We start from the raw sequence: 71,695 nt of genomic DNA on the forward strand, positions 1-71,695 counted from the left end.
TTGAGTGTCCAGGTTCATTGCAATTATTCAACAAACATCAAATGATCAGTTACTAGTAACCCCCAACCATTAACAGGAGTCATTTGTTGTCAGCCTTTTAATCCACATCAGTTATAATGCATTAGTTACTAATCATCAACTCGTGATGAAAAGTTGCAAAACCAGATCAAGTCCAGACCACACCTCATGTCCGTCTGTGGCACAGCACGCCTCGGCGAGGCGAGCGAGCGCGCGGCATCCTACTGTCCCTCTCTCAACTTCTCAACAGGTGAAATATGGCTCCACCTTATAAGTTGATTAGGGACCCTCTCAACTTCCAAGGTGATTTTATTTATTCCAAATAAAACTACCACCATCTGCATGGGCCTTAGGATTTATTGATTAATTGATTTAATAGGCCGAGGCCCATTTAATCTAACAATAAGAAGCTATCTTCTGTTTTGATAACAAAACTAGGATGTTGGATTAGAGCTTGATTGTTTGAGCTGCAGCTTTTGAAGCTTTCTGAAAAGCTGCTACTTGCTTTTTGATTCTGAAAAGCCTCCGATAGCTTTTAGAAGACGTGTTTAGCTTTCTGCGCTCAAAAAGCTACGAAAAGCTAAGAAAATTGAGCATTTCAGCTTTCCTTTGAGCTTTTAGTTTTTCACGCTAAGAAGATGTTACGAAGTTCAAACAAACAGCAATGGGTTTTCATGCTAACCTTTTTGTAGAAATATTGGTTGGTTATGTATAAAATGCAAAAAACCTTAATACTAAAATAAAGGATGTATGAAGTGTCCTGAGATCAACATCCAACATCATGATGACAATCTGGATCTTGGAGCTACATATAAACAAGGATTCAAAACTTGGCTACCTAGAACGGAATTCCCTGTCATTTTATCCGGTAAAAGAAGATGAATCCCCTCTCCTCCTTTCTTTTCGTTTTTGACAATTAATCCATGACTTAAGGAACTTATTATAGACAAACCTCACTTTAATTTATACTTGTCATAGTTAGCAAGATTCCCCTGTCACTTAGTAAATACTATACAAATATTAGTGGAAACCTGTTTAGGGAAAAGAAAAAGAAAAACTGTGACTTCACCAAGATTTTCTGGAAATCGCCAAGAATAAAAAAAAGGAAATATAAATGGCCAAGGAAATTTGAGCCCCCAAGTCTGCATGCATATACCTTCTGATCTTAATTCAGAATGCAACTGGGGATGAATTCTACCACAACACAAATGCAAATTTCACTAGGCAAAGCGTGTACACTATACAAGGGAATTTAAACAATACTATCTCAGTGTTTTTTTAGAGTGTAACTCAGTGGCCGACGCAGGATTTTATGATTTTAAAATTGGATGTACATAGAGTAGAGAATAATTGCTCCGCCAAAGACCGACCATAGTGTCTCTGTGGACATCCGACCGGATCACCCTCTGCCGGAGCTCAATCGCGCTGCCCTCCGCTAGAGCTTGACCACACCGTCCCCCTTGTGCTCTCCACCCATGATGTAACTTCAACCCGGCCACCCCTGCTCCTGTGCGGACGAGATGAAAGCGGCATCTAGGGAGGCAAGGCAACGCCAAGATCATAGTCATCCATGCTAGGGCAGTTCCACCCCCACCAACACCGGTGTCTACCGTTGCAGACTGTGAACCTTATCCATCCCATTTCTTTCTATCTCTCCTACTAAACAAAGAACTAGGATCGTCCCATCCCGTGAAGGACCAACCCATCCAAAAAAATAGGATGACATCACATCTTGCACTCAAATCAAACACATGCTTAGCTTTTAGTTTCTTTGGTAAAACTCATTGCCAAAATCTTAAATACTTAAACACTCGAGAATAAAAATGAAGGGGGGATTAGGGTGGAGTTCTCGCAGGCGCGCTAGGAAAACCAATGATGCAATAACGACGGCCAGCACAAAGTAGTCTAGCTCAACACAGAGGGAGGTTAGAACGCTTTGGAGCTTTTAAGCAGATTATTTCTCTTGTTTGAGCTTAAGTATGTAAAATTGGACCCAAATATGAATGTACATATGTGTATATGTATGCTAAGTATATTTCTTAGTCTAAATTATTGGGTGTACATATGTACACCCATGTCCATTAGCTGGGTCCGCCCCATGTGTAACTTGCAACCAACTACTAGTTTGCGTTAGGTAAATCTAAAGATTCTATATTAGCCGGTGCACTTTATACATTTGACAGGTTTTGCTGCTTGTAACAGATTATCTTCTGGGCCATATCAAATGGCTCACTTTGCAAACAAAACCACACCTTCATTGCAAAGCTGAACAAGAAAATATTAATGACTCTTGTAATGCTTGATAGCTGCAGCAACTAAATACCTACAGAACCTACATTTTTAGCTTGCGGGTACTGGACTACGTGGAAGTATATCACCATGTACTTATGGCTTATAATGTGTAACATTCTCTTTAATTTGGGTAATGTGCATAGATGCATTCCAGCATGAGCCACCTATTCTAGTATAATAAAGTTATATACATATAGCATATCTTAGGTTGCGAGCTCTTGTTTGTATAACTAATTCAATTGTATTTTTATCCCTGCAACGGTTAGCCGTCAAAAGATGGTTGGTTGGTTGAAATTCTCTTGTCCTCTTATGAAATTCATTCACACACATCCAGGTCTTTGTATCTTTTAGGTGTGTGCTACATAACCTTCACGGCAATCTATTAGGTTCCTACTGATGAACATATCCCCATAATGATATTTTACTCTTTTTTAATGAAAAGATACAGGCTATTATGAATTACATATCATTCCCATATAAGAAGCCTGGTTTATAAGCAATCATTGTACGTCTCTAGTAGGTCATCGGTGCCATGACATGGTCACATCTAGGGCTAGATAACTAACTCTCTCACGTGCCATCGTCCATCGATGTTCACCTAGCCTCTCAATCAGGTACATGCACGTTCCCATATACTGTACAGATCGGTTGAACAAAAGCTGGAGTGCTCCAGAGGGAGGCCTTTGTAGGGTCCGAGTGATTTCAGCAGCTGGATCATGGATAGCAGGATAGGTCTCATTGAGGCTAAGGCTCTCCCTCTCTCTCTCTTTCTCTCTCTCCACTCTCTCTCTCGCACACGAGCACACACGCACCCTTCTCTCTCTTTCTCTCAGAGTAGAGACAAATCAGCATTAAAGACATAAGCAGGCAATAAGACACTTCCTGTGTCTTGGGACCCATGCAAGCATGGCTTTTGGATCTAGCTGTTGGAAATATTAGAACGTGATCTTCTCGGTTAACTACCACGTCCACGTCCAGGTCAGTGCCGTTGGCGTCCAGGAGGAAGGCGCTACCCGGCGAGAAGTTCAAGTTGCCAATCAAGAACACCCCTGTTCTTGAGTCGGCTCTCTGCATCACGCCTGCGACATCTTCATGGACTACTTCATCAACCCAGGAGGCATCCATGGTGGCTTCTAACACTGGTATAAGATTAATCCCGCATAATTCCGCATTAGTAGATTGATTGTAGTTTAGGCTACGAAATCCTGTGTTTATGTGCTACTTATGTTGATTAGCAGAACCAACACTAGTGACAGCAGCAGACAGAATGGAGTACTGGCTTGTGCCTCTACCGTAGTCTACAGCTAAAGAAAGATAGTATTGGCCTGTCATTGTTAGGAGAGAGCGGCCGGGTTAGCCGAGTACCTTAGGATCGACACCTACCAAGGAGATACGATGGGATGTTATCAAACCTCCACTGAAATCAGGATCAAGCATGCCTTGTTAGCAGGGTTTATTGTGGAGAAATAATTAACTTGAGTGTTCACCTTTTCATTAAGTGAACGACAGAGCTCCAAAGATTATTTGAAAGGAAAATCTCATTAAGCTCAAGAAGTGTCTTCTGCACCTGCATAAACCATCAACCAGGTTTTGTCACAATTAGGTTACAAACAATTGATAAATTAGATGCAAAAAAATAATTTGCGTAATTCTATGGATCATGCTAGTTATAGCCATACATATATGTTCCAAAACCTCTCCATGACTTTGAAACAGGACAGGGTACATTTGCTAGCCCATCTACATCCCTCTGACCATTCAACCAGCAGCTTGCCATTTCATCGTTCAAAGAGGGCAAAACTCATTAGCTATAACGACATCGCAGCATCTCCCTAACATGCAAGAAAATGGCCATACCAGCCTCTTGTTAGTCTCACAATCACACATGATCCATCCAGGCCAGCCAATCCTCCCTCTCTTATTGCTATGACTGGGCAGAGAGAAGCAGAAACTGCTTAAACCCTGAAAGCGATGTCTCTTCCCACATGACAAACCCACACCCTTCCATGGGTGCGCAGCCAAAATCTGGGCAACTTTTTCCTTCACACTCTCGTGATCCCCATTGGGGACAAACCACAGCGGGGACAAGCAGGCTAGCTAATGGCGCATATTTGAGCAAGAGGGGCAGGCAGGCAGGCTGCGGGCAGCAAGGCCGTGCCCACTGATTGCCTCTGTATGTACGTGCACCATGCTCTCGTGGTCAGATGAATTGTATAGATCATCACAGCGATACATGGCATACGTACAAAAGAATACAGAAGTTGACAAGGCTGCCCGATCGACCGATCGGCCTGCAATGCGATGAAATGCAGAGACAATCAGAAATCAGCAGGCAAGAGGTAGAGTGGAGATCTGAAATTCAATTTCAGGCGCATTGATATCAGAGAACTATGCACCTGCAGTGAGCTTTGGAAGAAGTAGGTGTAGAGGGATCCATGGTGGATGCCAAATCTCAGCTGGGCGGCATACAGTTCGATTTAATCATGAACACATCTCTCCACTCACCTTTCCACCTTGCTCTGCACAAGATTTATCAGGCATAGTTCCAGAGTTCTGAATCATCAGAATCTCAGACAGAATGCAGAGGTTGTCTTTGGGACATTGGATCCAGCGCCAGAGATTACGCAGAGGGGGTGCATGAATGAGCATTTTACGACAGATTACTGCAAGAGGAACGCATGCAGCTATTAGATATGGATTAGTTCAGTAATTTGATTAGATTGATAATGCTGTATATTATCTACAAACAAGCATTTTAGTGGACTATTAGCATGATGTCAGATCAAAATGTGAGTAAAACGCTGCCCCAGTGCAGTAATTAGTACAGTCCTTGTTTCTTTATTAATTGATGAGCAACCTGGGCAGGCATTAGCAATTCACTTATAGAACTTGGGCAATAGTGGATGACAATGATACTAATACAAAATATTTATCTTACTAAAAGTTACCTTATTCTATGAAACCGACTGCAACTTCAGAGTAAAGTCTAAACTTTCAAACATGTATAGGCAATACACTTACTGTAGTAGTTTCACATGTTATTGCACAAGACATACAAGCTAGATCCTCTTGACTTAGTGGAATTGACTGGTACAGGATAAATCTGCTAGAAAATGACTACTTATATGTGAAATCTCACAGGACGCCATATATTATTTTTGTCTTACTCGCGATGTGCAAGAAAATTATGCCACAGAATCAGAGCTAGATATAGTATGTAAGCCAAATAACAGCTTTTTGCTAATATGTCACTTGAGATAGGCCATGCTAGATATTCACATAAGTACATGGATGAAATATTTCAGACCGCCCTCAAACTACCATTCGTACAGATGGATAATGTTCGCTCCAACAGAACGCCAGATTCTGGTTGTATGATGGTTAAGGTGCGTACGTATATAGTTTTTGAATCACTCCTGGAGAGAGAGCGTGTGAGAGTAATTCACTCACTGTCACAAGATGTAAGGTGTCCAGCTCAATGATAGACTTGTGCCCAACAAAACTGTAGCTTTTTTTAAAAGCTACAAAAAGGTAGCTTTCAGAAGGCTCTGCAAATCCAATGGGATCATGGCTTTGTGCAAAAAGACACTGTGCTCCATGCCTACATGAACCCTCGTTTGTGTGTGTGTTGGGGGGGGGGGGGGGGGGGGGTCATGTGAGATCTATACATGTACAATACAGCCATGCCCCTACACTCGGCAGTTGAAGACTAAAACATTACAGCACAAACATAATTAATAGGCCAGTACAGAAAAAGCAAATAGCATAAGCATGCTCCAATGTCAAACAGCAAGTGTTTAGTTTTGAAGGGCTGCTGTCACAGTCCAACATTTTTCAAGAATAAAACCAGAGGATATACTGTTTCCTAACATACTAGATCAAGTCGCTCTAAAGATTCAAGCAACAAATAACATCTGCTAGCTTTGAGTCTTTTTTCTCGAACATGCGGAGAGCTGCATATCTTTGTGTTAAAAAGAGAAAAAGGGAAAGAGCCCCATACAAGGCAACCCACTTATCCCACCTGAGAGATAAGAAAAGATTCCAAGATAACACCCCAAATAATCACCTGTGCTCTGAATCTATGACCTCAAAGTCTTATTTAAACTTAAAGGTAAAAAGGAGAAATGCAAAATCCAAAAAAGTTAAAAAGTATTGTTGAAACTAAAATCAGCTAAATAGTTATGAATGAAGAACACCAAGTGCATGCTGAAGTAAGATAACCAATTACTTCTAACTAAAGCAGAAATTTGCTTGCATAGTCAGTATATAATGAAATGATCTTGTCAATGGTACTCAGTAAGATTAAAGTCATAAGAAGATCTAAATTATCTGTTCCTTTTCCACTCTCGCACCTTTCTCTAATTTAATTGGGAAAAATATAGGACAAGATCTTTGAGAAAAGAACCTCTGCATTTTTCCGTTGTGAAAAAAAGAGTTAAAAAGGATGATCAAGACACAATATAAATTTTACAATGAAATGAGAAAAGTCCTGCATAACACTGGCATGAATAATTTTATTAAAAAAACAGGTCAAAATGCACAACACAACCCAAAAAATATTATAATGGAAAATTCTATTTTCAGAGACATGATCCTACTTAGGTTTTACTTGGATAATATATTAAGATGAGGACGTAATCACCGAAACATGCAATAAGTGGCTGCAAGTAGCACACACCAACGAATACACTAACTGTGAGCTAGTGGATAAGGTAACCTAGGGGTAGGATGAAGGGTTGAGCCACAGCCACTTATTTGGGGGCTAAATGCCATACCACAAGATTTCAAGATTATGTTAGGCATGAATGACAGATCAGGTGAAGTTATAAACTAATAATAGTATGGGAAAGGGAAACAAGCATAAATCTAGGAGTCCTCTCTCAGTACTTGATGATGCACAAAACGACATACATGATTTTAAGATGGGTGTGGGAGTGGAAAGTTTAGAACAATATGTACTTCCCTATAACTTTTTCAAGCTACAGTTGCCATGGCTCCATTTATAAATGTTTACTATTACATATTCAAAATTCGAATATGTGAATTTAAAAAATTCAGGAACAACAAATATGAAATAAGCTACTTGTATGCGGTAATAAGTGGCGCCCTTCAGACTTGTCTGGAAAACATTCTTCACATGCCACATGTTTCTTTAGCATCAACACATTTTGATTTATTTGGGAAAGAAAGAAGGAGCACAATACTATGATACACCATATATAGCTCTTTCCTGTCAATTAGATTTTGCAAATCATTCAAAAGGTCCGAAGAAATGAAAATGTTATAGAACAAGCAAAACCAATATTTAAATCTATACAAAAGTTCTGAAACATCTCAAGGCATATGTTAGAGCCAAGTAACATTTGTGCCAGATGGTAAACCGAGAAGGGAGCAGTTTGCTAAGAAGAAACATGACGCTGACAAGCCCAGCTAATGGATAGGATGAGGAGAATCGTCAGAATTCTGTTTTTTTAGTATATGTATATAATAATAGTGTAAGAACTGTCCAAATTATCTCAACTAAACTGGATTATCATCCATTGATCAACCTAACTTAATTGAAATAATCCCAGCAGTTCCCGGCCAGGAACAACCCGCATATGAGAGCAAATTTTAAACTTTGGTTTATGTCACACCCGGTTTTAAGGATAAAACTGAGTGCATTGAATACATGTGCGTCAGGATCAAGCTACACACATGTATGACATAAGTGAATAGCAAAGACAGTGTCATAACAAATAAAGAGAGTATTAAACAGTTATTACATGACCGAAAGTCTCAATAAATCGCAAGCCTAATTTATTACGCAGCGGACTCCGAAGATAGCGATGACACCACAGGCAGCTGACTGAAGAACCATACGCCTAGAACTTCTCAAAGTCATCAATGTACTCCACCAGATTATCTTGGTTTGAACAGTGGTTTTGCAAGGGTGAGTACACTTATGGTTGGTACTTAACAAGTCGTGGGGAACAGTGTAGTGTAAGGCAAATCAAGGTATGGCTAAGGTTTAATCAGCATCAGCTTTTAATTAAGTTGGTCAAATTTTATTAGCAATTAACTAAGTGTAAGTTCATACCACTTGAAATTAAACAAGAGTATAAATAAAGTAAACAACATATGCATGAATGAAATAACAACGATTTAAGTCCATCTTTCGATAGTATTATCATGTGAGGGTCCAGGCCTCTCTTAACCATGAGCACGGCTGATCGATCAGTGTTACACTCTGCAGAGGTTGCACATCTTTACCCACAAGTCACGTCAAAGTTCAAAAGAACTTTGGACCCAACCATGCGGTGTTTGCAAGGCACCATACCACACTTCCGAGGTGTGATTGCATAGGAACGCTACGAGACCTTTACAAAGATTTCCTAATAAGAAGTGGTCCGCTAAGGTTTCATGATCAGCGCAATGTATAACAGTCCCCTAGTGGTTTCATGATTAGCGCAATGTATAACATATGTTGTTTACTTTATTTATACTCTTGTTTAATTTCGGGTGGTATGAACTTACACTTAGTTAATTGCTAATAAAATTTGACCAACTTAATTAAAAGCTGATGCTGATTAAGCCTTAGCTATACCTTGATTTGCCTTACACTACATTGTTCCCCATGACTTGTTGAGTACTCACCCTTGCAAAATTGTTGTTTAGACCAAGATAATCTGGTAGAGTACATTGACAACTTTGAGGAGTTCTAGGCGTATGGTTTTTCAGTCAGCTGCCTATGGTGTCGTCGCTATCTTCGGAGTCCGCTGCGTAATAAATTAGGCTTGTACTTTATTGAGACTTTCGGTCATGTAATAACTATTTAATACTCTCTCTATTCGTTATGACACTATCTTTGCTATTCACTTATGTCATACATGTGTGTAACTTGATCCTAGCGCACATGCATTCAATGCACTCAGTTTTATCCTTAAAACTGGGTGTGACAATTTACAAGTTTTGATCATCCTACAAAAATTCACAAATCATAGCTACAACAAGAACATGAGAGTTTTGATCAACTATAAGTGAAGTAATTAACCAACTTAGATAGGTGGCTATCCTATCATGTTGTTCTTAGATTGAGAGCTAATATGCAGTGGAGAGATACAAAGTAATAAGATGCAACAATGATGTCCTTGCCCATAAGACACCACCTGCACAAGCTTAGAGCGACCTCCACCATCCATCCACTTTGCCAACTCCGGCAGGATGAATGTGGCCATCGCTCACAACAAGGAAACCTGCAAAACAACTTAATGGCAGCACTGTAAGTACATTGCATACTTGCAGGACTTATCCATAATACTCTACATTTGGTGGATGCATGAGGCTTGTCAAGTTTTATCATTAAATCATAAAAATGTGAGCATAATTTATAAAGTGAATAAGCAAAAGACATGGCATCTACTTTCTATATCAAGCATCAATACAATTGCATAATTAGTAAAGTGATCATGTAGTCATGATCTCAATCTTCCATAAGCTCTTCACGGAACTCTAAATTAAAGTCCAAGTACATAAGTATCAAAAAAAAGTCCAAGTACATATGCGTGTCTTTGACCGTGAGCTTGACTATTGCAATAGATTACAACTTTTCCCACACGAGGCGCAAGATCAACGACCGTACCCTTGGCCTAGGATAAGTGTTGATTCATGCCCCCGACCGTTCACATACCCACACCCGGCTATGAACGAATGGCCGGAAATATATAGACGCACTGGACACGGCCGATCACATCTCATCCCATCCCGCGCTGAATCTGGTCAAGGCAAGGTGTGACTTACGCTACTTGTCTTACTATTCCCATATTAAGTATGTGGTTTGTACAGAATAGTGCTCAAGTATCACGGCGATAACAACCAAGCCTTAACCAACTCAAGCAAGTCTATGCTACTTGGATTTTACTCCCAACATGGCCCTAGCACACTTGCTGTCGGTGCGGAATCTGCCGACTAGTAAATATAAGTAGTTTTGCCATGCGTTAGATTGGATGTGGCCTACCACACAATGACACAGGATTTATACTAGTTCAGGCAACGTGCCCTACGTCTAGTTCGGGGTTGGTCAGTCGACTATATTTCTGAGCCTAGGTGCTCGAAGTTTGCAGTGGGGATACAAACGAGTGAAGAATGAGAAGGGGGTGTTCGAGACCCGGTCGTGCTCTGGTCTGAGTGGGAGAGAGTGACGGGGGCTCAAACATGCGCTATGTGTCGGAAGAGGGTCAGAGGGTTTCTCCTATGCTTCATGTGTGATCTCATGCAATCTATCTGGGAGAGAGAGGGCCTGCCTCCTTTTATAGTCCAAGGGGACGACCTTACAAGTTAGAGAGAGAGTGCGTGTGTGCACGGGCGCTGCCTAGTCTTGTCGTTGCCCACGTCACCAGGTATGGTATGGCCATCACCCTCCATCCCTGTTCATGCTCCGTTGTGATAGGCAGGTAGCATAGTGTCCGCCTAACATCGCACGGTGGCACTGTGCGGCGTGTGCGAGGTGTGGCGAGGTACGATCCTCTATACGGTGGTTGACCTGAGTGCTTCCCTTATCTGCTCCACCTACTCCCCGGGCCCACACCAAGCGGGCGTACCCAGTCGATCATCCCGGTCGGTCCTGACCGTGTTGGTCGGGTAGAGCGGTGTGCGTCGGTTTGGCATACTCCCGGTCGGAGTAACTCGGTCAGAGTCGGGTTGTGGTGCCGGCCCCAACCGTGCCTTCTAGTCGGGGCGTCGACCAGGTTTCCTGGTCGGAGGCGCCGGTTGGTGGCCAGATCAAGGTCTCGGCCTGGCGTTGCATATCTAGGCCAGCCCAGGTGTGCATTATTGTTGCGGCTCTTGCTGGGCCGAGCGTTGCAGAAAGGTGTGCCCATTGGGACCCAGGTCTATGGACCCGTCAGCAGCCTCCAAGCCCCTTTGGGGCTTTTTGAAGCTACGAAGGGGCTGTTGGATTTTGACCGGCAGGTTGCTGCCTTGTCAGGAGGGACATACGAGAGCGTCGTTCGGCTTCGTCTTGTTGCAAAAAGGACGAGCCGCATGTGAACACTAGCTCTGGATTCCTGACGATAAGGATAAGCTTCACGTGGATACTGTACCGTCGCCTCGTTCCCAAGTACCTTTATGGCGTCGCCTCATGCCTAGGTACCTTTATTGCGCAATCACGAGCGCGTACTGTAAGGCTCCTGGATGGTAGCCGGCGGCCTAGCTATAAATAGGACTGCTTCTGCATCCGGAGTCCTCATCGCTCGAGTTATAGCGCTAGTTGACTTGAGGCTTTTGCTCTTCGCCAGGAGTAGCTTCAGCTATACTTCATGATGCCAAAAGATTTCTCGTAATCGGTGCCTAGATGCTCCTTCCCTTTGCAGTCTCTTTGGGCATGTCCGGGGGCCATGATGCTAGAAGAATTCTCGTAAGGAGAGAGCATCGTGCGTCCTGACCGGGTCTTGTCCCGATCGCTGTAGAGGGAGGAGAGAACTTTGTTCGAGCGCAGCTTTCTTGTATGCGCTCATTTTTCTCCTACTACCCCGACGCTTCCTACTTCGAGGTGTAGAGTAGTCCCGGGGCTGTTTACGCACGCTTTGCGTGATATTGTAAAAGCCTAGGATTTCTATTTTTGCACGCTTTGCGTGATATTCATAAAAGCCTGGGGCTTTTGTTTTTGCACACTTTGCGTGATATTGTAAAAGCCTTTTTTAGCTCGATGAATGTTTTCATTGATATATGTTTCCTGTGCCCATCGCGTCGTGGAGGCGGGTTGCCGTTGGGACTTTGGCGTATTCCCCCTTTGTTTGCTGCGCTACGTAGGGTAGCCGAGTAGGATCAGGCGTCCAGCCCTCAAGGATAGGACTGACGACGGTCGTGGAGGCGTGCCAAGTAGAGATAGGCGCACAGCCCCCGAGGAGAGGACTGGCGAAGGCCGCGGAGGTGTGCCAAGTAGATATAGGTGCCCAACCCCCGAGGGGGGGGACTTTGCTGGTAGTCTGTCTTCTGCCAGGTTCGCACAAGCGGACCCGATGGGTCTAGCCCCTAAACCTGCGACCGACTGGGGAGTCGGTCGGAGGCTGAATTTTTCCAAGGTCGTGGACTCCAGTGTCCCCACCGGTTGGTATCAGGCGATCCCTATTGTGAGTCGGGGCGTTCGTATGTGCGTGTTCCCGACCGCGACCTGTGTCACCGGTCAGATTCCCGAGTCGGGATATGGCGGCCCGAGCCCCCGAGCTCCGTTGCGCTCGGTCGGGGTCGGTCGCGTCTTTTCCTACGTCACCCCGTCCGCGGTTTCTGCAACCGGAGGGGTTGAGCTGACGCCACTTGCCTCAATGGCTCGAGTGGCGGGCTCAGTGAGCCCCTAACGGGCATGTTTGAGTGGAATCCAGGTCTGTCGTTCATGATGGGGTCGGCATAGCCCTCATGTGGCATTCCACTGCTTCTTAACCCACCTCCCAACAGATGCCCGAGTCGTCCGACCGACTCGGGTGGCCCGCTGGCATCTCCTCGATAGAGATTCTGTGGACATGGCTCGAGGTCAGGATCGAACGAGAAGTTGAGATGACCCTGTCCGCTTCTGAGCGGGTCGAGCGGAGGCCGCTGGGGCTCATCTGCTTTTCCCCCTAGCTTCGTTGGATGCGAGGCGGCCTCGAGTCCTTCACGGACCGGCCTTCAACCTCGGTCGGTCGCGGCTCATTTCGAATGAGCCGACTATTGCTTTGTGATGCGAGGCAAAGCAATGTAATGCAATGACTGTATGTATGAGATGAACGTATAAATGAATGTATGAAGGAATGCATGTATGCATGAGATAGATGAATGAATGAATGCTCTTGCAATGGGAAAGAAAATGGAGGGTCAGTAAAATTACCTCGGTCGGGTTTTTAGGCGCCACCCCATCCGTGGTTTCCACAACTAGAGGGGTGCTGACGCCACTTACCTCGATGGCTCGAGTGACAGGCTTGGGGAGCTTCTAACGGGCATGCCCGAGTGGAATCCGGATTCGTCGTTCGTGACAGGGTTGGCATAGCTTTCGTGTGGCATTCCACTGCTCCTTACCCGTCTCTAAGCAAATGCCCGAGCCGTCCGACCGAGTCGGGTGGCCCGGATTCCTGGAGGAGCGCGCCACTTGTGAGGGAAAGCTCGACCAGCTCCGCAACATGGCGCAAATGGTGGTCGTTAAGGTGTTCGGGTTGGGCCAGAGCACCAGCGCACCCGCCGTCTAGCTCGCGGAGATCTCGAATGAGGTTCGGGCGGTCATCTCTAACGGCGTGTTCTACGGGGTATCGGGGGTGCTGACATCGGTGGTGACCCACTACCTCGATCTAGACTTCAAGGCCGTGTGCGGAGGGTACGCCAGCGGGTGGAGCGCGGACAAGATCTAGAAGCTGGGGGAGAGCTTGGTGCCGCACGCGCAGGTGGTCGTTGAGCAGATCACCGCGCAGTGGGTGATGGAGGCTCGCCGCTCGATGCAAGCCGCGAGCGTGGGCCAAGAAGGCATCGCCGATCCTGTTGAAGCAGCGGAGGCCGGGTCGGAGCCGAGCGCCATCCCGACCGCACGTGAGGCACCTTCGTCCCCGCCAGTTGCACCGCCATCTGACGCGACCGGGGGGCCGTAGTAAACTTTCATAGAAATAGTTAGTTTTTGTATTAGAATGAATTCGTGGGGGACTAAGAGCCCCCGAGTGAACAATTTAAGTTCTTTTGTGATTGCACTCTTCTTAATCGTGAGGGGGAGCTTGTCCCGCCCACCCTCATTTTTACCCTTAAGTAATTTTGCTTTTTGCCCTTTTCCTTTCAAACCTGCCCATTGACCGTAGGCTGCAACCTTTAGAACCCGGGCGTGGCCCGTGAGGCTCAGCTGCTCGTGACTGTAGGTCATGGTGGGGTTTGATCGGTCGGGAGGCTAGAGCGTAAGCTACTTAGGGTAGTCAGAGGAACGGGATGCCATTCGATTGGGCGAAGTGCGTGATTGCACGAAAGTAAGGAGGGAGTGGTACCGCACCCGCATGGAGCCCCCGAGCAATCCAGGCTGAGAGTGCTCGGGCTAGGGCGCTGTAGGAGCGAATGTCGAATGGAAATGACTGTTAAAAACCGAGTTAGGGAAAGAAATGATGTGACTGTTCAATGTTCCATGAGTTGGTGAGGATGTTGTCGTCGTTGTCCTTCAGTCGGTAGGCACCTGGTCGGATCACCTCAGCCACCGTGTACAGTCCTTTCCATGGTGGAGAGAGCTTGTGCTTGTCCTTGGTCGACTGGGTCCTCCGGAGTACGAGGTCGCCGACCTCAAGCTCCCTCGGATTTTTCTCCCGTGGTACCTACGGAGGGTCTGCTGGTAGAGAGCGGAGCGGATGATGGCCGTCTCTCGTGCCTCCTTGAGCAGGTCGACCGCGTCCTGCTGAGCCTCCGCGGCTCGGTCTTGGTCGAAGGCCTTTACTCTTGGGGCATCGTGATCGAGATTGAACAGCAACACGGAGCGAGAGGCCATGGTCAGGCAAGAGGTCGCGTGCTACTGTCGCAACGCGGAGCTCTCCGCCTGCTAAACGGCGGCGGTCTCCACCACTGCTCGGAGGTTCCGGTGAATCTCCTTCTCCTAGGAGCTGACGGGCTCAGGGGGCCTGCGCAAAAGCATCGCCGCAGCAGCGATGTTCTGGCCAGCCCGAGCGAACTGAGGGGATTGTCTCCTCCAGCCAAGATGTTGTGCTGGGCTTGGTGGGCACAGCCTCGAGTGCCGCCCGTCGGGTTGCGCGCGCATGGCTTAGAGCGTTACGTGGTCCGCACCGGCACAGGTGGCTGCCGGCTCAGCCGCCACTGTCGCAACTCATCACCATGCACCTGCATACGCACCAGGGCCTCCGCATGATGGTCCGGGGGGTGTGAGTCTGCTGGGACTCCACCACCTCCGGTGGCTGCTTCAGGGCGTCCGCCATGGCGCATTCCCGCGACAGAGGATGGCTAGGTGCCATTAAGTTGCCGATGCTGGAGCCGTCGCTTTTGACCTCTTCATCACAGAGGTCGTGGAAGGAGGCAGGGGCGTAGCCCGCCATCCCCATGAACTCGCATGTGAGAGGGGGTGATGTCATGGCCCTCCGGAGCCCCCGTGCGTACATGTCCGCGAAGGACGTGAGGCCGTAGGGGAGCCGCCCGCATGGCAAGCGCGGCGGAGACAGCCGGGTCCCTACGGAGAGCTAGCGGAAGGTGTTGAACAGTGAGTACAGGACAATGTCCACGTCACTCACCGTGGGATTCGAGCCCAACACGGACTCGAGGTAGAGTGTGAGCGCCTCGATGTCGAGGTCGTCGAGTGGCCCGGGACCCGTGGAGGGCGCTCCTTCTCCTGGGGACGCCGGGGCGTCCCCATGGAGGCGGAGTACGTCGAGCTGGTCAACAGCGAAGTTCAGGCTCCAAAAGTGGAAGGTCTGGGATGACGCAATGACGGGGGGAGCCCACAGCCCACCGAGCGGGGGCGCGGGGAACTCCAGCAAGCCAAAGCAAATCGTACCGCTCAAGCTCGCCATGCCGAGAATGGCGGGAAGGTGAGCCATCCGATGATCGAAAATGCGAACGCGAGGCGGATCCCCACGGACGGCGCCAACTGTCGGTGCGGAATCTGGCCGACTAGTAAATATAAGTAGTTTTGCCGTGTGTTAGATCGGATGTGGCCTAGCACACAATGACACAGGATTTATATTGGTTCGGGCAACGTGCCCTACATCCAATTCAGGGTCGGTCGGTCAACGGTATTCCTGAGCCCAAGTGCTCGAAGTTTGCAGTGGGGGTACAAACGAGTGAGGAATGAGAAGGGGGTGTCCGAGACCTGGTCGTGCTCTGATCCGAGTAGGAGAGAGTGACATGGGCTCAAACGTGCACTATGTGTCGGAAGAGGGTCAGAGGGTTTCTCCTATGATTAATGTGTGATCTCGTGTGATCTATCTAGGAGAGAGAGGGTCCGCCCCCTTTTATAGTCCAAGGGGATGGCCTTACAAGTTAGAGAGAGAGTGTGTGTGTATACGGGTGCTGCCTAGTCTTGTTGTTCCCCACGTTGTTGGGTACAGTATGGCCATCACCCTCCATCCATGTTCGTGCTCCGTTGTGATGGGCAGGTAGCACAGTGTCCACCTGACATCGCACGGTGGCACTATGCGGCGTGTGCGGGGCGTGGCAAGGTACGGTCCTCTGTACGGTGTTTGAACTGAGTGTTTCCCTTATCTGCTCCACCTACTCCTCAGGCCCACACCAAGTGGGCGTCCCCGGTCGGTCGTCCCGGTCGGGAGGAATGGTGTGCGTCAGTTCGGCATACTCCCGGTTGGGGGAACTCGATCGGAGTCAGGTTGTGGTCCCGGCCCTGACTGTGCCTTCTGGTCGGGGCGCCGACCAGGCTTCCTGGTTGGAGGCACCGGTTGGTGGTCGGATCAAGGTCTCGGCCTGGCGTTGCATATCTGGGGCAGCCCAGGCATAAATTGTCACTGCGCCTCTTCCTGGACCGAGCGTTGTGTGGCAGAACCACCCAAATTAACCTGGCTAAAGTGTACTCAACGTCACCTCACATGCGAACCAACACCTTAATCAAGTCAATCTAGTAGTCTGTTGGGTTTCACCCGATAAACCACTTGTCTCGGATCGAAACAAAGCATACTCACATGAAGGCGAGTCCAGAGATTACATAGATTAAAACATAGGTCCCAATTTAATTATTACACCACAATAGTTCAAAAGTGCATAAAGTAAACTTGTTCAGAGTTTAAGCAGCAGAAATAAACTGATAACTAGACGTCGGAGCAGCGATGTCATGGTGAAGCCTGCCATATCATCAGTTACCACGATCCTTGCTGACCGAGGTCGGGTCCTACTCGACCGTCCAACCCGGAGGGAGCTGGATCGGCCAAGTCAAGCTAGCAGCACAAACATCGACATCTACCACATTACCTGAAAAACAAGCCACAAGCAAGGCTGAGTATACTAATACTCAGCAAGACATAACCGTTGGGTGGTAGCTACTCCACCAACTTCTAGACATGCAAGGCTTTTTGGCTGAGGGGTTTGTTTTTGCCAAAAGCAACTAAAATAGGTCCTTACTTTCAAATTTTAGCATCAAGTTCTAGTTGATTATTCATTCTAGGTAAGCACCTGTTCTAAGCAAGCATGTTGTTCAAGACATTTTATTCCAAGCATCATCATTAAGATAATCATTCTCTGTTCCACTTCTTACACAATGCAGCATAGTGATCAAGCAGTCTAAAACTGTGAGAGGCAGATGATTCGAATCGAGTTTTCAAACCTTGCAAGGTGAATCTAACCCCACGACATTTGTGTACCACGACGGGCCCACACATGTCAGCCATCCCCATCAATTCCCAAGCACGTGGTTGGGCCCACTTCCCTTGGATACAATGCCCCATGGTCCCGGAACGTCGCTGTACTATGACTGCACTTGTACCCACATGGTGCACTAAGGGAACTAAGTTCCAGAGAGAGTGGAGAGGTATGCCCACGTCCCGGTTCAATCAGGTACTAGGCTTCCCTATCCCATACTAGGTATGAGATTAGTACTTTCAAACACTTGACCATGAACGCTGACACATTTCAGCCTTAGCACATTTATCACTAGACAGATGGGGCAATCCACCCATTCAGACCAAAAGCCCGGCCTCACCCGTCATCCTTATGGTTGTAGCATAAGCAAGCAAGCAACTCCTATAACTCGTGAGTGGCAGGAAATCACTCGACTTTTACCGAGTCCTATTTAGCATTGCAGCTACTCGATCTATCATACTAGTGTTCAAACATAGGTACTTGAGATCATGCAACTAAGTTTTCAATCAACTCCTATGAACTTAAATACACAAACATAAGTAGCATAGATATTGCATGAACTTTAAATTTAGGGTTATGCTTTGGGGCTTGCCTTTCTAAACTAGGTTAGTTTGCGGGTCGTTGGAAGCTTGGTTGGGGTCTTGCTCGGCCTTAATTTGGTGTAGCTCCACGGCAGATTCCTCCTCAGCTGTTGGCAGCAGCTCGTACGATCCGTTTGCGAGATTCGTTTCAACACGAGATGCATATGCAATAATTCAAGATTCACGATTTCATATGCAGGATGCATTTCAGATATTATTGCAGAAATGTAAAGCTTACAATGACCACATGCACCTAGACAAGATTTAAACCTAAGTTCTTCGTAAGGTAAAGTATTTTCGTGTTTTAAACCCTGGGTTTCATTGATGGTGATTGTGTACACATATATAAAGTTTACTTCATTTAAACCTTTAAAAAGGAAGGTGGGGTCACTATAGGGTTGCTCCAAGCTCATTTGGAAAGTTATCCTGTTTCTTAATTTTTAAACAACTTAATGTAACATTTACCACATTTTAAGTGTATTAACTCACATGCATTTAATTAAGCAAGTTAAAACATGTAGTAACTAGAAGCTAGTATTTTTCCTAGATAAACAGAGGCATCAAGAACCTAACAAAAGTGATCTTGCATTTTTATCTATTACCTTCCATTTATAGAGCAAATAACAAGATCACACCTAGCATTCAAGCATTTAACTCAACTCAGTGAGTTTCACAACTAAACTAGTGTTGCAAAAGTTCTATTCAAAACAAGCATGCCAAAAGTAAATCAACCGAGGTGGATTCATATTTTTCTCATTTTTCCATGATTTAAGAAGCATTTATTGGCTTGAACACAAAAATAAAAACCTAAGGGAAAAACACAATAGTAACATGTCCAAAACCATTTTTCTGTAAAACTACTCATCACCAGGAGTCTAACAAAGTTGGATTTGTATTTTTAGCACTTTTCTACATTTACCTATGCATTTCCAAAGTTTCAGCCTTTTTAAATTAAAAGTAAAATAGAAAAGATAAAACGTTTCGTGCTCAGGCCCCTGGAACTTTTGAAACCTTAAAGATAGGTCCTACACTTTTACGTGATAGACCCTAAGAAGATTTGGGGCTTGCAAAGTAGCCCTTGCGTCGGCCGATGGCTTCTCCGGCGAAGTCCAGCGAGGATAGAGTCAGGGGAGGGGTCAGGCATGACGAGGGGCTCACCGCAAAGATGTGCGCTGAGGAACTTGAGGGCGGAGGCTGACCGGAGATGGCGGTCCATGACGAGGTGGCTACGGCGGCGAGGAGGTTCCTGCTCCAGCGCCGGCGGTGGCGCTGGTGGCCAAGAGGCTGCTCGGGAGGCTGCAGAGGCTCGTGGGTGGTGCACTGGTGGGCTCAGCGGGCGGCGGGGATGGTCGGAGGGGCAAGCTTTGCGGTGAGGTGCACGGCGGAGCTCTGTGTGGGGAGGGTGTCGTGGGTGCGCCGGTGAGGTGGGGGAGTAACGGCTTTTATAGCTGGCCAGGGGCGAGGAGGCAAAGATAAGGATGCCTCGGTGCTTGACAGCAACTGTGGGAGGGAAGGAGGGTGGCAGGCGACTGGCGCAGGCGCGGCGATTGGCCGCTAGTGGTGTGGGCATGTGCAGGCGAGCGGTGGAGGATTGGCAGGGCGAGATTTGGCGTGATAGAGCTGGGTTGTGCGCGCGGCTACTGGGCAAGGGGGAGCGAGCGACTTGTCCCGTCGGCGGCGGTGAGTGGCCGGTGGCGAAGCCCAGTGGAGCGCAGCGACGTGGCGGCAAGCCGCGGACAGGCGCGCATGGGCACGCTCAGGCCATAGGCCGGTGAGGATGCGGCGTGGAGGGGTGGAGATCGTGTGCGAGCGGGTTGGGCAAGCGGCCAGACTGTCTGGTCACATCGCCGGCGGTGATAGGCGGCGGCGCTGCACGAACAGCAAGGTGTCGCGTGGCACGGCGCGACACGCCAGGTGCGGTGACCGCGCACGGGTTCGAGCGCAAGAACGCGATGGCACGTGAGGGTAGCAGTTTTGAAGCGAACAAGCACACGATTTCAAAACAAAACTTGAAAATTTTCAAATACCAAACTTGTTGTTCAAACCTTAGACTACAAACTCTACAAAAGCTTCAGGTGCAGATCTTGGCTAGATTGGAAGATAAAAGAGTGAACTTCGGAAGAAGAACGCCGCTTTAAAGAGATAGGTTGAAACTTGAATTAAGTTTGAATTTTACTAAACTTTAACCCAAAATTTGAATACCTTCTACTCCAAACCAGTGGAAGCTCAAATAACAAAAGTTATTTATTTTGAAAAGTTCTACAACTTTATATTGGAAAAAAGTTGAATTCTTATATAAAATTTGAATTTAACAACTACCCCCAAAAAAAGCTTTTTAAGACATTTTTGGACATTTGAAAATTTGAAAAGTTTCCAAAAGTTGGGATTTGGTATTTTGAATGTTTTTCTACCTTCCCAACCTAATTTGCTTGTTTTTCACACTTAGTTCCTTATTTGGACTTGTTTGACTTTATTTTACCCCTTTTGGTGAGATTTCAAAATTCAAGTGTATTTGTATTTCAAATATGGCAAGGTTAAAGGTTTAGTGTGGTTTGAACTCTTAATTTCTCTAATTAAACTTTTGCAAGTTGCAGTAAAACTAGGAATGTTACACGTTGCGGAAAGGCGGGCCCGTTGGGGATCCCAGGTCTATGGACCCGTCACTTGCTTAAGCCTCGAATCATCATTCATGTTGCTCATCTTTTATGCTTTCTCAACTACTAAAGTATAATTAAGCAAACATCCAAATTTTCGCGAGTGGTGGTGACCTTGCCACCCCTCGACTTCTACCGAGAACTAAGCATAGCTAAGCAATTATATCGAGGTTTCTAGCATCCATACTTTTACTAAATATGTTGAGCTAATTCCAAGAGTTGACATGTCTAGTAGCTCATTATACTTGATAAATTAAGGCAAGCATCATCATTCTATGTTGTATCATGAAGGTTTCTAATCACAAAACTATAGCACATTCATCCTTAGCTAAGAAAGGTGGTTTTATAGCTCACATGAGTACAATTGATTACCTAGGTATTTTGCAAGCAAGCTAGTTTTAGAACAAGCATATAATTAAAGTTGTATCCTTATACAATCATCTCATGAAGGACAACAATTAAAAACAGCATATCATGATCATAGGTAAATAACAAGGTTGGTTTCATGATTTTAGAAGCATCTCTATACAATTGATCATGTATTTAACAAGTTAAGAAAGCTTATAATTCAACACTTCATAAACTATTTAAGTGTATGATCAATTTATAAGTCATACTAATTTTAAACAATAGTTAAAGGTTAAAGGAAGTTAACAAAGTTGGATCCATAATTTTAGGAGCACGTATGAAATTATTATGCATTTTACTAATTAACTAGGTTCAAACATATATAAAACTATACCAATCTTCACATAATTAATGCAATACAAATACTTTCATTGGATTATACATACCATAAGTGAACTAGCAAAATTGGTCTCATATATTTTGGACTAATAGAGAATTAACCATGCAATTAAGAAGATAAACACTCATCTAATTAAATCAGATAATTAATTAACTATTTTGTGAGCTCATTTAATTAAATCAGATAATTAATTAACTATTTTGTGAGAAAACATATTTTTAACAGGTACTAGACATCATTATGAAACCAGCAAAATTTGTTTCACATTATTCTAAGCTATATTCAATTTTATATCAATTATACAAGATGGTACATGTTTATGCATTCAAACAAATAGGGCTGACTAGGCTGGGTACCATATACCTGCAGACCGTCCGCCATTATGGGGCGGACCATCCACCGGTCAAGTACGAGATGGTCTCCAGAGCCACATCGGTTCTGTGCAAACTTTGAAATTGAACTGCAAACCGTCCGGGGTCAAATGGCGGACCGTCCGGGGTCAAATGGCGGACCGTCCGCCGTACAAAGACGGGCCAAGTAGCATAAACGAACCGGTTTTGTGTGAATTTTGAGGGTGAACCGCGGACAGTCTGTGGGTGAAGAGCAAACCATCTGCCATACAAATTCCTAGGGACATATTTTCGTGCAAAGGCTCGGTGTTTATGGTCATGGTTCATAGACCGTCCGCCCTTAGGCCGCGGACCATCCATGTGAGGCCGAGGCTCACTAGCGAGGTCGGCAGCAGCAGCTCTAGCCACGGTTTTGGGTGCCGTTTGTTCCTACAGCTTCCTAAGGATATAGAACTCATTTTGGGTGGGGGATTTAACATGCACGGTGCATTTGGAGCTCTAGGTCAACAATGGTGATGAAGCCATGGATGGGCTAGGGAGCTTGATTTAGGGCAAAACGAAGATGATGAGCAGCGAGGAGAGCTCACCGGCAATGAGTAGAGCACAAGCAAGGGGCTGCTTCTTAGCGTAGGGCGGCGTTGGAGTAGATCGGGTCGAGTTCATCCTTGGAAGCTTGGAGAAGATGAAGTAGAGGAAGAAGATGCTTGGGGTGGCCTTCTCCTTGGTCTCCGGCGAGGAAGAGCTGGACGAGGTGATGGAGAAGCTCGTCGGCGATGTCCTCCGGTGGTCCTTCGGCAAACTCCGGCGAGGGTGGTAGTGGATTTGGTGGGGGAGAGGAGTTCTTCCTCCATGTCTTGGTTGGGGGAAGAAGAAAGAAAGGAGGGGAAGGGCTTCTATGTGAGAGGGAGCAGCGGGGAGAGGGAGGAAGCGCTGGGTGAGGTGGAGGTTGGCGGGGCCCGGCGAGGGCGCGTGGCGTAGCTTCTCTGCACACGTGACACGCATGCAGGGGCTTCTCGCAGATGGTCTGTCTAGGAGGCACGGACGGTTCAGAGAACAAAATCATGTGACATCCACTGTTCTGTATAGAAACCTCTCTATTCCTCCATACTTCAAACTTGATCTTCAAAGGTTCCAAAAATTCCATCAAAATTGTGTTGATACAAGAAATCAAGAGCAACTCATTTTGCTTGAATTGGGAATGAAAGCTATGGTAGATTTGAAATGGAAATTCTTCCTGAAATGCTATTTTTAGGTTTTCGGCTGAGTTGTTTGGCTTCAAGATGGATTCCTAAAATCCGGGGAAAATCACCTAAATTCATATTTGAGGAAGAAGTATTTTACCAAGTTATAATTGAACATATATCCTATTGTAAAAGGAAAGTTTCTTCACAAGACAAGCATTTTCACTTTATTCAATAATTCAAATTAAAATGCAAATGCATTCAAACAAGCACATAAATTTTATATTAGCAAACAATGATGCTCATGATGCAATGCTCAATAATGTAATTACATTTAGGTTGTTACAATTAGGAGTTGAATTTGAATAATTCCATTTACTGGTAGGCTGGTACCATCCTATAGAAACTGTTCCGTTTTGGTTTTTTTCTCGAACACGAGGAGACCGTTTTGGTATTTCTACCATTTGTAGTTTTGTTAAAAGAGGATTTGGACCCTACCACCCTGCCCCAGGGGGGACACTGATTTCAACGCAGATAACAGAGTTAGGCATTCTGCTTTTATCTAGTGAGGTAATGCTCAATGTGATGTAGCTTTGAACTAATCATTACTCCGGCCTAGGAAATGTAGCTCATCTATATTTTGATTGTAAATTACAGAAAATAAATATCACCATATCCTCAATTGTGAAAATACATGTTTGCTAGCACAAGAAGACCAGAAAAGCATGAGGGCATTAGTTACAAGATATTTAGGCTTACTATAGTTGCATACCTCACTGAGCAGAGCACACATAGAAAATGAATCTGACCTAAAGAAAGAGGATTCTCTCTTTCGAGCACACTAAGCAAACAATGGAATTTATAGAGGTTTGAATGTGCTTAAGCAACGGTAGTAAGCTAATTATTACAAAACTTACTCCGTCCAGCCATAAATAATAGTATCTGGAATGCATGAAGTCAACCTTTTTTTAATTTCAGCTAGTGATGTCTTTTGCACATTGAGATTGATTGATTGAACATGTGAAAAATGATCTGCACAGATTTATCGATGTGCTTCATAATATTGTTTATTTATGTTCTGCAGATATATTACAATATGAATTAATGCCCCAGTTTGCGTATAAAAATAGAGTTGCCTCCAAGTCCAATACTACATGTAGATGTGTTTTCAGGGAGCACTACTTACACCAAGTCCAAGCTATAGAGTACCTCTTTCAATCAAAGAGAACAGAAAAGGCATATCTCCGTCCAGAAGTAGCAAACTGGCCACCTATCCTAACTCAAATAAGCTCCCATAGGAATCCAGCACTAATAAACATCGGGAAAGAAAAAAAAAAAGAAATCGTAACTTCTACCACGAGACAGAGAGGAAATGTTTTGTGTATCCCACATACCACTAGTTCAAGATGCTGGAGATAAGGTTGATAAGACACCAGCGGCTTTGTTGGTAAAACAGGCAGATAACTCACCATTCCCAGATTTGCAGTAGCAAGTTGTAATCACACAGAAGTTGCCTTCTCTTCAGCTCTGAACCGTTGCTGTCTGGACACCCTCTGCCAAATCTTCAAACAAGAACAAGACACAGCTTAAAAAGGTACTTAGATTTCATAAAAAAGCAATACATACAACTTTACAGTGCGTAATATGTGCAGCACTACAATATTCATGCTCCACCTCTGTTGCTATCCAGCACAAAAATAGGGGGTGTTTGATACCCATTTCTAAACTTTAGCACCCATCACATCGGATGTTTGATACTAATTAGAAGTATTAAATATAGGCTAATTATAAAACTAATTGCACAGATGGAGTCTAATTCGTGAGACAAATCTATTAAGCCTAATTAGTTCATGATTTGACAATGTGGTACTACAGTAACCATTTGCTAATGATGAATTAATTAGCTTTAATAGATTCGTCTCGCGAATTAGACTCCATCTGTGCAATTAGTTTTATAATTAGCTCATGTTTAGTCCTCCTAATTAATATCCGAATATCCAATGTGACCCTATTAAAATTTAGCACCTCGTATCAAACCCCCTGCCCTCCTAGTCACACTCTCTCGGATGCCAAACCAGAATTAAGCGCGTAGCAAAATAACCGCTGCGACGACCATCCGGATCCTACTCCCACACTAGAACATGCGAAACCTCAAAGCTTCCAGGGCACATTTCGTCGAACACGTGGCGGAAGGCACACAAATTCCCCGCTTGCCTCCATCAGTCTAACCGCTCACAGCAGGTTACGCGGCAGTGCGCAAGCGCGAGGTGGCACGGGGGACCCACCGCCACCGTCCGCCGGCTTCCACGTAGCCATGGCCATGCGCCTCCGCCTCTGGCTCTCTGCCGCCGGCGCGCGGCGCAGCGAAGAGCCCGGCGTGGCGGGGAAACGGCGACTGATTAATAACGGGCGGGATATTGCTGGTCTCGTGAGCTTTCTTTCCTTCTCATTTTAGGCCCATTACCAATACCAGCCCATAAGATTACTCACTCACAACAGTTGGGCTACAGGACCAAAATAAGAACAAACAAGGCTCTATAAGGCCCATTCTTGCTTGAGTGAAAATTGGGCTTAGGGCCTTAAAAGCACCGACGAGCCTTGCTCTCGACGCCGCATCTTCAGATTAATGTGAGCCGTCCATAAATTTCTTCGCTTCGACCTCCAACGGCTGCGATCGCGCGCGTGCAACCCTAGGCACGAGATCCCAAACTTCCCAACTCCCAACCCAAGGGTTGCGGGCTGCTACTCCGCCTCTGGCTTGGCCTCCGCTCTCCGCTGCTGTGCCGCACTGCCGCTCGCCCGATCTCGCGCTTGCCGCAGCGGTAAGTTTCACGTCTTAGCAAAAAATTCGAGGAACTTTTGCGATGTCTTCTTGCGTTATTTGCGTTTTTTATGCTACTGATTTTTTTTATCATTGGTTTTCTTGTGTTGTGCAGATCTGAGATCGAGCGAACAGCGAAGCTAGCGGCCGGTGGAGATGGCGCTTGTAAGTGTTTCTACGTTTGAGCCTTTTTTGTGCACTACCTGGTATCTTTGGGTGCTTAGATTTGATGTGCTAGATGCGTTTAATTAGCTAACTTGGATTAGCGAGGTTGTTAGCTTGTAGTTTGGACTTGGTGTGGTGTGGCAAGTTATTTTCTTGTAAATTAATTACGTTCATGGGCTTCTGTGGGCTGTAGAAGCTACAGCAAGGATTTTTTTTTTATCTGTCTCGAGTTCAGATAAAATTTGGGCGCAAAATTATCCCACTTTGCATGCTTTCCTTCTCGCAGAGGATGGGGGTGCTCCCATTTGAATGTTAGAGATTGAATTCATTTGCATCCTTGTTGTAGTTAGGAAAATGATGATTGCCTGTAGAATGGCTTGTCTTATACAAACCATGCATGAGCTTATTGACTTGGGGACTTAGACATCTTTCATTACATTCTTATTGAGATGGTATGATAAGATTGGTGTTGTCATGTACTCCCTCCGTTCCAAATTATAGGTCGTTTGGACTTTTTTAGATTCATATATTTTGCTATGCACTTAGATATACACTACGTGTATATGCATAGCACAAGCTATGTATCTAGAAAAGCTAAAACAAACTATAATTTGGGACAGAGGAAGTAGCAAACACCTCCCAGCAGTTCTTTGATGTACTAAATTTGTGTACTGCCTAGCTATTAATTGAAGACTTGTGGTCAATTCTTTCCCAATTCGTTTAAGGATTCCACATATCTCCAGCTGTGATTTGCATAGTGGTTTTCTTTCAACATGATTTGGTGTATTGATTTGCTGCATGCTAATTAATTAGAAATTTTTCAGACAGAAGGCATAGCTGCCTTTAAGCTGAGCTGAGAAATTGTATCTTGGATATTATTTTACTGCCCTCGATGGTTTCCACCAATCAGAGCGCCTTTGTCAGGGGAAGAAATATCCATGACAACTTCCTGTTTGTCCAACAAATGGTGAAATCCTTGCACATGAAGAGAGAGGCTCATATTCTCCTCAAGCTGGATATTTCTAAAGCATTCGACTCGGTTTCATGGTCCTTTCTCCTGGAGGTTATGAGGCAGTTGGGTTTTGGACAGAGATGGCGGGACATGTTATGTCTAATCTTGTCGACCTCGTCCACTCGTGTGTTAGTGAATGGGGAGCCAGGGGAATCTATTCTTCATAGCCGAGGTCTTCGTTAGGGTGATCCACTCTCTCCCATGCTCTTCATACTGGTCATGGACGTCCTAAATTCTCTCATGGAGTACGCGGCTAGAGAGAGATTGCTTCAGCCACTTGCTGTTCAGCAAGCTCGGCATCGGGTCTCCTTTTTTGCTGATGATGCTGTGATTTTCCTAAGGCCCGGGAGGACTGATCTGCAAGTAATCAGAAGCATCCTTGACCTGTTTGGACACACTTCCGGCCTCCACACTAATCTGGTGAAAAGTTCTGTTTCTCCCATACACTGTTCAGAGGAAGAGATGCTTATCACTGCTGAAGTCTTGTCGTGTGCTGTAAAGGAACTCCCATGCATGTATCTTGGTTTGCCTCTTTCTATTCATAAGCCCACCAGAGAAGTGCTCTTGCCTTTGATTGACAAAGTAGCTGATCATTTGCCTGGTTGGAAGGCATCCCTGATGAACAGAGCAGGTCGGTTGGTAATGGTTAGGATGGTTTTATCCGCCACTCCCATTTATTCCTTGATAGCTCTTGATTTGCCAAAGTGGGTGTTTAAAACCATTGATAAGAGGAGGAGAGGTTTCCTTTGGAAAGGTCAGGAACAAGCCAATGGTGGTAACTGCCTAGTGTCCTGGGAAAGAGTTCAGCGGCCCCTGGAATATGGAGGATTGGGGATTCATAATCTGGAAACTCTTGGTTGGGCATTGCGTATCCGATTGTTGTGGACTCAGAAAACTGATCCTTCTCGGCCTTGGGCTGGATTCCAAATTCAAGCTCCTCATAATGCCCAAGCCCTGTTTAAGGTAGCAGTCGACCATATTGTGGGCAATGGTGTTTCCACTCTTTTCTGGAAAGATAGGTGGGTTAATGGTCACACTATCGAGGAGTTGGCTCCCAACCTGTTCAAGGCCATCCCCAAAAGGGCAATTAGAAGACAGACAGTAGCCCAAGCTCTTGTTAATCGAAGCTGGTTGGCAGACATCAAAGGCGCACTTACAGTTCAGGTTTTATTGGAATATCTCCAGATTTGGGACCATGTTGAGGGAGTTGTCCTGCAGCAAGATGTTCCAGATCAGCTCAGATGGAAACTCACACAGAATGGCGTATACAGCAGCAAGTCAGCCTATGCTGCCTTCTTTGTTGGAACCATTAAATTTGCTCCTTGGAGGAGGATTTGGAAGAGTTTCGCCCCTTCGTTGCAAATTCTTCATTTGGTTAGCCATCAACAATAGATGTTGGACAGCGGACCGTCTTGCCAAACGAGGATTGCCTCACCCTGAGGTCTGTCCTTTTTGTGATCAAGAGGAGGAAACCATTCAGCATCTGTTAGTCGGCTGTGTATTTACAAGGCAGATTTGGACCTTGATCCTCCAACCTCTACAACTGACAGCCCTGATACCCTCACCTTCTGAGGCTCGTTTTTCTTTTTGGTGGAGGAAGGCATTGCGCTCAGTACCTAAGGAGATAAGGAAAGGGCTTAACTCGCTAATTATCCTGGTTTCCTGGGAGATTTGGAAACACAGGAATTCATGTGTTTTTGAGAATGCTAGGCCAAGCACCTCTTTGCTGCTCCAGACAGTTGGCAGATGAGTGTAGCGTTTGGGGCATGGCTGGGGCAACTAAACTTCAGGAACTCCTAGTGAGGTCGCTGGCCCCACCAGCCTAGGTCAAGGGGTTTTTGGTCGAGGTCATGCTTGTTGTCGTCTGTAAGCTTCGCTGTGTAGGTGTGTGGGGGTGTGTTTCAGTGCTCGGGTTTTGGTCCTTAACCGGACTTGTTGTGCTCTCTTTTCTCTCTTAATGAAATGACACACAGCTCTCCTGCGTCGTTCGAGAAAAAAACACATATGTATTTGGCAATTCCACACTTTGAAATCAGTTCACACCAATTGTCGGACTTTAGGTAACTTATTATAGAGTACGGATTACCGAGTCAGCTCATACGTGTTTGAATGAGCTACCATTTAACTTGTATGATTGTCTAGTTTGATCCTACAACTTGTATTGGTTGTTTTAATTTCTTCATTCCCATTTGTTCTCGTGACAGGTTTTTGTTGGTATATACAAGTTTATAGCCTACCTTTTGTGTTGTATAGGTACTGCATGCTGGCAGTGGTAACAAAAATGCATTCAAGGCACTTATTGCCGCAGAATACAGTGGCATCAAGGTTGAGTTGGTGAAGGACTTTCAAATGGGTGTCTCCAACAAAACTCCTGAGTTTCTCAAGATGAACCCTATTGGGAAGGTACGAAATAATGTTTTGTACCTTAAGAAGCCTGAAGGCTGATAGAATGGTCCATAATGTAATTTGGGCACTTCATTGCAGGTTCCTGTCCTCGAGACTCCTGATGGTGCTGTTTTTGAGAGCAATGCAATTGCACGATATGGTAAGCCAAATGTAGCAACATTGATGTCAAATATTTTGTTTGCAGTTATTTGATTTAGCACTGAATATTGTCATCTTTGTGAAGTTGCTCGTTTGAAGGCTGACAACCCGCTTTATGGATTTTCACTGATTGATTATGTGAGTGATGTTTTACATCCATTTGATCATTTTATTATTTTCTTTTACCTGTGCTTAAATGTTTTTGTTTGTTTCAGGCCCACATTGAACAATGGATGGACTTCGCTGCAACAGAGGTTGATGCTAACATTGGGAAGTGGTTGTTCCCACGTATGGGGTTTTATCCCTATGCTGCTGTGGTATGTATTTCCACGTGGCTAACACTCTTTGTGTTTCTCAAAAGCTTGATTGTAGTCTTATATTTCCATTTGCTCAACAGAGTGAGGAAACAGCCATTGCGGCTTTGAAAAGAGCATTGGGTTCCCTCAACACCCACCTTGCATCAAACACATTCCTTGTTGGGCATTCAGTGACTCTTGCGGATATCGTGCTGACATGCAACCTCTACTTGGGCTTTATTCGGATCATGACCAAGAGTTTCACCTCGGAGTTCCCTCATGTTGAGAGGTACTTCTGGACCATGGTTAACCAGCCAAACTTCAAGAAAGTCATAGGTGATGTGAAGCAGGCAGAAGCTGTGCCACCTGTTCAAAAGAAGGTGGCACCAGCCAAGGAGCAGAAGCCTAAGGAAACCAAAAAGGAGGCCCCAAAAGAGGCCCCAAAGCCTAAGGCAGATGAGAAACCAGCGGAGGAAGAGGCACCAAAGCCTAAGCCGAAGAATCATCTTGATTTGCTTCCTCCAAGCAAGATGATCCTTGATGATTGGAAGAGGCTGTACTCCAACACGAAAACCAACTTCCGCGAGGTTGCTATTAAAGGTACATTTTCCTTCCAAATTCATGTTTAAATATTACATCATTAATTGATGTTGACTGAATATACACTGTTGATGGCTACACAAGATTTTACAGTAGAACTTTTGAGTATCTTGTAGCTTTTAGTTCAAATTATAAGCAGGTAATCGAAATTTTGTATGATTTTTTTATGGTTTGCACAGTTTCCAGATCTTGATACTCAATTTTGTATTTGGTAACTTCAAGTGCGACATACAGATTAACTGAACTCATCTCCCATATATTTTCAGGTTTCTGGGATATGTATGACCCAGAGGGCTACTCCCTGTGGTTCTGTGACTACAAGTACAATGATGAGAACACCGTGTCCTTTGTAACCATGAACAAGGTTGGTGGGTTCCTGCAGCGGATGGACCTGTGCCGCAAATACGCCTTTGGCAAGATGCTTGTGGTCGGCTCTGAGCCACCTTTTAAGGTCAAGGGGCTCTGGCTCTTCCGTGGCTCAGAGATCCCCAAGTTCGTCATGGATGAGGTCTATGACATGGAGCTCTATGAGTGGACCAAGGTTGACCTCTCTGACGAGGCCCAGAAGGAGCGTGTCAATGCCATGATTGAGGACCAGGAGCCCTTCGAAGGTGAGGCCTTGCTGGATGCGAAATGCTTCAAGTGAGCCCATTTATTTGTTATAGAACTGTGGAAGGAGATGTCTACTTTTTGGGTCCAGTTCTAACTAGTCAATACTTCTGGAACTCATCAATGTTAGTTTTGATACTGGGTGTACTGGTTATTTTCTGTGCTATGTTGAAAGAGTTTGGCCATGATAACGGGAGGTTTGCCTGCATCAAGTGCAACATTGCAATGCATTCATGTGCATCATATACCCTTCCGGTAAACTTGATATACGTATTCATTCACCCTGTAAGGCTGTAACTGGTTGATCTGCATGACATGAATAATTGTGTGGCTCCGGCTGTCTCGCTGCAAGTGTCAAGGGATTGTGAATTTAATTTAATTTCAACTTGAATCCAAGTTGTAAACACCATAGTTTTAACATGCAAAATTTACCTAATGTTACGTCTGGCATTCCGCATGCAATATGGAATACGTGCTAGTTGTGCGAAACCTGACGAATTGTCCTTAAATTTACCCTGGTGCATCGTAGTGAACGCGCATATTTTGAAGAATATGGTAAATATGAGCTAGCTACTGACAAGAATTTTGAGGTGGTGCATCGCATGAAGGTGTATATTTTGAAACAAATAAGGTAAATATGAGGTAGTTACTCTCCAAAAAAGTTAGCTCAACTTAACCGTCGCCCCTGGATTCACACCAAGGTATTTGGATGCAATTACATCCTTTCGTAAAAATCGTTAGTCACAAAGAAGATGCAACATTGGTAGCCATGAAAAACTGAGGTAAAGAAGCCTTCTTCGTTTTCCCCTTGAAAAAGATAACCAAAAGTATTAAAATGCACATTCACAAAAGAAGCAAGGTAGCATCCGTATACATGATATACATTTGCATGTGGTCAACATTGGGCTGCAACTTTTTGCAGACACCATGAAATTTTGACATCTTTTTCCATCTTTCGTAAGACGTGGTGAAAAAACTTCAAGATCCTATCTTTGTGGTGAATTCTGATTCTCAGAATCACCCCGTTCAAAATCCAGAACTGAACAATTATTTACCATGGCACAGAGCACTTCGTGTCGCACCACTTTTCTTCACTTGAGACTACACACTACGCTTTCTCCAGCAGCGCCTTTGCACAGCTTCAGAGACTCACATTTTCACAAGGTGATGTGTAGAACCTTCGCCCATACACATCTATACCGCAGAGATTCTGAATATATCTCCACGAGCTTCAACATGAAAATTTTAGCCCTGTGGTAGGGCTTAAATACTTGAACACCTGTGTCCTGAGATTTGTCTCAGGAAAGGTATGTCAGCAGCTTTCTGTAACAACTAAACGCTGTAGTTGCTTTAGAGGTGACAAGAGCTGGGAAAACGACGGCCTTTTGCTTGGATCGCTGCACAAAACATAAGGTTCCTCATCAGTGGAGCGAGTAGCAGGGGAAACGAAAACTATTGTAGAAATAGGATGGTTGGGGGAATTAATTTAGTCTTACTTATCCCAACATGAAGATATTATGCTAGCCACCTGCGGGTCCACTTCCTTGGGGATGTCTAGTCGTCTGTTCTGGAATCCAACTGCTCCAACAACTTGCATTGGATTCAACCCACTCCATGGTACACGCATGGTTGCTAGTTCCCATAGGATTACTCCAAAGCTGTAGACGTCACACCTGAAGCCAGCAGGAAATGTTGGGTGTGCAGAAGATGACAGGGGCAACAGAAAAAAGCAACATGTCCATGGAACTCACTACTCACTTCTCATTTGATGGTTCATTACGTAGTACCTCAGGTGCCATCCACTCTGGCTGCAGGCCAACAGGAAATACAGTTATAAAGATGTGATGGTGACAGGTTATTTACAGAAAACACACGCTGAACAAGAAAAATATGGGAAGGCAATATTCTTGTGGAACATAGGCCACCAATAACAAAATCATAGAACCGACATCCACATATGCATCCATTGAACTGCTGTGATATGAAGTTTTGAACAAAGGAGGCCGCAATGATGCAATGGTTATGCTGAGGATTAAATAATGCATGATGCAGCATCCTAAGAGTATTTGACTTGTGCAGGTTTCTGTCCCTATGCAATAAGAAAGCAATTTCATTCCGAACTACAGATTTGCTATTTGGAAAGAACTAAGATGGTCATTTGTCAGCACCATATTTCCCTTCCTAGTCTATTCCAAAATGAGTACTCTAATGGTCTACAAAAGAATGATGTATTTCATACAGCACATTTGTCATGTTTCAGTTGGCAAATTGGCATTGAGCATACATCGTGTTGAGACTTGAGAGTGCCACCTACCATGTCTCCATCTTTTTTTTTTGGGGTGGTGTGTGTGTGGGGGGGGGGGGGGGGGGGGGGGGGGGTTCTAATTTAAGTTTGTCTACTATGGGAGTTGCATTTGTTTTAGTCTTTCCTGCCTTATGTTAACACCACTTTCATGTGGTGAATCGGTACGAAGTTTCAGTGATCTAGCTGTAGTATATTCTAGGTTTGTAGCCTCTCAAATAGTAAAAACAGTCAATATGAACAAATAGAAAAATTAAAGGATGAGGGGTATTACTGTTCCAGCAGTTGACTTAGAGGAAAGGAAAGTATGATGTTTCAACCTTGACATGCCAAAATCAGACACCTGCAAGGGACATATGCATATTGTGTTGAGATCAACAACAATGATTTGGTGATGCAAGCGTAAAACAAATGCGTAATAAACATTGATTTCTCCAAAGTAACAACTTTACATTGTCTGCGGAAGGTATAGAACCTGTAAACTGTAACTAAAGAATAATAAGGTAAATAAACAGCAGTTATGGACACTGCAGTTATTGTTCTGAGCTGGACAATACCATTGGAGGCAATGCTAACCAGCTATACCCCAAAGCTGTTGTACATGGAACCCAGTATTTACTTACCTCTAACTAAATCATATTCATAGGTTCAGGGGGTTCAGTGCCTCATTAAGATTGGATATACTGTGCACCACACAAGCTGACACTGATTGTTAGCAAGAGGCCTATTGAAAAGTGCAGGAAGGAAGGAATCTAGTAGTTCCATGCACAGAATAAAAAATAAGCAAAGTGCACTCTTTAAAGCAAACATTCTATCACCGCGATATAATCTGTCTTGGTACGAGAGCATAGTGAGAACCAATAGGCCTCTCCCAGATGAAGTACAGGAGCACAATAACAAGAAAATAGGTGTGCATCGAAAGAGATGTTATAGAGGGAAGAGTCACCTTAACAACCCAATTTTTATCCACTAAAAGATTTGGGGATTTCAGGTCGCGGTGGACAATGGTAGGATGGCTAGAGTGCAGGTAGTTCATCCCTTTTGCCTGAAAGAATACAATATCAACAGCTGCATAGAACAAACCACAACATATGTATGAAACTAAAACAACGTGCCCAAGCTTACCACATCTAGTGCCATTTTTAGCCTGCGTACTTCATCGACTTGACTATTTGGTCGATGCAACAGGCGATATAGGCTTCCCCTGGCAAAAACAAGTATGTTTTCTGTAATTGCCCTTTGTATTCATCAAACAAGAAGCATTGAAATTATCAGTTAGCATTTTAACTACAAATAGAGGAACTTGTACAAACCTTGGGAGGTACTCAGTTAATATAGAGAGATTTGGCGATTGTGTCACATATCCCAAGAAAAGAACAACATTGGGATGTCTTAATCTCGACATGATTCTCACCTGAAAGGCAACAACACATATTTAGCTGAGGAAAAAGAAATCAATAGCCATTTAACTCAATATGAGAGATAGATTCATGTCTTAAAATTTAACTCACTTCACATTTAAATTGCTCTAGTGAAACACCTGATAAATCCTGATCAAGAAATTTCTTCACTGCAACCTCCTGAAATTTACAAGGAAAAGGCGTCAGGAGAACTGAAACTCTCAAAGAACAGATTCAGCAGTCAAAGGAAGACTGCATATGTTCCTCGACAGAATTGGTAAGCTGCAATACGTATTCTTAGAGATAAGAAAAGACTTTCAAATGTTTAGTCTGAAGGTTTATGTGCATGTTAAAGCATTTGGATACATGTCCATGCTGACAGCTTGACGTACATGGAACAAAGTCATAATTATTGACTCATACTCACATGTCTTCCTAGTTCAGTTTTTTCTTATACAGATGTCAACTGGAGTAGGTAAACTTTCACTTTGCCTCTATTAGGAATAAAACCTGATGCACAATGTTTGCTTGCTAAAGGTCAAAGCTTATCCATGCAGTATAAAGATGATAACAGGTTATCAGACCTTAGAACTACAAGAACTGATCAATTAGTAATGTCATTGCATAATGCCTAATCACGAGTCAGGCGTGTCATTCCACACATTGGTAGACTTGGTGTTGCGGTAAGGACATTAATCCCAAAAGTTAGTATGTGCAAGTTCTCCAAAATCATAGCATCAACAAATACCTCAAAACTAAAGAAAATAGAAAAAAGTCAAAAGTGCAACCCCTGGCTTATCTTAGGAGGAGCATAGAGAACCCCATAGGAGGTACACTACGAGCACCCAGGTTCAAGCCCCAGTAGGCAGCCTCTCAATGGAGGCTCTACCAATTGAGCCATCACTAGGTTACTAAAACTATGTCAGTAGTTTGCGTCTTGCTCAAAGGTTCAGTTTGCAGTCATCAAAAGAATCGAAGCAATAACTAAACAGGAAAATGAAAGCTAAAGGGTTACAAGCTATCGGCTGAAGAGTTATTTTCCCAACACTTGTCAATCATGATAAACTACTATAAATGACAAGCATGTTCCAAGGCCTGTAGCCACAAGAAAATACTATTAACTTTGCATAACCATGATCTGCTATGGATGGCACATGTATTAATTCATTAAACGAACTAGAACGAACGCGTGTAGAGCAAACAGCTATACAAAGGGAAAAACATCACTTATCAGCACAAGAGCAACTAAATCATCTCTTGTTATGTTATCTTTTTTTTTTTGCGGGCTATTGTATTGTTACCTTATGATGTATTAAATTACACAATATGCTAAATCCCTAGCAAAATGTCATGCAAGGATTTGCTATTAGAATATTTGACTTACCGTGCCATTCCAATCTGCATGATAAACTTCCCCATATGAACCTGCAACGATATAAACTTAAGTATAGCACTGAATAGCCATAGCCAAGAAACAAATAGTGCACAAAAATGGACAGACCAATTAACTTCCAAATGTAGGGGAATTCTTATTCATACTAAAACTTGAGGGGCAGTTTTCATCTATACCACGCAGCTTGTCAATGATACGTGGTGTCTTGTCCTGTCATTGACACAGCTTGATGGTATAGATGAAAAGTGCACCTCAAGTGGTGGTACAGATAAAAATATTCCACAAGAAGTAAAAATAAACATACTCTAACAGTACCAGAAGTACATGCCAAAAGAAGAGGCACTTGAGATGAACTAATATGGGGAGCCTCATAGTAAAGTCCCAATCATTGTCCTAACAGTTTATTGGTAACAATTCTTTTTCCCTTTTGTTTTTCATGGCCTCATAAATAAATTTTGAAATTAATTTTCACTGTAATTTAAATTGGCAAAAGTTACAGAAAAATTATTGCGAAGAAAGAAGTACATTTGTTATCTGGGAATTAGGTATCTTTGTGTGGATGTAAACATTTTAAAACTACATTAATCTAGGAGCAGAGGAGATAATGAGAATTCGTATGGTATTGAAATGGAAGACAATACTGAAGGCGGGTACCATAAATTAAAAAATTCGGGGTATACAAATGCAGGAAAAAAATAGTTTACAAGATGTATGTGTCTGAAATCAGAGAGCGAAGCTTCAAGAGAACAGGTACAGAAAGATGGAAAGGTTGCCATCACTTAATTTCAACAATATAAATAAAATAATGAAAATAATGGTGAAGTCATATGAAATGGTTCCCCCAATTTGTGGGAAAATAGACAGTTGATTTTGTTCAAATCAGATTTGGGAAACATCAAAATGTAATAACTTATAAAGCTTGGCTTTGCAATTAAATAGAAATCTACTTCTCTTGACACTGGTTGAGAGCAAATTTCTAAGTGCTACATACATTTTTGTTGCAAGTTTGTTTTCATTCCAAAGAGTTCAGTGAGGGAGTTCACCTAAGAGAAGCTCCCTAATAACTAGTAATTTACTGCCTTACTGGTAAAAAGGCTAGGAACCAGGCACATACCTAAACCAATACGTTCTCCAATATCAAGATCTTCCCATGGTATTTCATATTCAGCAACGTCATCTATAACTGAGCTGATCGTTTTTGTACTAGACCAGCTCAACTTGTCCGAATTTCCGTTGCTACCTCCTGACATGCCCACCAAATAATCTTCAGCAACCCTCTGATCCTCATTGGAAATAGCACTAGCGGTATGACCACGCAAATCTAAATCTCTTATAATGTCTTCTGCATTTTCCACAGGGTGTTGTGCATTTTCATAAAGTGATGAAGAATCTTTAGCTGCAAAACCATTTGGCAAATTTTGCCGTGTTTGAGCAACTAGCAACCATCCTGCACTTTCTTTATCATGAATGTTACGACTATTTTGATCAGGTAATAAATCAGCAGGAAGCAATGCACCACTCTCCAAAAGTAAGTCATGCAAATTTTGCGCAAACTGTGGGTTCACTACATCAGGCACAACATACTTGGAAACATCATTGACTTTAATATCCCCTTCAAGATCTTTATCAGAGATAACATTTTGTTTAAGTTCTGCCTGAGATAAATCTGCCAGATTTGAAGTGAGTGCTAAAATAGAACTGTGATCAGATGAGCTTCCTCCAATGTCATTTCTGTTCTCACATCCACCATTAATCTGCTCAAGAGCTAGGCATAATTCTGCAACACTCTCTTCAATAGCATCACCGCGCAGTTGGCTATTGTTGGAATCCTGAAACTGACTGCCAGAAATGTCTGAAGGGATTAAGGTGCCTGGAGCTCCCATCAGATCAATAATATATTCAGTGCTGCAACAGTTAAAGTACATAAGATCAATAGTTCTAGTCCATCTTAAAATATTTATGATCAATTATGTAAATGGTGGTAAAATCGCATAATACCTGTCAAAATCAACTTTGACCAAATTAACAGCTCCTTCATCAGTTCCGGTGTAACATATTCCTTTCACAAGCTTACATGGCAGATTGACTCGATCAGCAAGTACCTGAAAAAAACAATTGGTTAGCTGGTGTCTGTCTACATAATCCTACCGCAAACTCTACTTTTAAGCAATCCGGTACACTTTAGAGAAATAGTTTGATGCATATTGACAAAATGGCTGAATACTGGAGTTCACAACAATATAGCAATTAATTAAATTATTTCAACTGGCACCATTAGTGCTACACCATTAACCATAGAAATTCAGAATTAGAGGTTGCTTCTAGCAACAATGCTAAACACACTAAACATGATGATTTAAAACCTTCTACAAGTAACATAAGTCCTGCACGACAGTCATTGCCACAGCCACAGAATGACACAAAAAACACATACAAGAACAATTGGCTGTTCTCTAATCCATTCTTCCTCATCTTTCCCATTCTCAAACTTCTTCCCCATATTCTCCCATACATTTTCTTGCACTCATGTTAAGTCCCAAACGCCAATGCTGATGATTTAGCACAGCCACTGCCACCTTATCATCTTGCTACACCACTGCTCACCGAAGAGCAGTCAGCAACCACCATTCACTGATCAACTCACCTCAAACAAACCATACATTTGCTTGTGGCTGAACTAAACTCTTGCAGTTACCAACCCTGGTATGTACCCTTGGAGTTGAAAAGACTTTTTGATCCCACTACTCAAATTCTTAAAATTGAAGTTTCAATGTCCAGGTGGTTTGCAATCCAGGTGAAAAGATTACATTCAAATTGTAAGTTCTCAGAAGTCAGAATGACAATATTAAAAAAAACTCCACAAAGGGCCAATTATATAGGTTCTTAGAAACCAATGGGTGTTTCTTAAATCGCAATTGAAAGTTCATTATTCTTTCTTTAACCTTTCATGGGCAATCTAGCTTTCAAATAATTCGAGGGAGTGAATGAACAGGAACGATAATAGGTGGCTGATAGCCGATAGGTTAACTCCATAATAGAAATATAGAATATTGACCCCTAGATTGGGAACTACCCGTGTTCATGCAATAACTATCAGATTAAAAATAAGGATGATGACAGGTGCTGAGTTACTAACCTTAAATAGCAGTGATCGGTGCCGTGACAGCCCAACCCGAAGCGACCCGAGAGGAAGAACCACACTGTTGAGCTGGAGCGAGAGCTCACGTCTCTTGATGCTCCAGTCCATGTTCATCCCATCGGCATCCTCCACGAGACCGCCCATCGCATCAACAACGAGACCCGCAATCTTCTGCGCGAGCTCAGCCGAAGCAGCAGGGCCATGTTGTGCCCTAGTCTGCACAGCGATCGCCGCAGCCCTATCCTCCAGGCGTTTTAAGGTGGTGTCACGCTCCCGATCCACCAAGACGGCCAGGAAGGCGACGTCGCGCCCCGGCGGGACCGCCCTGAGGTAGTCGAGGGAAGGGAATTTCGCCTGGAATCCGGGGTGCAGCTGCGCGCCGCACACGTCGTAGAAGCCGTCGGGGAGCTGCTCGTCGTAGTTGACGGCGCTGTGGTTCCAGTAGCGCGCGGAGAGGGCCTCCGCGGGGGTCCGGTCGTGCCCGCCGGCCCCCACCGTGGCGCCGAGGCTGATGAGCTCGGCCGCGCGGATCTGGACGGAGTCCGCGTCGACGAGCCCCGCGTGGTCCGAGGCCGAGATCGCGAGCGCCAGCTGCACCTGGTAGTCCTCCTCCAGCCGCGTGGTGGCCGCCTCCGCACCGAGCCCCCTCGGCTCCTCAGCCGCCGCGGGGGCGACCGCCGCCGGCTGCGGCGGCTCGGGCGCCCCCGCCGCCGCGACGACGACCGGCGGCGGCGGAGGCGGCGCCGTCGTTGCCGCCGTCGGGTGCCCCGAGCGCCGGTGCCGCGGGCGGTGGTGGTCGGGCGCCGCGCCCGCGGCCCCTCCCCCCGCGGGGGCGGCCCCCGCGAGGTGGAGCTTGCGTAGCAGGTGCTTCATGCGGGACATCGGCGGCGACGCCGCGGCATACGAGGCGGCGACCCCCGAACCCCCACACCTCCGGCGCCGATCCGACCCGATTCGATCCCAATCGCGCGGGGAATTCCCGGCTCGCGTGCTTCAGCCGCGCCGATCGACCCGCCGACCGATCGATCTATCTATCTATCCATTTCTGACGTGAGCTGTGCTACGCTGTATCCTATTGGAGCGTCGTCGTGGATGCTTCGCGCTGGGGCTGGACGCGGCTGGAGAAGCCTGGAAAAAGAAGCAGCAGCGGCAGGCGGGGAATGGGGAGCAGAGCACGGGCACCAATACCTTCCTTGCCCCGCTCAGCGCGTGAATTTATTTTTCTTTTTACTACTAGTTCCAACTTGCCGCTCGATGCGTCGCGGTGTGCCGCGCTACAAGTGGTAATAATAATAAAATTGAAATGGTTTTGACGGGGCGGGGGGGCGGGGGGAGGGACGGGGCGGGGCGGATAAGCGCGCTGACGTGGCGGGCGCCGATCCGGGGGCCGGGCTCGCCTGGGGCCGTTCGGTCAAGCGTGGGAATTCAGCTTGGACTTTTAATTTGGAGAGGTTCTCTAGGCTCTATTTGGCTTGGTAAACCATCTGGCACGTCGGAATAATGAATGGCTTTCGAGTTTTCTTTTTCTTTTCAAGAATTATGGCTTTGGACGTGAAGACCAGCCAGCGATTGGATTTGTCCATGCGCCGTTGAAATTGATTCGAATAGAACTTGCGAGCGCAGTACTACTCTCAGGGCCGCATCTAGGAATAAATTTTAGGGGCTGTACACAATAGGTAGAAAACGGACATAAATTCATTAGATATCATTCTAAACTAGCATTAGTCTACATCAATTTATATGAAAATGAAAAAATAATGCAAAATAGATCATGAGAAGCAAAATAAATAGATAAATAAGAATTATTTTTACCAAACTAATAGATGACACGTGACACCATTATTCTTCATGAGAAGCAATCTATACGCAATGCAACATAAATTAGTGATACGTGGTGAATAATAACATAAAATTTCAATTTTATAGTTGAATTGTACAATATTCTTTCCAATGTCTTGCAATTCTAAGGATAGTAATGGTTGAACAATGTTTCTGAAACATCTTGCAATTGAGGGATGTTATAAAAGAAAATCTCTTAATTGACACTAGAAGATGACTCAATTCCTTTCATGCCTTTCTGCGCAATGAGTTCTAACTTTTATTCTTTATTTGATACTTTCATCACTTTTGTCAGTTAAGTTGGACAAAATGATCATCAAATCACCTTCAAAATTCATAAAACTTTTTTCTAATCATAGAAAATGAAGATGAATCCATTGCACATGTACCTTTGTAATTTTCAAATTAAAATTTACCAAATTTGACTACTTTTAAACCATGTATGAATTTTTATTGCACAAAAATACTTTCCAAAAAATTATGGGAAAACAACTAATATTCGTTACATGAGATGTAGTCATTTATAAATTATTTTCCATCATAAGTTACATAGAGAATTATCAAGTTTTTCTAAAATTTCTCAAATTCTCATTCTTCGTAATTCTATGTAAGTTATGCTAGGAAATAATTTAATAAGTTATTGCATCTGATGTGAGAAATGTTAGTTATTTTCCGATAATTTTTAAAAGTGTTTTGGTGCCATAGAATTCAAATAATTTGTAAAAGTAGCCTAATCCGATGAATTTTAATTTTAAAACTGTAAAGGTACAAGTGCGTCTTTAAGGAAAAATGAGGTTCATCTTCATTTGTTTTATCATTGCAAAAGGCTTATAATTATTGGAGGTGATTTAAAGATCGTTCCACTTGATTTAACAAACATAAGTGACAGAAATATCAAATAAGAAATGAAAATTAGAAGTTAGTATTATATTAGGAAGGGAAAAAATTGAGGGTCAAGAAACGAATGGAGTTATCTTTCGGTATCAAATAAGGAATTTCCACATGATATGCTTGGTCTACAAACAATATTGAATATTTAAATTTGTAATAATCTATGCTACTAGGTTCAAGCACTTAAAAGTAACACTCTAATAAGTTGATGCATTGTGCGGCCATGCCTCACGTCGCACGCCCTCCACCTCGCCTCGCATTGCCTTGTGTAGCTTCAGAGACGCGTCTTGCGTAGGCATGCACCCGGGAATACTATCAGTCGTGCATGATTGTTAGTCATTCGGTCACAGAAGCCACTCAAGATGTGATGTTCATCTTCCTCCTCCGTCAGACGCCATGTTTGGAGGTGGAGGGCTGATGTGGGAGTCCATGGCATGTTGACAAAGGAATGGGTTGGGCGGTAGGAAAGACAAACGACGGTGGTGGCGGGATGCACAATGGCATGGGTGTTGCCAACCAGGGGACAACAATAGAGATTCGGATAGACTAGCAAAATACTGCAGCACTAGCTAGGCGGCGGTGACAGGAGCCGCCGGAGACGAAGAAGGCATGCGATGATAGGGGCGAGCTTGATGATGGGCTGAGATGGGCCTTCTACAATGACGCACATGGCGATAGCGCGTGCTAGAAATAAGAGCCGCCCACGTAGCTGCCCACCTGCTTGCATACACTCTGCCGCCCTTGCCTATTGTGGATGGATGCAGGTTGTTAGCGAGTGTATTTGGAACATCGCCAATCATCAGCACGCCCACGCCCGCTCACCTGCGCTCAGTTTTTTTCCATGCCAACACAAGGGCGAAATGCTGGCGGCTAATTCCTTCGCAAATAATTGGGGGTGAGCTAGCAATTGGCTAAACGAGCATTGGCACCAACCAAACGTGCCCTATAAACTGAGACTTGAAGCCCATAAATACATCATTTACCTTGCTACACTAGCTAATAGTTGCTGGCTGATTCTATTTCACAAGTTACTATTTTTCTTCAACCTCTACCTGGCTTGAGCCAGTACAACCTCTACCCATGGTGCAAAAAACTAAAGGAGGTGCTTAGGAGGCCCCATTGGTTTCCAGGAGGTAGGGGCCCAAGGACCCCCACCCCCACCCCCCACAGGCACACTCTTCGCATGTCAAACACGGGTTGCTTTCTCAACAAGTAAAAAATATCGTTGAACTGAGGTTCTCTAACTCCAACTATGTCACAAAGTGGAGGATAAAGAAGAGAAAGAAGACGCACTAAAAAGAAAAAAAAAAGTGTACGATCCCCCTCAAGTTTTTTAGCGAATCAATCTCCCTCGAGGTTTAAGTATCTTTTCTAGCCTTTAGAAAAGTAAATAAAATGCGAGAAAAGATAACCGATGGATGGTTTTCTTAGGCCAATCTCAGTAAGGAGTTTCATGGTAGTTTCATAAGCATTAAATTCTATGCCACATCAGCAATTTTGCTAACTTGGTAGGGTCATTATGAGGAGAGAGGAGGAGGAGTTTCATCAGATGAGAGAGGAGTTTCATCCCCATGAAACTCATATGGCTTGGTTACCAAGTACCCAATCTTGGTAATAGTGCAATGAAACTGTCCACTGAGACTGCCCTTATGCGCAATGACTTCTTCTCTAACTCCAACTATGTCATGAAGTGGAGGATAAATAATGCCAGTCTCAGTGCACAGTTTCATTGCACGGTTACCAAGATTGGGAACTAGGTAGATGTGCCTGTTGAGTATCATGGGATGAAACTCCTCTCACATATGATGAAACTCCTCTCACATGGGATAAAAACCTTGTCAAGTCAGCAAAATTGCTGATATGTTATGAATTTAAGGAAAAAGTGTATTTTTCATCCCTCAAATATTGCAAAAGTGTGATATTCATCCCTTATGTTTCGTTCGGTGCAAACTAACTAAATCGGTGCATTTATTATCCATATCTTAGTTTAACAATGGTTTAGTGCCATCTAATAATGGTTTGCACCACATAATCATCTACCTAATCCCTACTCAGCGATGTAATATGTGAGTCAAAGATATAAATCTAAAAAAATACAGTGAATCCTCTAAATTGCCTATCTTGGAAAAATTTTATAAAAAAAATTAACGGAACCAATTCACACCAAATTATTATAACGATTGACTCAGCATTAGTCATGGCTCAGCAGTGATTAGTAAGATGATTGCATGGCTTAAACCAATGTTATATGATAAAAACCATTGTTAAACTAAGATGGGGATGGTAAACGTACTGGTTTAGTTAGTTAAGGGGTTCATTTGCACCAAATGAAATATGAGGGATGAATATCACACTTTTGCAATACTTGAGAGATGAAAAATATACTTTTTTCTGAATTTAATACCCTTAAAACTCTTCGTAAAACTTCCACTACTCAGGAAGCAGCCGCCCAAAAAATAGTACGTGCAGCGGTGATCACACATGATCTCCATTCAAGTTTTAAGTAGCTTTTCTAGCCTTTAGAAAAGTAGTATACGCCAGAAAAGATAATCAATGGATGGTTTTTCTTGTACTTCGCGTAACATCTCACTTTCAACAAAAGCAAATTAAAGTCCTCTACCGGGCATTAAACAAACTCGATGTCGCCAGCATCGGCACACGTGCGGCATGGCAAACCAATTCTACAACTTGTACCGGTAGGCCACGAAAAAATTCAAATGAACAATACTACTAGCAACATCAAGAACAAAGAGCTGGTGACTCATCTCGAAGAAGGAAAAGAAAATGATCTGATGACTAGCATATGGACAAGCAATTAGACTGCTCATGCATAGATCGAGTTGGCTTGTACGTCTATCTCCCTCTCGCCATTGGGTCACCCGTCGCCTTGAGCAAAGCAAGCATGGTGCTCCGTCCCCGCGCTTTCTCGATCGGCGCCTTGTGCTGTTGGTGGCATTTGCCGGCAAAGTGCAGCGCAGTGCAGCAGTACGCTCTCGCTCTATCTTGGAGTCCGTAGCCGATGACGTCGTTTGGCTTTTGTTTGGCCGGGGACGGGGGGAACCGGCCGTGCTTCCGTGAACGCGGCCACATTCACCGGCCGGCAACCGTACGTACAGCAGGAGAACCAAAGCTAGGGTCCCGGGGCCCCGGCAGGCAAAGCCAACCGGCAGTAGTACTGCAACTGCCGGTGCACGCCCGGATTCTCCCGTACGGTCTGCGCCATGCTCCCCAAGCTACTGGTGGTTCTCGGTTGGGTCGCTCATTATTTGCATCGTGGGTTGAGGCATTGAGCACATGCAAGATTGATGCCGGAGCAGGATCTACGTACGTGGAAACTACGTACTGGTAGTCCGCAGGTACCCAAGTTGAGCTAAATGTATACGGGTTTCCTATTATTGCTCCGTGCAATCGCGCACATGCAGGCAGTTTGCAAGTGGATGTGCACGGATTGAGGCAACCCCAGGCCCTCATGTGCAACCAGTTGGTCTCGTATACAAGAACAAGCTAGGGAGAGAGACCGCGATTTCACCCGCTGACCAAGCATCTAACTAAGGGCTCGTTCAGTTGTTTTGGTTCTGTTCCTGACCAGGAACCGTTCAGGATCCAGTGGATCCCCTTCCCTCACTCGATCCTGGTCTGGTTTAAATCCTGTCCAGAACCAATCCATTTCCACAAAACTGTGTTCGGCTGAACTGGAAGTTACACAGGGGTATGCATGCTAGGAACCAATCACAATGCTGAGCAGAACGGAAATTCACAACTACTGCATCAATTGCAACGTTCGACATAAACATCCGCACAACACTGATCTCAAAAGGAAAAAGAGAAAATTCCCCATACTACTACAGACTATAACTGCTGCTAAAGAACTCAGGCTAGAGAGTACAGAGCACTCCAGCCGAAGCTGGAGTTCAGAGACTCCATTTAATCACCGAGAGCTTCTGAATTCAGATTATTCCCTACCCTGTCCAAGCTTCTGTATCCATGCACTCGAGCTCACCAAACTTGAGACATCTCCTATCCGCAACACTTTCCATCCCTGCAAATACCAGTATCAAGAAGCAAAAGGAAATTAAAGCAACAATTCACTGGAAGCATCAAGAAGCGAGGTGTGATCTGAACTTCCTGCTATATGCACAGTGCAAACGGGCTAAAGGCATCGCAACTAAAGGCTTCCCCTCTCTAACCAAAGTACTAGACGATCTACATTAGCATCCCATGATAGTACTGCCAACCTTTATTCACTTGATGTCAAATAGACTACATAAAGAACACTCACCAACATATGGGAGAAAGAAAAAAGAAACGTGCAGTGTCTGAAGGGAAAACAACAGCAACAACAAAGGATCAAGAAGAGGGATGCCGAAATGTTCTGCCACCTCTATGTAACAAAAATTACACGCCCCCCTGATCCCTAGCATTGTTCAGTCAGGAGTCAGGACTCGTGAAACCAGAGTATAATTTGTTGCACTTAAGATTCTTGGAATGAACTTGCAATTTGAGACGGAGGAAGTAAGAGCTCTCTCGTTCTCCTGGCCGGTGCAGGAAGCAGCCGGAGAACATATGCATCTTTCAGAACCGGTGTTTGAGATTCGTGCGGGCCGCACGATCTCCTTCGTCCTCCCTTCACCTCCCATCGTCTCTCTCGTCGCGCCGCCGCCGGGGGAGGTTGGGGAAGGAGCAGCTCGCCAGAGGGGCGGGAGGTGGGCGGGGGCGGCTCCGGCCGCGGGCGGTGGTCGAGGCCGGTGGACTTAGGGGTTCAGGTTTCGGGTTAGGAAGGGCGGGGTGGAGGGCGGCGGTGTATGGCGGGCGGGCGGCGTGGCAGCCGCCGGCCGGGGTAGTGGAGGAGGCTGCGGGGGTGAGGGTCGCCGGGGAAGAAGGAAGGGAGACGAGATTAATGGGCCGGAGGTGGCTCCCGGAAGCAGCAAAGCCAGCAAGAGGTTACGCGACCAGTAGAGCCGTTACGCGCGGCAACCTCTGGCGACTCCCACGGTCCCACCAGGCCGGCAGCATACCAGGTGAGCCTTCTCCTTTCCGGCGGCGGATGGCGTCGGCGTCGGCGTCGGGGGCTCCAGCAGCGGCGGAGGTGCTCCGCCGCCGCCGCATCATCTCCAGCCGGCTCTACCTCGACGACATCCGAGCTCCAAGGTCGGTCACCCGCCCCCGATCCCCTCCTCCTCTGCAACCTCGATTCGCTGCCGTGGGTCGTAACAACCGCGCGCCGTTCGCGCAGGCACCCGTGGTCTACTCGCCGGCGTACGACATCTCGTTCAACGGGCTCGAGAAGCAGTGAGCTATCTATCTTATTAGGCCGCGCCGCACGCTTATCCGCGCTGAATCGCAGTGCTGTGATTAATTCGTCGCGCCTGTCTCACGAACTCGTGCAGGCACCCGTTTGATTCGTAGAAATGGGGCCACGTGCGCGGCTTCCTTGAGGACGCGGGGCTCCTCCAGAGCGACCGGATCGTCGAGCCGCTGGAAGCCTCGGAGGATGATCTGCTTCTGGTGCGTGATAAGCAGCTCAGCTTCTATCCACTTCTTTTGTAGCTATCTGTACTGTACGTTGTACGATGCAGTGTAAATTTATGGTTTGTGGCTTAACCAATCAGGTGCACTCAGAGTCATACTTGAACAGCCTTAAGAGCAGCGAGGAGGTTGCCCGCATTGTAGAGGTACTGCTACATTCAGAATTGCATATTTGGCAGTGTGGTCTTTTACTTGCTATGAGCCTGCTATAAATGGCCACGAAATTGCCTACGGCGTTATGAAAAGCATGATGGTTTCTGAAGAACTTGACCATCTGCATATTTCTCTATTATAAACTAGTCTGCTTGGTGTTCATTTTGCTGAAATTGTAGGAAGTTTATTAGGTATAGAATGTAACCAGTATTTCCTGATTTATACTAGGTTCCAGCAGTGGCGCTGCTCCCTAACTTGCTTGTTCAGCAAAAACTTCTTTACCCATTTCGGAAGCAGGTAAATGTTTTGTTGTCTTTTGGTGCTCCTTTGGCTCTTAATTTGGGATGTTCAAAGAGCATGCTGAAGTGAGCTTTTACCTTTTAGGTGGGTGGCTCTGTTTTATCAGCCAAACTTGCACTAGAAAGGGGATGGGCTATCAACATTGGTGGAGGCCATCACTGTTCAGCAGAGGAAGGGGGTGGATTTTGTGCATATGCTGATATTTCCCTGTGCATCCATTTTGCTTTCGTCTGTTTAAATATTTCAAGGTAGGATAACTATTCAGCTGTACTAGACATCTACAGCATATCTCCTGTAACTATATGCACTGATAACTGATAAGTATGCTGACCTATCATTATGCTTCCTTTTTTTCTGTAATGCAAAAAAGGCAGTTCCCTTGGCATTATAATTTATCACTGTCTGCTAAAAGTACTCTAAGGAATGATGGAAACTATTGATATGAGACTACGATAGAGCTATCTTTATTTCATGAGTCACTCACTCACTCTTCTCATTTTCAGAGTAATGATCATTGATCTAGATGCTCACCAAGGAAATGGTCATGAAAAAGACTTTGGCGGTGATGGTGAGAGGCTGAGTGCTCTATTATTTTCTTGTTCATACTTTTGTACGTGCTACTATTTCATGGCTCGTTGGCATTTATTCTTCATTTGCAGGAAGGGTTTACACTTTGGACATGTACAATTCTGGAATATATCCTTTTGTAAGTACTTAACCCTGTTAACCCTGAAACGGTTCCTACATCTATCACCATGATACCTCCTTCCTGAGGCTGTTCATTAACTTATTATAAAGTATAAATAACAAATGTGTACTGCTGTTTGATATTTAGCTAATCTCTGCACCCCCCCCCTCCCTTCTGAATTTCCTGTTTTTTTTTCTTGCTGATAGTGCATATATTTCATTCTGAGAAATATAAATTATTATCATGGGATTTTGTCTACCACATATGGCATACCAAGTTCTGCATCCTGCAGGGCACTGGAACTTAATACTTGTAAGTTGTACGACATAAGAACAGGACAGCTAGCTTTGTCTGTGTGACTGACATTGATAATTCTGTATCTTTCAAGTCAGTCTTCTGCATTGCAATTAACTCCAAACTGAAGTTAAATGTTCATTTGTAATAAACAAAAAATGCTATATTAATTCCCTGTACTTTTACATTGCATCTGGTCTCAGCCTGAACTGCAAAATTGAGAATTGTGCTTCATAGTTCCTATACCCTAAACTTTCCCCCGTTAGTGGTGCCAAGAGAGTTGGGAGAGCGGGATGGAGGGCTGTGCGTATTTGTGCTTTATTTTGGTTTTGGGGGGGGGTTCATCCCCCTGGGGGGGTTTGGGGGGGGGGGTATTTGCATACCTATTGGAAGTTTTGGGTGCAGTATATCCAGTTTTGTAGCTCAGGAGGTTCAGCAGATGCACTGTTAACCTTCAGAGCGCATGAAGGCCTATCCATAAAAAATGTGCCTGGTCCATTTTCGTTCCTTTTCTTTTTTAGTATAAAGGGACATCATTTTGTTTCAGGATCATGTGGCTAAGAAATACATTGATCAAAAGGTCGAGTTAGATGTAAGTAGCACTTTTTATCCTGTTCTCTGTTTGTTATATTTTTTCTGCATCTGTTTCATGTTGGAGTTGACACCTGTTTGCATTTTAGAGTGGGACAAAAACAGAAGATTATTTGGAGAATCTTGATAAGGCTCTCAATGTAACCTGTACGTTTTGATAGTATCTTAATCTTTTTGAGTTCACCTATAATATCAGTGGTTATATATGTGTTGCTTTAACGGAAGTCCTCATGTGTTCATTTTTTTTTTACTGTGAATGTGATATTTTGCATGACTCGTTGCGTCAAGGATCTGGACTGCAGAATATGATATTTGAGTTGCATATTTCTGTATGCTTCATATTACATTATATTGTAAAATAGTTGGGAAATTAGATGTATGGTGTGATGATATCACCAGGCACTGATGCTATTAATACTATATTTACACGGTGCTTTGCATGCTTAGACCCTGACCAGCCAATTATAGCGGCCCATGTTGCTTAGGATGGTTAACTAAACCAATGATCAACTTTCGTGAGTACAGGTGAAAAACCGTATTGTATGACTAAGGCTCATTTCTTTTGAAGCCAATATAGACACTGCCTATTCTGGTGTTTGAACGTATCTGAATGCATATAGTTTCAGCCTATTCCTTACCCAAGACTGGAGTGCAGATGCACAACACTGAACTAAGAATTGTTTGGAGAGAATTAGGAATGAGCACCTCATCAACTTGTGGGCTTATGGGAGAACCATGATGGACCCTTATTTCAGCACTGACAGTTGCTGTTTTACCGTTTAGGATGCCAGGAATTATGAAAAAGTTCTCAGCAGTGATCCAGTCATAGATCGAGCTGACAATATAGTATGCCTTTTTGTAGTTTGAAGAAAAACTAAATTTTGATTAATTTATGGAACTTTAAACCATGAGGATTCAATTCTGCTGGTAGAAAAAAAAATCCATAATTCTAGATCTAAAATGGGTGTATTTCTACCTTCTGTTAATAAGATGGATTAAATAGCTATGTACAGCTGGAGAAAGGGAATCAACTGAAGGAGCTCTCTTGATGTTAATCTGCTAGTTTTAAGTAATCAGTACTGCAAAGGATGTGATGCAGACACTTATGTATGGTGCATCATGCTATATCAAGTAATTGCAGTTGTATAAGCTTGTCTTACAGCAAACACTTGCTACCTCACTCAGGGATTGTAGTTATTCTGCTTCTCAAGAGAGTTTCCAGATGCAAACTTTGTCATCTCTAGGCAGTTATGCCATGGCCTGACCTGTTGTGACTTGCAAGATCCTCTAATTTGTTATTTTGACACGAGATAGTCCAGATTGGTTTTAAGAGAAAGAACATCATGTCAATACAGGAATACTTGTTTCGCGCGTTCGAGTTTTAGCAGTTAATCCTTTGTTCAGTTACTCTCCTTGAGCAGTGTGGGCCTGGGTTATGCATGTAAAACGCCATGCTATTTTTTAGGTTGAATAACATTTGTATTGTGAACTTATGATATGGAGGATAAAATATACATCCGACGGGTGACGGCCTTTTCTTAGGCAACGGAAGTGTAGTTTAGTTCTATTGTTCTACATAAGCTTGTGACTGGCATTCATTTGTTTATTTGGTCAAATATCAGTAAATGGATAAAGGAAAAGAGTTTTTGTGGACAAACTCTTTGTGCTATTCTATTCCGTACTGATTCACCAACTAAATAAAACTGGCATAACTTGTTTACGCCAAACTCATTCCCTCTATGTTGCTTAGAAAGATTGTTTGTAGGACTGTTCAAAACAGCCTTGCCAGTTTGCAAAAAAAGAGAGAGAACATGAATGCAGATTTCCTGTATACATTGCCAGCAAGCTCAAATATTACTGTTCTATTACTCAGCTTTAAACTTGGGAACCCACTTAATCGGTCCTTAAACGGTCCTAGTTGTTTGCAGGTAGCTGAAAGTAGATTTCTGCCCCAGTTGATTGTGTATAATGCTGGAACTGATATTCTAGATGGTGATCCTTTAGGCAGGCTAAAGGTATGTCCTTTCGTGTGAACCACACATGTTCTCACAGCATTCATGTGACATGAAGATGTACATATTTGCAATGGCTTGTAGTAGTTTTTATAGATCTGCTTAACAATGCATTGGCCGGTTCCTTTCTGCTCATATTATGCTTCCACAATTTTCCAGGTTAGTCCAGAGGGTGTGGCTATTCGAGATGAAAAGGTTTTTAGATTTGCAAAGGATCAGAGTATTCCCCTCCTCATGCTGACATCAGGTGGGGATCTTGCTCATCATTATTTAAGTTCATCTGCCTTGAGTTATATTCTCTAAGACCTACTAATGATGCATCTGTCCTGACTCTGAATCTCTATCCCCTCAGGAGGCTATATGAAGTCAAGCGCCCGAGTTATAGCAGATTCGATTATCAACCTATCAAAGAAAAACCTGATAGATATAGGTACCCGCTGTATAGAAATTGATAATGGTGATAACTATGTATGCTTGATGGATGTGCCTAGTGTATAATAAAATGTTATGCTGATTCGGTACTTGCACATATCAACCTGACAAAAGGGAAATTGTTTGATGTGAATGCTTTCATGCATTGACTTATTGAGGGACCCATTGTCAATCGTGCAATGTTCATATTATGTACCTTAACTGTCATCAACCCTGTTTATTTGGAAGATTGACCCAATGACATTTCTTCATTTACATGTGAAAGCTCATGCTATTAGACTAATCATCTGCGAGTCAGCTGTCAGTCTTCTATGTGCAGTCTACTGCTTAGATGGATCCAGCAGTGAATCAAGTTTCCTTTAATTATTTCAGGAGAAAAGTCCCCATGGATTGTGGCTGAGAGCTACCCGGGCCTGGTCTTTGGCATGTAGCCTTTGCCCTCTCCTCTCTGGCACCTTGACTCGGAAGAAAGGTACACATTTATCCCTACTGAACCGTTGCTGACAGGTTACCGTACACTATTTTTCGGTTCTTTTTTTTTCCCAGCTTGTGCTAGCTGGGCATAATTTGTGGCGTGCCAATCTCCAACGTTTTGCATGATGATATGGTGGAGTCTCACTTCTTAAGTCGACGTCAACCCTCCTCCAAGATCAAGGTCAGTATCCAAGATAATGGCAGATATGCTGCTGGGTAGGTAGCAGATTGGTGACATTGGGTTGTCACAATCTGTTGTTTTCACTTGATTGAATTCTTTATGTTACCTTCTCCAATAAAAAGTTAAAACCGCAGGACTTCCAGGAATGTTCATAGCGTTAAGATTTGGGAAGCTTGTAGAGTTCTTAGTATCATTTTGATGATGTCTTAATCTGAAAAAAATCATTTTTATGATGTAATTATGAGCTCGGCTCCATGAACCGCAAGCCAGCCCTATTGAAATTGAGTAAAGTAAATCAAGTGCTCTGGATATCTATTCTCCAACTCCGAAATGGTGGATTCCAAACCGTGTGAAATAAACTCCCACAAGGCTCATCCTTGAGAGTTCACCAAGAATGCTACCAACAAAGCATGTGGCTAAGTGCCTTCAAACCACTGGGGTCCATCTTATGTCCGCCAACTTCTAGAGCCAAGGCAAGGAAACACGAACTACACTCTCCTAGCATCAGGCCTATGGTCCATCCATGGACAGAGCTGTAATCAGCGAAGAATTTGTTCTTCAGGACACTCATGCCCGATCGTGAGACTGCGTGTTGAATGCCTGGTGGCACCTTGCTCTGACCTGAGCTCATATATTGATGGTTTCTTGGAGGGATGGAAAAAAAAATGCAGCACCGGTGTTAATTTCCTGAAGGCTTGGTTTCAACAAGAAAATGAATGCAGTGTATGCTATCGGAATTTGTATTGGAAAAGAGTATACTTGAGGAAGAAAGATAATTGGAGGATAGGAGAGAACTGGTTGAGTAATTAACTGGTTGGGAATAGTTTTTAAGGTGGAGCCCCGTCCCACACTGATCTTACAGGATGCGATACGTGTAGAGGTTCCTAGGAGAACAACCCACAGTAGAGCCCAGAGAATATGGTCATGAGTTTGTTCTACCAATGCAAAAGCATGCTGCGTAAGCACCATATTTCCCCAAACAACCATCACGACAAAATAAGTGGAAGATTGACCCGATGGCATTTCCTTTCATGGTACATGTGAAAGCTCATGCTCCTTGGTATTATCAACTGTGCAGTTGCTGTCAAAATCTTTGTCACTCTGACCCGGGACGAAACAAGGTATGCATTTCATTTGTCCCTGTTATGCTTTCATTCTGTACGGACTCCGACTCGGAAGTGCAGTCTATATGCAGGTATTTCTCATACAAAACCTTGTCAACGTATGTCATTTTCTTCTAGATCGAATCTTGACGTTTCTTCCGAAACCTAGTCCAAAACTCCAAATTGATCCTTTGGGTGTTTTTCCATGAGTTTTCACTAGTCCAAGAGCACGATCAATAGTCCTACATAGCCGCCGATATGCATATGCATGCTGCTTAGCAGGGAGCAAATGGCTGTCACAATCCGGCGTCGTTTCAATTGAATCGAATTTGCCTCTCACGTGCCCTAAGACAATTCTTTCCTTGTTGTTATAATCTCTTCTAATGGAAGGTGCAGGACTTCCAAGTAAATTCTCCATAGGATTAGACAAAATCACATCAGTCAATGGTATGAACATTATAACACCCCGCTCCAAAATCTGCTAACGGCCCAGCTCCTCACGTGGAACGGGCCTGCATACACATAGCATCTCTCTTACACTTTCGTTCTCACTTCGTGTAAAAGAGTTAACCGAAGGTGCTATGTTTGGAACGACAGGGGTTATAAACTGACCCTCACCCCCTAAACTTCCAAGGTGGTACTAAACTCACCAACTACAACCACAATTGGATCACATGGGCCAACAACTTCAACTATAATGGTATATTGGGTTGGGGTGTTACAAACATTCTCGCATACGGAGAATAAAATGTTGGCTCCAATCCACCATGTTCAATCAATGTCAGACTGTTCAAGTGAGCTTCTAGTTTCTGAGAGTATGCGATATTTGATTATGTATACTAGTATACTAGTACATTAACTCGTGCTTTCTGCACAAGCTAGTGATTTTAAAGACATAAGTATTAGAAATTCATGTACTACCTCTATCCTTAAATATATACACTATTGATTTTTCATTCATTTGGCATTTCATCTTTTCTACAAATATTGTGCAAATAGGTAAATATACAAGTTACTTGATGTTAGATCTAATAATGCTTATTTCACTTTACCAAACTAATTTATTAAATAAATATTGTTGGTCAATGTTTGTTCATATATTTAAAAATGGAGGTAGTATAATCTTTTGGCACGCAGCTACTCAAAATTGCTTATTCTTACTATGCATAACAGGATGCTTGCATTTTAGGATAGATATAGTATATACTTTCTTATCTTTCATCTGATTGTGGTACAATTTCATACCAATTACTCTATAATCCGTATATATTTTATTTCTATTCTAGTTTCCCTTTCTATCTCACCTCCATGTGTCTTTAATGTGTATTTAGTTAAAACTTTAGTTTGAGCATTATTGTCTTTAACACATCTTATATGCATAAATGTATACCTGGGCTGCATTGTGGCATAAGTAGGTAATTTAGAATTATATTTAGGAGTATTTTGCGGTATTTTTTTAATGAATGATATATAAATTTTGAGGGTTACTTTAGCTTTCAATATTGCTAGAGGTGAGTAACATAGATACAATTTTAAAGGGTTACTTAGACTGGTAACTTATTCTCGAATTTAGGTGGTTGCCTTTGTAATGGTACTGGTAGGTAATTTAGATGAAGATTAGAGAGTTACTTTATATTATTTTTTACAATGGTAAAGATGAGTAGTTTAGATGAAGATTAGAGGGTTGCTTTATATTATTTTACAAAATATCATAGGCATGCAGTTTATATATGGATTCAGGGTATCATTTTACACTATTTTTATAAAGGCAAAGATGAATAATCTTTAGAAAATAAAATAGATCCGATGGCTATTACTATTAATAGTCTACCAAATATTGAGCGTATGTTTCTGTTTTTATAAGATTCTTTTTTAAAAATAAATTCCAGGGCATCTCGTGAGGATTAAAATTGAGGCTCAAAAGTCTCTAAATAGTCATAGTAAGATAAAATTTTATTTATATACACCAACCATGTAGAGAAACAATCTCCACCCTAATGATAACGAAAAGGTATGATAATATACATATTGCAGGGAATTTCACGTAATGCATAATATCTCGCAAAATTATAGAAAAAATACATACTTCGGACGTTTATCACATAATCACATATTTAATCTGTTGAAGTTTCTCATCGCCTGGAAGCGTAGACATGGTCCCTTGTTGTGCTGATTTTCTTGACTAGAATATTATGCATATATAGACATGGTCCCTTGTGCGGCCGCTTGTCTGTTAATATTTGGCATTCTTTCGCATTCTTCACTCCTTTATTTTGTTCTCACGCTTTATGTTATTTCCAGCCAAATTCTACACTCTCCGATTTCTAGGAAAACGATGGCACACTTGAAGGATGGTCATGCAAATGGAGCAATGGAGTGGACAGAGGCCTGGTGGACAACCATGTGCGCCATCCACAAAATCTTGTAATCTTAATTAGATTTGAAGGGAGCTGCAGTTTTTGAAGATATTGTTGCCTTTTTTTTTTGAAAAGCTAACACTAACTTGTAGAAGATGTATTTAGGGCTAGTTTGTTTAAGCTTTTCTTGTAGAAGATGTATTTAGGGCTAGTTTGTTTAAGCTTTTCTGCTGCTAGTCGAAAAGCCAACACTAGCTTTTAGAAGATGTGTTTAGCTTTCTGGACCTAAAAAGTTATGAATAGCTTTGAAACTGAGCTTTCCAGCTTTTTTTCATATAAACTCAACTTTTCTGAGCTTCTAGCTTTCCGAAAGCTGCACGAGAAATTTGTTGTTTATTTGAGTTGAGAAGCTGCTAGAAAGCTCAAACAAATATGACCTTTAGCTTTCCGAGCTTAGAAATGTATGAAAAGCTCATAAAACTGAATTCTTCAGTCTTTCATATTAATTCAGCTTTTCTGAGCTTCCAGTTTTCCAGAAGCTGCACTAGAAATTCGTTATTTGTTACTTTTTATACTAAAAAGATGTCAGGAAGCTCAGACAAACAGGCCTTATAAGTAAACAGGTCTAATGAATGAATGAATCGTCTAACCGCACAACAAGTCGAGGATCGATCATATGCTGCAAATTGATCTGTAATCTTATGACATCTATGATTTTGACTCGTTGGACCGGAGAGACTACAGCTGGCCCACTTACAGGTGACGAAGGATGCTGTGGCTAAGGAGAGCGACAGCGATGGTGCAGCTTTTCAGGAATAAAAGTTTGCACCATATGGATAAAGGATAATTTAGCCAAAGGAACTTGTTAGTAGGAGTAAACAATGTATTATCTGTGACAGTAATAAAACAATCAAACACCTATTTTTTGACTGTCAACATGCTAACATAAAACAATCAAACACCGAAGATAGATTTGTTTTAGGCATCGACATGGTGTCTTGAATATACTAACTTACAACTTTGACTATTGGATTTTATTGTATATTATTTGGGAACCACATCAAAGTTATATTATTAGGGGACTACTTTTATCCCATAAGCTAGTACTAACAATTACAAGAGGTATACGGTCACGATCAAATGGTTTGAACGCATGCACATTACTCCCTCCGTTCCAAATTACAAGTCATTCCAACTTTCTTGGAGAGTCAAAGCATCTTAAGTTTGACCAAATTTATACAATAAAGTGCTAACATTCATGATATCAAATAGGTACCATTAGTTTCTTCATTAAATATATTTTCATAGTATATCTATTCGGTGCCATAAACTTTTGTGATTTTCTCTATAATTTTGATCAAATATAAAATAATTTGACTCTCCAAGAAATTTGGAATGACTTATAATTTGGAACGGAGGGAGTACATGTTTATGCTTTGTATTCTTACCACAACATCTAGGCCAGGCCAAAGAAGAGTCCAGATGAAAAAGCATCTAGGACAAAAGAATAATCAAGAAACGTAGAGGTGTTGTGAAACCCTGTTGACCGGGATTTGACCCTGGAAAAGGAGACTGCCAAGCGCAGCAGTGCGTGTCTCACAACACATTAACGACGTTGTCAATGCTGTGAATTTTTCTGCATTAGAGGTTCAAACTTAATTAGAGGGATAAATTAAAGAGGCGGCAGTGAGGGTTCAAACTAGAGGGACGGAAGAGATGGTTGTGGCCTAGCTAGCGGTGGTGGGTGATTTTGTCTCTAGACAAGAGAGTGTAATTAAGGTGTGGCCGTGTGGTGTGGGTAGATGAAGATAAACTTTAATTCCAAGGATAATCCTGAAGTTAATGCAAAGACATCGCCATGTTGAGCTTGTAGTCGAAATTGAAAGGGAATTACAATGCACACCATAGTTTCCCTATAGGGATGTTACGAAATAGTTCATCAATTTCTTTCATATGGAACAACCACATTTGTTATCTTTGTAGGAAATCAAACATGAAGGGAGGCTTTGTGGAAATTTTCATTAAAAAAATTCAATCTCATGTTTACCTTTTAAAATTATATATATCCTGCGCTTAAATTCACATGGACTTTTTTTTCTCTCTATTATCACATTTTTCTTTCAAGTGGTAAACATTTCCAAAGCTAGGAGCCTACCCAGATAAAGAAATCTGTATCATTGGAGCACTGGAACATAGAGAAAAGTGTATGTTGGATCAGGAATCAGGAAAACTCCACTAGGGAGCAGGTCGAGTGGATCTCTCAGTCAACCAATCAACCAACTGATCCAACGGACTCGAACTTGTTTGTATGAGGCCAAAATATCAACCGCTTCTCTATCTCTCTTTCTTTATGTAAAAAAAAAAGAAATCAACGGCTTCTTTTTCATAAAGACATGTCGTCAACTCATATATTGCTTCCTCAAACTGGATATCTACTTTTCTTCACCTAAAAATATATGCTGTCGATCAAGCATCAAGATCTGTATGAGCATGTAAGCCGATTCCAGTGGAGTAGGAGGGCCCGCAGTTTGGCAGGATCTTAACGTTTAATAATACTACTACCCAGATGTCACTTTTAGTGACAACATAATTACTAATCAATGTTTGATCATTCTTACCTCTGCTTAATGAAAGTGTGCAAAAAGATTACCAAATTTGACTTCACCACTGAAGCCTCATTGATTGATCATTTTTTTTATTAGGTAATTGGTTTTTTTTGCCATAACTATAAAAGTCTTGAAAAGGTTGTCCAGACTTCGAGAGAGGTAATCATTTTTGTATTAGGTAATCTCGTTTTTTTTTTGCCATTCCAACGATGAAAAAAAAAACTTTGTGCATTGATTTTTTTCCCCATCAGCCCATCTTCCTCGCCACTTGTGAGATTATGGCTACCAAATGGTAGTTACGTTCAAGGTTGGGTACTGCCCCTAGAGACGGGCCCAGGTGGCAGAGGCATGACAACTTTGCAAGGTAGTGGCAAATGCGGCCGCAACATGCATGATCTTCGTAGAGAAAGCTTCTTCTGGACCTATTTGTTTGAACTGAAGCTTTTGAGCTTTTTTTAAAAGTTGTTACTGTTTTTAGTTCTGAAAAGCTAACATTAGCTTTTAGAAGATGTATTTAGCTTTCTGAGCTTGGAAAGTTTCCGGAAGCTACAATAAAAGTTCGCTATTTATTTAAGTTTCTAGCTTTTCACGCTGAGAAGCTTCCAAGAAGCTCAAACAAACACAAACATGCTCTAAGACAACACCAACCACCAATCGAGTGAATGAAAGCGTGCCACAGCTCCTCTCTTCCTTCACAACGATGGGCCTGTTCGCTTCAGCTTATTCAACCGGCTTATCAGCCACTGAACAGTGTTTTTCTCTCACAACAAATCAGCCGTTTCAGCTTTTCAGCCAGCTTATAAGTCCAGCCGAACAGAGCCGATTTCTCAATTGCCACTGGTAAGTTTCAACAAGGTGAGCAAAGGATATACTAATTATTTGTGGGCCAAGAGACGGTTATTATTGTTCTTCTTCATAAATTTTTCAGTGGCTGATAAGCCAAATGGTAGTTACATTCAAGGTTGGGTTCTGCCCCTAGAGACGGGCCCAGGTGGCAGAGGCATGACAACTTTGCAAGGTAGTGGCAAATGCGGCCGCAACATGCATGATCTTCGTAGAGAAAGCTTCTTCTGGGCCTATTTGTTTGAACCGAAGCTTTTGAGCTTTTTTGAAAAGTTGCCACTGTTTTTAGTTCTGAAAAGCTAACATTAGCTTTTAGAAGATGTATTTAGCTTTCTGAGCTTGGAAAGTTTTCGGAAGCTACAATAAAAGTTCGCTATTTATTTAAGCTTCTAGCTTTTCACGCTGAGAAGCTTCCAAGAAGCTCAAACAAACACAAGCATGCTCTAAGACAACACCAACCACCAACCGAGTGAACGAAAGCCTGCCACAGCTCCTCTCTTCCTTCACAACGATTTCTCAATTGCCACTGGTAAGTTTCAACAAGGTGAGCAAAGCTGGATATACTAATTATTTGTGGGCCAAGAGATGGTTATTATTGTTCTTCTTCATAAATTTTTCTGTTCACTAATTGGAACAATCCTAGAGGGTAAAAACAAATTATCAACGAACTGCTAAGACCCAACATTTCTCATTATGAAAACAGTCACTTACCGCTGATAACAGTCACTTGCAGCCGGAGCTTGTATCGAAGTATCAAAGAAACTGCTTGGCAATGCACAATAACACGACATATGCACAATAATCCTATGCTTTGGTGGGTGCACATCGTTGATCAGTTACAAAAGAACACTGTCAAAGAAGGGCACTACACAAACTTTGTCACGCCGTGTAATGTTAAACGTAACGTACGTGGACCAGGTCTTAGAGGTCAACGTGTACGTTTGTCCGATCCGTCGACCGGTAAGACAGAAGTACATACGGAATCACACACATTTCATCTGATTTGGACAGAAGAAGAAGTTGATCGCCACAAGCTTTAGTGTCATCACGTGACAGCATTTTATTTGGTGCGATGTGCATGAACCACACACTAATATAATCAGGCAGGTAAGGAGCCTCAATAGCCTTTGACCAGTAGGATTAATGCAGGGCGAACACGTGCATTGCGAACCTGGGCTGGGCCCCGGAGGAAGAAAAGGTCCACGGGCCGGCCGGTAGACCAAATCCCATTTTAGCAGCGGAAAAAGAGGCCAGTGGGTGGACCAGGTGCAGGGTATGAGCACCGGGCCCCAGCAGGGGATTAAGCCTACGCTGATCGAGTTCTTTCGGTTGGGGGAAAAGAAAGGGGAGGAATCGCATGGCGCTTTTTGCCTGGAGGGGAACGAAACCACAGCAGCCATGTTCAGTGTTCACCCCGACTGACATGACATTCAGATCGAGCGATCAACTGATTTGACTGCACTTTGTGTGTTCAGCGCGAAGTCGAGATAAAAGGAGCTGTTTGGCACCTCTCACTACTTCAGTCTCCAGTCTCCACTCTCCAGGCGGCTGCGCCACAGAAAGATTTCTTCTCCTCCTTCTTCTTCTTCTTTTTTTACCGTTCATTGACTTACTTATATGGGAATTTACTGGGTTCACAAAAAAAAAAATGGGAATCTACCACGAATTCACTAAAATAAACCTAAGTACTCAAGCTAAGTTACATACGGATCTAGGAGTCTTAACAAAATCAAGAATGTAATTTAGAAACTTTATGGGGAGTTTTTCATTTTATATATTTATTTTTTTGATTTTTTTTCTAAATATACTGTTATATTACTCAAACTTACTGCCATATCTCAGCAAAAATCATGTCTTGGTATTTTTTGTTCTCTTTGGGCATGCTTGCATCTCTTGCCGCAGCTTGCTTTGCTTGGCTGGGCTAGGGCAAGAAAGCTAGCGCTTGGTCTTTGAGCAAGGCATCCTCGAAGTCTGCACTAGCAAGGTTTTTCCTTGCTGCTGCATGAGAGCGTTTTCCGCTCGCCTGGGCTGGCAACGCAAGACTTGCTCGTGCGGATGAGGCAAGGCTGCCCGAGGAATCAAGCACGCTCTTTGTTTGTTTTGAGGAAAATGGCAGGGCTCTTGGCATTATCTTCTTATAATAAATATTTTTGTATTATTTTTTTTAAAAAGTGGCGACGAGTTAATTGAGCTAAAACATAGCTGAGATCACTTCTAACCTTCACAATGTAATTTTCTAAAATGTAATTACATACTTTGGCCCATAGACAATAATATTCCCATCAAAATCTATATTTTCTAAAACCATCTGTACTTATTACATCCATGACAAATTTTCATTGGCACCCCTCGTTATTGAGGTCAAAACTAAAATCATATATACACATTTGTTTATTCAACGATTGATATATGACAGGTAGATTAAGTGTGAGCCATATATGGAAAAATATCTTTATCGCGTTACTGCCCACATATTAATGTCGTCCGCCATTCACATATATCAGGACATATATAATTGAATATTTGAAATATCACCATCATCAAAAGACTGCAGAATGCAAGTTGCGGTACAAGGTTTTCACAAAAGAGCCCCCATCCTTGCCACCTTGTTTGACCCTTTACCAAGCACATCTCACTCGCAACACTCACCAGCCAACCCAACCGTGGACCTTTCAACGACTTGCTGTTTGGTGGGGTGGCGTCGTCATCTTGCCCCCCGAGCCGCGCGCGCCAGACTACTTTTCAACCCCCTCGACGACCCCACCCCCGCCATCCATCCATCCGTGCCCTCCGAGCTCGCCAACCTCACCTTCCCCCTCCGATCCTCCATCCGTCGCACTACGAACCCTACTACTTTTCCGCCTCACTGACATACACACAGGGCGCAAGTGCACGCACGCCCACGCATACACACTTGTATCCATCGCCCTCGTCCCCACCCACCCATGTCTATATATATACCGGCCGATCGATCGGCGGCAGCGACGACCAACTCAATCGAGAGCAGCCATCGAGAAGCCGGCAAGCCAGCCATGGCGAGCTCCTCGCCTTACCTCGCTGTCGCCGTCCTCGGCTGATGGACACGCTCTTCGTGATCGGCCAGGAGTCCCGGCTGCGCATCCTCCAGCGGGCGGCGGCGCGCGTCCCCGGCTGCGCCTACCTCTGCGCCTGGGCGGCACTCCCTGCTTCCCAGCCGGCGGCGGCGGCGGCGGCGGCTTCGTCTTCCTCGCCGGCGGCCACCAGGTACGTACCTGTCTTTCTGCTGCTGTGTCGTCGTGCAATGCGTGCATAATCTGCATGGGCTGGGTTGGATTTACCAAGTGGACGGCAATGCATTTGCAGCGGTCGGTTGTTGTGCTGCCTGGACGCATGGCTCTGCGACGGCGGCGGAGCCAGCTGCCGCGGTGACGCCACCGCCCGCCGGGTGCGCGCACTCTTCGACGCGTACCAGGGGTCGCTCTGCGCCGCCGTGAGCGGGTGCGTACGCATCATCGACATGCATGCCATCGACGACCACCTTGCATTTCGGGACATGGCTTGACGACGACTCTGTGTGCGTGCAGGTGCGTGCCGGGGTGGGCGTACAAGGACGGCCGCGCGTTCATGGAGCTGCCGGCGAACGACCTCACCGCCTCGGCGTCGCTGCCGGTGCAGCAGCAATTCTACGAGGTCAGTGCACGTCCCCGGCCGTGTTTTCTGTGGCATTACACACATGGCAATTCTATTCGATCTATTAATCCGCAAAAAAAGAGGTGCTTGTTAATTCGCTTAATTGTGATGTTTCAGGAAGCTGGCATTAAGGTTTGTAATTTCGTCATCTTACGAGTGTGTATGATCATATATGACCGCATGCGAGCTATTTGATCATCGAATTTCTCTAGATGATGATGGTATGATCATCGAGTTCGGTTGCTGTTGTTAATGCGCAGATGGCGGCCTTCATGGGATGCGAAAGCGGCGAGATCGAGGTCGGCATGTCCACTCCGGCAAGCGGCGGGTCGCCCATGAGCCTCGAGTCGAGCTTGCATCAGGTTTTCTCGGAGGACTTCTTCCAGCAGTCGCTGCTCGAGGAGCTGCTCCAGCTCCCGCCAACGCGGCCGTCGTCGCCGTCCTCCTCGCTTCCGTCCGTCTCCGTGGGGAGCCCGGCGGCCGAGGGCTCGACGTCGCTGCTCCGCACGCTGCCCGTCACGCCGCCGCCGGTCGCCACGCCGTCGTCAGGACCAGAACGGCAGGCGCCGGCGCCTCCGCTCCACCACCCGCGCCCGCCGCTCGCGTCACCATTCAGCCGGCACGGCGGCCGTCTCCATTTCCCGAGCCCCGACGCCGACGACGCCGCGATGGCGGAGGCCATGCTGGCCGTCATCTCCGCCTCCTCGTCCTCGGCGCTGCCGACGACTCATCCGTCCACGTCGACGGCGGCGCCTCCTCCGGGAAACCACCACCACCACGGCGCGCGCCGGTGGCCGCGGCGGCGGGGCACGACGACGACGGCGTTCCGGGCATACAACGCGGCGCTGGCGCCGAGGGTGCCGTGGCGGCCGCCGGGCGCGCCCGGGCAGCGGATGATCAAGATGGGCATCTCGATCCTGAGGAGGATGCACATGCTCAGGTTCAGCCGGGAGCGCACCGGAGGCGCTACTGCGATGGCGCAGCAGGCGCAGGAGGAAGAGGAGGACACGCCGGCGGCACCGACGAGCAGCCAGCTCAACCATATGATATCGGAGCGGCGGCGGCGGGAGAGGCTCAACGAGAGCTTCGAGGCGCTCAGGGGGTTGCTGCCTCCGGGATCAAAGGTATTTATCGACTACGATGCTTACTGCTTGATTAACCATCAACACATACAGGCTCTGCTCGCTTGAGCTATTGCTGCGGCTGCAGCTGCATCCTACCTATACAAAAGTACTATAGCATTGAACTAAAAGCGGCAGCAACAGCAGCAGCAGTAGCTGAAACGAACACGCTCACACTCATCAGCACTAAGACAGTAAGACTACATGTTAACACTAAATTTGCACAATTGCGAGTTCAGCTTTGCAACAAAAAGACTCTAAATCCATGCATTTGTTCATACAACAGCTTGCATCCTGCATGAAATATTACGTGTTTAATTTTATTTTACTTGCTATTTGGTGTGCTTATATACTTTTTGCTGTACTCTTAACTACACCTAAATTTGTTTTGTGCATTTTATTCACAATGTAGAAAGACAAGGCCACGGTCCTGGCCAAGACGCTGGACTACATGAACATCCTGGTAGCCCAGATCGCCGACCTCGAGGCGAGGAACCGAAGCCTGGAGAGCCGAGCTCACCAGCACGCCAATGGCGGCGGCGGCGGCGGCGGCGGCGGCTGGAAGGAGCGGCCCTACTACTCCTCGTCGGAGCAACAAGAAGTGGTGGTGCTTCAGGGGCTGAGCGGCGGCACGTCAGAGAGGGTAGGGCAAGTCCACGTGACCGCCGCCAGCGGCGCCGCTGCCTCGGCATCGTCGTCGTCGTCGTCAGCGGTGGCCGGGCGGGAGGTCACCGTGCGGGTGGAGGCGCGGGCCGCGCACGGCGACGTGGCCGAGCTGGTGGCCCGTGCGCTGGCCGTGATCAAGGAGATGGGGCGCTTCACGGTGGTTGCCGTCGACGCCAGGCGGCCGGGCGATGGCGCTGCCGCCCACGCCACCTTTACGCTGCGAGCAACGGTATGTATGAAATCAATAAACGCACCACCGTGTCATCACACAACGTTCGTATATGGTTACATTTGCTGGCCTCAAATTCAAAATTAAACTTTTCGTGATTTGGGTACCATTCCATTTGAAAAGCTCGTTTCGAATTGAGTAGGACTCGGAAGTCTCGAACCTGGTTGGCGACACCGGCCTCGCTCCAACCGATCTCACCTATCCTCCCATAAGATCCAAAACTAAGATTTTAAGCAGCTAAAGTGTCATTTCTTGTAGGAGAGGATCATTCTCATCCACGTAGTCAATCTCTCTTTCTTGTATTGTAAGTTGTTTTGACTTATTTTTTATAATTATAAATATATCTATGAACTAAAAAAGTTAAGATAAAAAAAGTTAAAACGATCTATAGAAAGTATAACGTAGGAGTATATTGGCTCTGTTTGCTGCTCGCTACCGGTACACTTGAAAGAAGCTAGCTCCAAATGAAGGAAGAAGTAGCCGAGTCTTTGATCTGAGCCTGGATGCAGCTATAGCTTTCTTTGTCCCTTCTCCCTCGCGGACCGGACAAGGGAAGTTGGCGGCAATCTTGGTCAAAGTCAAAGGGACTAGCCTATCCCCGGGCACATGCTTCCACCCCACAGCGACGACGGCCGTGGGCCTCAACAGGCCGCCGGCGAAAGATCAACCGTCAACAACTCCTCCTCCCAGGACCGGAAAACCTTGACCGCCCGGCCGGCCGCCGGTCCCCCTAGATGACGCCGCGGGCATCAGCCACCGCCCACCGGTGAGCAGCAATGATCCAATCCGGCACCGGTTTCTCCAGCGAGATTCCGCGGATTATCAGCCTCTGCGCATCACCAGTTTAGCAATCGCTAGCTCTCTCCATCGATCTATCGCTGCCCAGGCCAGCAACGCGACCGCAGCTGACCATGTCTTCTCGCCGATCTGCAACTAGCAGCTTCGCTCTGGACAACAGCATGGATGGACTGACAGAGATAGCCCCCAGGCCCGGCCGGTTTTGATGACCTTGACTCGACCGGCTGATCGCTTACTGTACCTTTCGATCGAATTATTACTCACCACGCCGTGAAAAAAAAGAACTCTCTTCATCTTCTTGTTCAATTCTCTCCTGTTTCTGTCGATTGTAATAAGAAATTTGGCCTGTGTACGGTCTCAAGCTGACGAGGTAGTATAGCTAGTCACTGACATTGTTAATAACATGTATTGGGATGTGTGTTGGATGCAGGCGGGCGAATTCGACGAGGCGTCGCTGAGGGAGGCCGTGATGAAGGTAGCTGCCGAGGATTCGGCGACACCGGCGCCGTCGGACGACGACTCGTAGACGACGACGCATGCGGTAGGAGACTGGGCGTACGTCGTCGCCTGTTTTTGACCACAAGATCGAGGAGAGAGCATGGTGGCCAGCCACACACCCACCCGGGGTGTTGAGCCCAGGACTCCAAATCACGAGTCCAAAGATCCCTAGCACACGGACATATGACTTATTTTCTTTTCTTTTAAGCGGTGTTTGTTCCGCGGATTAAAATTCAGTTAATGTCACGTCAAATATTTATATACTAATTAGGAGGATTAAGTATAAGCTAATTATAAAACTAATTGCATAGATGCTAATTCGCGTGATGAATCTATTAAGCCTAATTAGTTCATGATTCGACAATGTGATACTACAGTTAATATGTGCTAATCATGAATTAATTAGGCTTAATAGATTCATCTCGCGAATTAGTCTCGACATGTACAATTAATTTTGTAATTAATATATATTTAATACTCCTAATTAATATCTAAATATTTAATGTGACATGAACTAAACTTTAGTCTGTGAAACAAAACACCACCTTAGCTCGGGGACGGACTGCTCCGTCCCTTCATAGTTGTGTTGTGTCAACTGTGCTAATGGAGAGTCTTTTTTTTTATGTCCCGGCAAAACTGGTTCTGCACATCCGATCCGAGTTACGCGTGTTCATTTAACTGCTGCACAAAACTGTGCTAACCACTTATTTCATAAAAACTGTGCTTACTCACAAAGAATACCATGAGTAGTACCGCAGTAGCGGCCCAAGACGAGCTTACCAAGACCTCTCTACCTGGGCCGTTAGTGCTCACACACAAAAAAAGAACACCATGGGCCGTTACTACCCACATACACGCACAAAAAAATAGACTTGGGCCGTTATTCATAAAGCAATGTTTTCTCTTTTTCCTTGAGAGAGGAAAAGCAATATTTCTTTTCCTGTATGGGACTAGTAACGGCTCAAGTCTAGTACGCTTTAGTGCCACATCGCTGCCGAAACCCGACCAGACTCATAAGGACTCGCCGGCAAGCATGTGTCACCGCGAGGCAACCGTGGTCAGCAATAATCTCAAACGATTATATGCAAATTGGTATGCCCTCGAGCACACTACATGCTGTGCTATAAGCCTTTTTTTTTCCTTTTTTTTTAAATCGGCTTGTAGTAAAAGATCAATATTGTAAGTATACGTCAATATCTGCGATATCAAATTAGCTTCGTCAAATCCACATGGATTATGTATGTTGATACTGTATTTATTCGATATTATAAATATTTAACTCGGTGAAGTTTGACTTCAAATAAAACTATAAATAACTTACATTTTATAATAAGAAACACTAAGTGAATAGAAGAATCCATCTCCCCAGTGAGGTTGGAAAATATTTGGTCCAAATTAGTGGCCCGCTTTTGATATTGGTCCTGTTGTTGGCGCTAGAAATCGGTCAACCGTATCCCCAGCGTCTGACACACGACCCGGGAGAATCTGCTTAACTCCTGTTCGGGTGATTGCCCTGGTGCGGTTCGCGCGGCGTGCCAGCCAATCTGACCTGTTGATTGGCAAGGAAGAATACGTGTCAGATCCAAAAGTCGCGATCGGCTAAATTTCCGATCTCGAGGGAGCTTATCAGCGAATCGGCCGATTTGCCGTAATAAAGAAATCGGGTATGAAGCAGCCGATTATCAGGCAGCGTGAATCGACGACTAATTGAAGTAATCGGTACAACGCTACAATAGCAACACTAGGAACAGATCTAATCGGCTACTACTAGGAACAGATCTAATCGGCTATGCGTAGAATAAGTAAATTAAACAGCAAAATGTGAGAGAAGCTGAAACTGCCGATTCCTAGCTGGATAACTGATGATAAAACTAGAAAAATAGGTAAAACCTACGATTCTAGTAAATATCGATAACTAGTGAATAAATCTAAACGAAACAACAGCGATGCGCCCGAAGTTAAAGCTTAGAATTTACTCGATAAACGGAACTTACAAGATCGGCCGGAGGTCAAGTTGATGCAGCCCTGCCAACCAGTACGAACTCGTGAAAAAGAAGAAAGTATTTGGCGAAGTCGCCTGCTTGAAAGTAAGTGCGAGGAAATAGTAATTGGTTGTATTGAGTAGTTGATGATTACAGATCTACAAAGGTAGCTATTTATAGCCCCGTACAGATGACTCCTTATCTGACTAGAACTCTATCCCTAATTCAAATAGAAAACGAATATTTACAAGTACGATTCGTACTAGGTTGGTTATTATACGCTTCATGGGCTGATTTCCTCTTCATCCTTCTGCTTCTTTCCAAGCCCATACCAGCCCAATTATTCCAACCTCCTAATCGGCCGATTTCTTATCGGTAAAGGGTAACCGATCGGGAACCAGGCGTGTCCGATCCAAACCCCAAGGGTATCCATCGGCCGATCCTGTACTGTAGCATCGACCGATCTTGGACTGTAGCGCCAACCAACCGATTTCTAACTGTAGCGCCATTTCGGCCGATTTCCAACTGTCACCCCTGTATTCTACTGTACCTTCCCATTTCCTCTTCTCCTGGCGCCGATTTTACTTGTGACGAAATCTGGCGTCAACACACGCCCCCCAGTTTCGGAGTAAAACATAGTCTTTTACTTCGAAATTCTTTTCAACTTCCCCTCCGAAACAGCTGCAATGAAAATATCCTTCCGTTTCGCGGTCTTCCAGCTGATGATTGCAATCTTTTCAAAACGGGCGCTCACGACAACCACTACTCCCGAAAAACTCGAAACGCCGGCGCGGTAAAAATTCTATTTTTACCCTTCATCAGGCACCCTTTAAATATCAGTTCACCCCGCGCCTCCTTTTCGAGCTCACGTCCTTCTTCCTCAGCGCGCGCGAGCCTTCTTCTTCCTCCAGCACTTTCCCTTAGCTCCGAAGCTCCCTAGCGCCATCTTCCTGTCGCTTTTCCTCCTCCCCTCCAATGGCGGCACCTTCAGGCAACTCTCCCGCGCGCGATGCTCCAGAAATGGCGCCTCCGGCGGAAGTAACGACGGTGGTGGCTCCGTCATCAGAAGAAGGAGCTTCATCGGAGATCCCAATGGCGATCCCAATAGCGGCCGCAGCTGCACCGGCGGTCACGCCGACTACAAGGAACTTCATCCCAGAGGTTATTACCGAATCCTTCCTCTATCGGCAATGCATTTACTTTAGATCTATTTCTTACTTTTGCACCCCCTTTCCTTTTTAGGCGGTTAGACATCGCATCACTATCCATCTTACGAGAAATCCTGGCCTTATCTGTCTCGGACCCATGGGGAACTCAGATCCAACAGAGCTCATCAATTTAGAAACCCACAGAATCCCCTTCAAACAATCCAACATGGACCTGGATCACTGTTTGGACACCTTTAGGTCTTGGCCGAATGAAACCCCTGGTTGGAGGGAGTGGTACCAACGGATAGCCGAACCGAAGAGGGTCCAATGGGACGAGCTCAAAATCGGCCAATGCATCAACCTGTCTTTGTCCCAGATGGAGGGAAATGAACCATTGGTGATAGCAGCCTCTTACTTTTGGTCTGATGCCCTCAATGCATTCTTGTTTGGGCATGGACCTATGACCCCCACATTGGCCGATGTGGTTCTGCTGACCGGCCTTGACATCTCCTCCCCGGACACACCTTTCCACCTCTTAGCCGCAACATCGCATCGGCTGGACACGAGAGGAATCGGCGGGTGGAAAGGATTTATCAGATGCAACAAAAGGGCCGGGTCTGTTGAGAACAGGGAACACACGGCCTTCTTAATGATGTGGTTGGAAAAACATTTCTTTTGCGGAAGAGAAGCCGGCCCATCAACCAACACCCAGGCTCTAGCCGAAGCACTATCGGTGGGAACCCCTGTTCCTCTTGGAAAACACTTTCTAGGGGCGGCCTACCACATGCTCCACCAAATCGGCACCAAACTTTCCAAGGGGGAGCCGATTGGAAATCCAGGCGGACCCTGGTGGTTCATCAATTTGTGGTTGAACCTGTATATGAGCAAGATCTCTCAGCAGGGGTGGAACACATGACGTTCCCCAACATTGAATCGGCAGAAGATCCCACTGCTCGACGCCGATGCACATCTTTTGGTGAAGCGGCGTCGGCCTTCCCGGGTTGCCTGTACTCTGCTACAAAAGTGGCCGAGTACTTCCGATGCTTTTACAACGGCTTTAATGAAGATGCAACCGTCTGGTTTCCTTATCGGCGAGATGACCCAATCTTCGAACTCCTCACTTGCTTCGACTCGACCACTGGCCGATTCGATGAGTACCTCACCGATGAGTTAATCAAACCGGGAATCCTGCCAGCCAACTTCTTTTTAGGGAAAGATGCTCCTACATATGAGTTCTACAATCCCTCTGCTGCAGCACGTCAACTCGGCATGGGTCAGCTGCCGATTCAAGTATATTTTGCTGGCTGAGCCAAGTTCAGAGATGGGCTCACAACAGGTCTGGACTACAATTGGCTGCGAGACCGGATCCCAGACTCCACCACTATTAACTTGAACAACTGGATAGTAGCTCCCTTCGCTGTCCAGCCATTCAAGCTTTGGTGGGCCGAATGGAAACAATTCCATTTCTGCAACTCCGCATCGGCATACTGCAATCTCCTGGACCCAGCCAACATCGACCCAAACGCCGAGGTATTTTTCCTTAGCCGATTTTTGATTCTTTTATCAACGCAGCTGAACACCAACGTTTTGCTATTGTTTCAGTCCGAGAACCGTGTCCCCCCAACACACAGCCGGAGTGGTCGGCTAATAGAAGATCATCATCCATACACCACTTTTCCTCTTATCGGCTATGACGCCCCTTCAGTGGACGTAATTGCCGGCCGATCGAAGCAAGCGCAGAAAAAGGTCACCAAGAAGACCAGTCGCCGAGTCCGGGCCCGTATAGAATCGGCGGATCCTCCCACACTCGTATCGGCAGAGACTTCGGCCGCACCACCCCCTCAAGCTACCAAAGAGATCGACACTCAAATCGTCGCGCAAGCTGGGCAGCCACCGCATCACTGCTG

General features: G+C 44.6%; 3 protein-coding genes and 1 pseudogene across 4 annotated transcripts; 3 read left to right on the forward strand and 1 right to left on the reverse strand.

The window, feature by feature from the left end:
* Window positions 1-25,772: 25,772 nt before the first annotated feature.
* Window positions 25,773-31,496, forward strand: LOC101765436 (elongation factor 1-gamma 2). The gene is made up of 8 exons (XM_004951395.4): window positions 25,773-25,928; window positions 26,043-26,092; window positions 29,358-29,507; window positions 29,589-29,649; window positions 29,734-29,786; window positions 29,864-29,965; window positions 30,046-30,544; window positions 30,811-31,496. Exons 2-8 carry the CDS (start codon window positions 26,084-26,086, stop codon window positions 31,188-31,190), a joined length of 1,254 nt encoding a protein of 417 aa, XP_004951452.1. The 5' UTR covers window positions 25,773-25,928; window positions 26,043-26,083; the 3' UTR covers window positions 31,191-31,496.
* Window positions 31,497-31,936: 440 nt separating this feature from the next.
* Window positions 31,937-40,617, reverse strand: LOC101765843 (serine/threonine-protein kinase EDR1). Its single transcript, XM_004951396.4, has 12 exons — window positions 39,385-40,617; window positions 38,247-38,350; window positions 37,363-38,153; window positions 36,240-36,280; window positions 34,967-35,035; window positions 34,769-34,869; window positions 34,581-34,659; window positions 34,402-34,500; window positions 33,730-33,798; window positions 32,912-32,961; window positions 32,650-32,826; window positions 31,937-32,550 (listed from the first exon to the last, which is right to left on the reverse strand). The coding sequence occupies exons 1-12, from the start codon at window positions 40,267-40,269 to the stop codon at window positions 32,466-32,468; spliced, it is 2,550 nt and encodes an 849-aa protein (XP_004951453.1). The 5' UTR covers window positions 40,270-40,617; the 3' UTR covers window positions 31,937-32,465.
* Window positions 40,618-45,934: 5,317 nt separating this feature from the next.
* On the forward strand, window positions 45,935-52,368 carry LOC101766259 (annotated as a pseudogene).
* A 10,878-nt stretch (window positions 52,369-63,246) lies between these two features.
* On the forward strand, window positions 63,247-66,935 carry LOC101766666 (putative transcription factor bHLH041). 2 transcript variants are annotated; one of them, XM_022823349.1, is made up of 5 exons: window positions 63,255-63,346; window positions 63,464-63,478; window positions 63,607-64,470; window positions 64,880-65,362; window positions 66,591-66,935. In XM_022823349.1, the coding sequence occupies exons 1-5, from the start codon at window positions 63,281-63,283 to the stop codon at window positions 66,684-66,686; spliced, it is 1,524 nt and encodes a 507-aa protein (XP_022679084.1). In that variant the 5' UTR covers window positions 63,255-63,280; the 3' UTR covers window positions 66,687-66,935. The 2 variants fall into 2 exon arrangements, with proteins under 2 accessions (XP_022679086.1, XP_022679084.1); XM_022823351.1 differs by lacking the exon at window positions 63,464-63,478 and having other exon boundaries at window positions 63,247-63,346.
* The last annotated feature ends 4,760 nt before the right edge of the window (window positions 66,936-71,695 follow it).

The sequence above is a fragment of the Setaria italica genome, chromosome I, assembly GCF_000263155.2.
Source record: "Setaria italica strain Yugu1 chromosome I, Setaria_italica_v2.0, whole genome shotgun sequence".
In the NCBI taxonomy this organism is placed as follows: domain Eukaryota; kingdom Viridiplantae; phylum Streptophyta; class Magnoliopsida; order Poales; family Poaceae; genus Setaria; species Setaria italica.

Excerpts from the sequence above, each read along its gene's own strand:
- LOC101765436 (XM_004951395.4), top strand. Across the intron at positions 29,787-29,863 it reads GATTTTCACTGATTGATTAT|GCCCACATTGAACAATGGAT; the intron begins GTGAGTGATGTT and ends TGTTTGTTTCAG. Across the intron at positions 30,545-30,810 it reads CCGCGAGGTTGCTATTAAAG|GTTTCTGGGATATGTATGAC; the intron begins GTACATTTTCCT and ends ATATATTTTCAG.
- LOC101765843 (XM_004951396.4), bottom strand. The coding sequence starts at position 40,269 with ATGTCCCGCATGAAGCACCTGCTACGCAAGCTCCACCTCGCGGGGGCC. Across the intron at positions 34,501-34,580 it reads TAAAAATGGCACTAGATGTG|GCAAAAGGGATGAACTACCT; the intron begins GTAAGCTTGGGC and ends GTATTCTTTCAG. Across the intron at positions 32,827-32,911 it reads AATGAACCATCAAATGAGAA|GTGTGACGTCTACAGCTTTG; the intron begins GTGAGTAGTGAG and ends TGCTGGCTTCAG.
- LOC101766666 (XM_022823349.1), top strand. The coding sequence starts at position 63,281 with ATGGAGCTGCCGGCGAACGACCTCACCGCCTCGGCGTCGCTGCCGGTG. Across the intron at positions 64,471-64,879 it reads TGCTGCCTCCGGGATCAAAG|AAAGACAAGGCCACGGTCCT; the intron begins GTATTTATCGAC and ends TTCACAATGTAG. Across the intron at positions 65,363-66,590 it reads CCTTTACGCTGCGAGCAACG|GCGGGCGAATTCGACGAGGC; the intron begins GTATGTATGAAA and ends TGTTGGATGCAG.